At 34.3% G+C, this 53,919-nt stretch overlaps 6 protein-coding genes across 11 annotated transcripts; 4 read left to right on the top strand and 2 right to left on the bottom strand.

Annotated features, from left to right (window-relative positions):
* Nucleotides 1-2,176: 2,176 nt before the first annotated feature.
* LOC148578569 (uncharacterized) lies at nt 2,177-7,398 on the bottom strand. The gene is made up of 6 exons (XM_088503097.1): nt 7,158-7,398; nt 6,172-7,070; nt 5,569-6,021; nt 5,286-5,472; nt 4,824-4,948; nt 2,177-2,215 (listed from the first exon to the last, which is right to left on the bottom strand). The coding sequence occupies exons 1-6, from the start codon at nt 7,396-7,398 to the stop codon at nt 2,177-2,179; spliced, it is 1,944 nt and encodes a 647-aa protein (XP_088359223.1).
* Nucleotides 7,399-8,872: 1,474 nt separating this feature from the next.
* GSTZ2 (glutathione S-transferase (class zeta) 2) lies at nt 8,873-11,568 on the top strand. The gene is made up of 10 exons (XM_016339639.3): nt 8,873-8,996; nt 9,083-9,167; nt 9,231-9,287; nt 9,556-9,641; nt 9,736-9,807; nt 9,894-9,947; nt 10,045-10,120; nt 10,226-10,287; nt 10,566-10,625; nt 11,160-11,568. The coding sequence occupies exons 1-10, from the start codon at nt 8,994-8,996 to the stop codon at nt 11,256-11,258; spliced, it is 654 nt and encodes a 217-aa protein (XP_016195125.1). The 5' UTR covers nt 8,873-8,993; the 3' UTR covers nt 11,259-11,568.
* A 534-nt stretch (nt 11,569-12,102) lies between these two features.
* Nucleotides 12,103-17,750, top strand: LOC107612739 (glutathione S-transferase zeta class). 2 transcript variants are annotated; one of them, XM_016314463.3, is made up of 11 exons: nt 12,103-12,272; nt 14,360-14,679; nt 14,773-14,857; nt 14,934-14,984; nt 15,065-15,150; nt 15,227-15,298; nt 15,376-15,429; nt 15,675-15,753; nt 15,875-15,936; nt 16,867-16,926; nt 17,229-17,750. In XM_016314463.3, the coding sequence occupies exons 2-11, from the start codon at nt 14,677-14,679 to the stop codon at nt 17,331-17,333; spliced, it is 657 nt and encodes a 218-aa protein (XP_016169949.2). In that variant the 5' UTR covers nt 12,103-12,272; nt 14,360-14,676; the 3' UTR covers nt 17,334-17,750. The 2 variants fall into 2 exon arrangements, 1 of the variants encoding a protein (XP_016169949.2); XR_015902485.1 differs by lacking the exon at nt 12,103-12,272 and having other exon boundaries at nt 16,867-17,011; nt 17,193-17,750.
* A 565-nt stretch (nt 17,751-18,315) lies between these two features.
* On the top strand, nt 18,316-23,696 carry LOC107636094 (leucine-rich repeat receptor protein kinase HPCA1). Its single transcript, XM_088501891.1, has 19 exons — nt 18,316-18,451; nt 18,623-18,828; nt 19,091-19,208; nt 19,293-19,364; nt 19,476-19,550; nt 19,649-19,720; nt 19,924-20,085; nt 20,168-20,242; nt 20,361-20,432; nt 20,515-20,586; nt 20,698-20,766; nt 20,881-20,955; nt 21,040-21,111; nt 21,180-21,317; nt 21,417-21,910; nt 22,009-22,164; nt 22,251-22,387; nt 22,484-22,939; nt 23,029-23,696. The coding sequence occupies exons 2-19, from the start codon at nt 18,747-18,749 to the stop codon at nt 23,524-23,526; spliced, it is 2,895 nt and encodes a 964-aa protein (XP_088358017.1). The 5' UTR covers nt 18,316-18,451; nt 18,623-18,746; the 3' UTR covers nt 23,527-23,696.
* A 1,160-nt stretch (nt 23,697-24,856) lies between these two features.
* On the bottom strand, nt 24,857-27,009 carry LOC107636084 (Polyketide cyclase/dehydrase and lipid transport superfamily protein). Its single transcript, XM_016339622.3, has 5 exons — nt 26,537-27,009; nt 26,373-26,426; nt 26,008-26,302; nt 25,229-25,534; nt 24,857-25,133 (listed from the first exon to the last, which is right to left on the bottom strand). Exons 2-5 carry the CDS (start codon nt 26,411-26,413, stop codon nt 25,008-25,010), a joined length of 768 nt encoding a protein of 255 aa, XP_016195108.1. The 5' UTR covers nt 26,414-26,426; nt 26,537-27,009; the 3' UTR covers nt 24,857-25,007.
* A 7,437-nt stretch (nt 27,010-34,446) lies between these two features.
* LOC107636066 (yacP-like NYN domain protein) lies at nt 34,447-37,648 on the top strand. Of its 5 annotated transcripts, none has more exons than XR_015902484.1 (11): nt 34,447-34,684; nt 34,762-34,839; nt 34,916-35,043; nt 35,115-35,263; nt 35,355-35,424; nt 35,648-35,702; nt 35,906-35,989; nt 36,205-36,243; nt 36,667-36,769; nt 37,087-37,199; nt 37,308-37,648. XR_015902484.1 is itself a non-coding variant. In XM_016339607.3 (11 exons), the coding sequence occupies exons 1-10, from the start codon at nt 34,574-34,576 to the stop codon at nt 37,190-37,192; spliced, it is 867 nt and encodes a 288-aa protein (XP_016195093.1). In that variant the 5' UTR covers nt 34,447-34,573; the 3' UTR covers nt 37,193-37,199; nt 37,308-37,648. The 5 variants fall into 5 exon arrangements, 2 of the variants coding, with proteins under 2 accessions (XP_016195093.1, XP_016195089.1); XR_015902483.1 differs by having other exon boundaries at nt 35,115-35,275; XM_016339607.3 differs by having other exon boundaries at nt 36,667-36,713.
* Nucleotides 37,649-53,919: the final 16,271 nt, after the last annotated feature.

Raw genomic sequence — 53,919 nt, 5'->3', positions numbered from 1 at the left:
ATAAGGAATAGGATTTCCTTCTTCCCACATTTAGCAGCTTCTTCATCTTCTACCTGAAGCTCCACTATGCCGCCGCCCTGCAAGGTGTTCCACGTTACCGTCAGTCCCCGGACGTTCCTCTACCACGATGCCGCCGGTCCTTGCCCGTAGTTCCTCTCTGGCGTGAATAGGTAGTTGTTGCTTCGCTGAACATCCTCCGCCCAATGTCGTAGAGATCGCCTACGCTACGCTGTGCAACTTCTCTCCGTCCTCTTCCTCAGTCACCGCCGTTGGCTTCTAGTGAAACGTGATCTCTTCTTCCGCTGCAACTTGCACCGATCTGCTCTACTTATGTCAATCTTTCTCTGTACTCTTTCATGGACGCCGCCAAATTGGAACAAAAACCATTCCTGGACCTCCACCTTTTACCGGCTAACAACGTGTGTTGTGTGCGCGTGTAACTGTGTGGGTTAGTTTCTGATGTTTGATTATCTTGTTTGTTATTGCTGAATTCTTTCCCCAAAAAAATATCATATTTATCTATATTCGCGTAACAACTAAAATCAAATCCAATAGAATCTTGCCAAATCAAGGGCACACTGCCATTAAGTTAATAAATTTACAAATTTGAGCGTTCATTGTTGTTGAACAAAATCCTCGCTCATTAGAAAATTCACCATTTACATGACTCAAAGATCAAGAACAGTAGCAACAAGAACAATAGAAAGTTTTCTTGTGGTTTCTGGGAAGCATTGAAAAGAACTGTATATTATTATTTCTATTGCTGGGATCTGGATTAAAGTTTCTCAGAAGATTTGATTGGGAATAATAAGCATCATGAAGTCATTAGATCACTGGAGGAGTTAGTTCAGGTTTTGTTCATATTTTTCTGACATATTCGAGATAATTGACCATGTGATCATGATGGCGGCTTCTGATTGCCCCAAGGAGTTCAGGCTGAGAAGGGACCGTATTGCTGATATGCTCTTCTCTTGCAAGTAAACAAGGTGTGTGGGTTGTGACAGGGTTGAGCTCTCTATTCCTGGTTATGGTGCTGATGGTGGCAGTGCTCGTGGTGGTGGTGGTGATGATGGTGCCTACAAAAGTAGTGGTTTTCATCACAATCGAGATAGTGTTGTTGAGTTTGAATCTGGGACAAGCAAGGAGAGCAAGGTGAATAGCTCAAGAGATGATATTGATGATCATGGTGAAATCGATGTTAATAGGGTCCTTAGCAATTATAGTTTTGATGAAGCTGAGGCATTGAATGATGAAATTGGAAGAACAGTCAGATGCAGTATTGTTTGAATCACTGAGAAGGTAGCAATTGATGGAGACAGCAGCAGTTGGAACTAGCATAAAGACTGAGACGCGTAGAGGAGAAGGAGTATGTGACCGTCGGATTGGGTTGTTCGGTTAGGCTCTAGTTTTCTAATGGTTTGGACCCATCTGTGGACCTAAATCCTGACCAAAAAAAAGACTAACGTACCACGTTAGTAAAATTTAAAATTGTTAATGACAGAATGGACGGAGAGATTAACATGATTAATTTTAAATTTTTTACGATGATTTTGATTAATTTAATTTTTCATAGATTAATTTAGAGATCGAATAATTTTTCAGAGATCAAATTAATTATTTACTCTAAATTATTGTGTTAAATTGTTATTATCTTTTAGTAACAACAATTAATAGTTTTTGTGTTTAGAATGATCTAGATTTAACAAGTTTTATATTCACCCATGCATGAGAAAAGCCACTAAACTATTTAATTTTTATAGAGTTTTGGATAAGGATCAAGATTAAACCTTATTAATTTAATTTTTATACATAAAAAAAATTATTTACCCACATAATTAATTGTGGATAAGGATCAAGGTTAAACCTTATTAATTTAATTTTTATACCTCAAAAAAATTTTCACACACATAATTAATTGTGATTGACACATGAATAAAACAATTTCTCCCATTGAAAAAAAATTTTTGAGTGTCCTTGCTGTAATTCTATAACTTTAAGAATCTTAAACACGAGACTGATATCCCATGGTAGACGACTGAAGACCCAATTAAGTGGAAAGGTTGGTTTTATTGCAGGTTAGTAATTTTGTGTGCCACACAATTTATCTCTCGATTCACCCATAAAAAACTCATGATGAAAACTTTTCTTTAACTCCAGCACATCCTTCAAATAGGATCTATTTCCCACAATTCAACATTTCCTCTCTACGTTTCCACTAATTGTAAGCAAACAGACTCAATAGTCAATAAGCATTTGCTTCCAATCTAGATTTTTGTTTTTATCTATTTTATTTTTGCTAATATTGGTGCAAAGGATATTAATTAAATGTAATTTATATCTTTAAAGTATTGTGGTATCTTTTTTTTCATTAAACTACTCACGCATGACGCATTTATATTTTGAGACCCTTAGACCTAATCTCATTCTTAGTTGGAAGTTAAACCTGGTCCAGTTTGTTTAAGAAACAATTTCATTTGTCATTAGTCTAAGTTTTTGCTATTTTTTTTTTTTTTTTTGTAATTTAAAAGAAATTGAGCGAAGAGCCAAAAGAAAAACCAAAAGTTTCTATTTAAATAGAAATAGGGCCACGGTTAAGATTATTCTCAAATTTCTTTTGAAAAGAAGAAAATTCTACTTAATGATGATGTAATTTTATTGTTATTTTTATTATAATGTCTTTCAGTGTGTATGTAATTTTTATGATCAAACGAAAGTTTACATATCGATTCTAATGCATGATATTTTTTATTTTAAACATTAAGAGATTAATAAATTCAAAACCGTCTTGATAATTAAAAATAAAATTAAACGTCTCCACACAATTCGTTTTACAAATAATATCTTGTTGACCTATATGTCGTGTTAAGAGATATCTTCTTCAAATAATAAATAATTCTACTTGAAAAATATTATTACTTTTAATTATTCTCAAACATTTTTGTTGTCAATTTTTATTATAATATCTGATAACGCAAGTAAAACCAAGATAACTAGTATCATAATTAATATTTATTAGAAACAAGAGACTGAGAGAGTAATCTGAAAAGTGTATTGTTGAGTGTGATCAAAGGTACAATATACAAGGGGTATTTATAGGTGCTAGATGAATCAAAGTAATAAAGGCATAAAATCCTACAATTAATATACAGATATACTATATAAATATAGACGATACTAATGGATCTAAATTGATTTTAACGATTCTCTAACATTCCCCCTCAAACTCAAGTGGGAGCTAAGGATACCAACTTGAGTTTGGATAACAAAGTCCGGAAACGAGTCGGGTGATGAGCTTTCATGAAGATATCAGCAGTCTGATCCAGTGTTCCAACAGCAATGAGACAAACAGCATCAATAAGGATACGTTGCCGAACAAAGTGACAATCAATCTCAATGTGTTTGGTGCGTTCATGAAACACATCATTATAGGCAATCTGAATAGCACTGCAGTTATCACAGAAAACATCAGTAGGGGACGACTGAGGAGCACCCAAATCTTCGAGAAGCCAACAAACCGAGATAACCTCAGCAGTGGTGTCAGCGAGAGCGAGGGCACGGTACTCAGCTTCCGTGCTTGAGCGAGCAGTGAACGTTTGCTTCTTAGCATGCCAAGAAATGTGAGCGTCACCAAGGAACAAACAGTAACCAATAGTAGAACGACCATCAGTGGGATCACCAGCCCAATCAGCATCGAAGTATGCCTGAAGGGTCAAAGAAGAATGGGCAGAAAAATAAAGGCCATGAAATAGAGTGCCTTTGACGTAGCAAAGAATGCGAAGAACTGCCGCATAGTGAGTAGTGCGAGGAGCTGACAAGAACTGGATGAGGACATAAATTGGATAGGCAATGTCTGGTCGGGTGACAGTCAAGTAGACGAGACATCCAACTAACTGTCGATAGAGAGTCAGATTTTCCAAAACAGTGCCATCCATAGGGGTAAATCGAACATTAGGCTTAATAGGAGTAGACTCAGTGCGACTATCTGTAATCCCAGCGCGAGCAAGAAAATCTGAAGCATACTTAGCCTGAGAGAGATAGATGCCATCATCTGTTGAGATGACCTCGAGACCAAGAAAATAGCTGAGAGAACCAAGATCTTTCATCTCAAAGGTACGGTGAAGTGAGGCCTTGAGATCAGAGATACCATCAACATCATCTCCAGTAATGATCATGTCATCAACATACAAAAATAGAAGAACAACTCCACGTTCGCTCTTACGAATAAAAAGGGCATTCTCATGAGGACTAGAAGTAAAATCAAGATTGCGTATGGTAGTGCTGAACTTGTCAAACCATTCACGAGGAGCTTGCTTAAGTCCATAAAGAGCCTTGCGAAGGAGACAAACCTTACTAGAAAGACAAGGATATCCCGGAGGTGATTTCATATAGACTTTCTTTTTCAAATCCCCATTAAGAAATGCATTCTTCACATCCATCTTACTGAGAGACCATTTTTTAACCGCGGCAATGGCAAGGAGAGCTCTAACTGATGTAAGGCGAGCGATAGGAGCAAAAGTCTCTTCATAATCAATACCATACTCTTGCGTACAACCTTGAGCAACCAAGCGTGCCTTATAACGGTCAATAGAGCCATCAGAGCACGTCTTGATCTTGTATACCCATCTACTGCCCACAACTTCCTGATTAGAAAGTGGATCAACCAAATCCCAAGTGTGTGCTTTTTCAAGTGCCTGTATTTCTTCCTGCATTGCTTGTTGCCAATTTGGATTTGTGGAGGCTTCTCTGAATGACTTAGGTTCATGTTGATGAAAAATAGTAGAAAAGCAATGATAATCAAGAAGATGAGGAGGTGGATTCCTTACCCGAGAGGAATGAGTGGGAGGAGGAGGCATGATGGTAGGAGCGGGATCGCTGTCCGGACTGGAATCATTGGGAGATGGAGAAGGCGGAGGAGCAGGAGCCTCGAGGGGTGGACTTGGGGTAGACCCTGTAGTATCATCACTAGGAAAGAGATCAACATTTAGGTTAGTAAAAAACGGTGATGGAGTAGAAGGAATGGACTCAAAAGAGGAAAAACTAGATAACATGTGATGCTCCCAGAAGACAACATGACGAGATATACGAATATGGCGAGAGATAGGATCCTAACAACGATAACCCTTATGTTCAGAAGCATAACCAAGAAAACAACACATGCGAGCCCGAGGTTCAAGCTTATTGTGTTCATGAGGTTGAAGAAGGACAAAACAGACACAACCAAAAAATACGGAGAGAACTGTAATCAGGAGAAGTACGATAAAGACGCTCAAAGGGAGTAGTGTTACCAAGAACAGAAGAAGGGTGTCTATTGATAGCATGAACAGCAGTGAGAACAGCTTCACCCCAAGCACGCTCAGGACAGGAAGAGGAAATAAGCTTCGCACGGACAGAGTCAAGAATATGACGGTGTTTACGCTCATCTCTGCCATTTTGTTGAGAGGTACCAGGATAAGAAAATTCGAACAAAGTACCCTATTCAGCGAGAAAATTTAAAAGTTTGGAGTCACGATATTCCATAGCATTATCACGTCTGAAAATTTTAATGACCTTTGAAAACTGAGTTTGAACCATAGTGGCAAAGTTAATATAAATCTGAGGCAACTCACAACGATTATTCATCAAATAGACCCAAGTAAAACGTGAAAAATCATCAATAAAGACGACAAAATATCGAGCCCCTCCCATAGAAGCGGTGGGAACGGGGCCCCAAACATCAGAATGAATAAGATCAAAAGGAGAGCATGCAATAGAGGAATTATTATTAAAGGATAAGGCAGGTTGTTTTGCAGTGCGACAAGAAATGCAATCTAAAGACTCATTTTGAACTTGACCTAAAACACCCGTAGATATAAGAGGACGTAATTTTCCCAATGAGCTATGGGCAAGACGACGGTGCCACAAGTGAAGAGTAGATGGAGAGGAAGCAGCACAGAGATTCGTAGAGGGAACATGAAGATTCTCGAGCTCAAATAAGCGTCCGACCTTACATCCAGTCCCGATGATCTTTCCCGTCCGACGATCCTACACACCACAACCAGAAATAGAAAAAATGACATCAAAACTAAGTTCAACAAGCTGACCGATAGAGATAAGATTAAAATTCAATTTTGGAATAAAATAAGCATCAGAAAGATGAATATTGGACTGTGAAATAACCCCGTGATGTGTTACATGCAAGAGGGAGCCATTAGCAGTGTTGACAGAAGGTGCATTTATAGTGGGAGACAACGACGAAAAAAGATGACGCAAAGGAGACATATGATTGAAACAACCAGAATCAAAATACCATTTAGAATTACCTGGAAGGGTGGAAAGAGTAGCGGGGGTATTACCAGGAAAAGAGAGAAGTTGCTTAAGAAGGGTTTCAATATCTGATGGAGAGACAGAAGGTGTGTTGAGAGATGTGGAAGAGGTGGACTCAGTAGCAGCAGCAGCAGTAGAGGCAGGCACATGCGGAGAGTTGTTGGGACGAGGTTGATACTTGTTCTGATCTGAGCGTGGTGGTCGAGTAGGACAGGTAGCAATCAAGTGACCCGAGAGCTTACAATAATGGCAGAACAGTCTCGGGCAATTGGAGCCAATGTGGCCTTTTTGTTTGCACTTACGACATTCAATAGAAGGACAGTCGAAGAAGGAATGCCCAGGCTGATTACAGTTGCGACAGATTTTGCCCTTTCTGTCGGTGGCAGCAAAGACATTTTCACTTTTAGAACGAAGCAATCCCAAGCGCATTTCTTCATACTTAAGACGAGGAAGAGCATCTTCAAGACTAGGCAAGGGATTCTGATGAAGAAGAGAAGCCCTGACCGGCTCATAGTCATCAGTAAGTGCCATAAAAAATTGGATGAGACGTGTCCGGTTCCGATAATCCTCATATGCCTTAGCATCAGTGGGATATTTAAGAACAGGCTCACAAGAGGTCAACTGATCCCAAATAATCTCCATCTGAGCAAGAAAATCAAAAACTGCTTGGCCACGTTCTTGCTTAAGGCTATGAAGTTCCTTAAGCAGTTGGTACTGATGAGAGAGATCAGAGATAGTATAACGTTTCGCCAAATGATCCCATACCTCTTTAGCAGTGTCAAAACACCCAAACTATAAATGAATGCCAGGAGTAGAGGTGTTGCGGAACCAAGTGATAATCTGATGATTTTTACTATCCCAATCTTCCAGTTTCTCTGCATAGTCCTTCTCCTTCTCAGCATCCTTCTTGGATTTGGAGGCACCATCTGTGGATTTGTCAGTCACAGTTGGCTTAACAGGACATGCAATATCACCAGTCACATATCGCCATAATTTTCGCCCTTTAAGAAATCCTCGCATAGCTTCAACCCAAGGTGCATAGTTAGAGCCATTAAGGATAACAGGGATAGGCTGAAAGACATCCGGTTTTTTCATAGTAATAGAAGAAATAGCAAAAGGAAGAAGAAAACTGTAAATTTGGGGCAGAAATCGAGAAAACAGGACGCGGAATCGGAAAGAGCTCACCAAAAAATTTTAGGGAGGGTCCTGCTTGTCTGCCACGTCAGCGCCACATCAGCAGTCACGTCAGCGAGATGATGACACGTGGCGGCACCGGAGAGGAGCGAGAGAGACACGCTGGCAGTGAGGTGGAGCGTGGGTCAACTGCGGTGCAGGTCAACCAAGGATGGCTTCGTTACGACACGTGGCAGCACCATGAGCATTGGATCTGCACCAAGATCAACGGCTGCTGAAAACTGGAGGGCGAGGAAGGCTGGCGTCGCGACACGTGGGAGCGCGAGGAACGTCCGATCGGCGCCGAGATCTAACGGCTGCTGAAGCTTCTGGAAGGAGAAACAATGGAGGTGGGCAGCAGGATTCTAGCGGCGCGTGAGTGTGCGTCCGGTGGCTTCTGGCGGCGATCTCGGCGGCGTTGGAAAGCTGACGAAGAGAAGAACACGATGATGCCAGAGGTGACGAACCAAAGCGTCGAAAACAGATCGAAAAACGAGAGAAAAGAGGCACGGTCGGAAGAGAAAAACAAGAAGGCTATGAACAAAAATTCATTGAAAAAAAAAAACCTTAGGCTCTTGATACCATGTTAGAAACAAGAGACTGAGAGAGTAATTTGAAAAGTGTATTGTTAAGTGTGATCAAAGGTACAATATACAAGGGGTATTTATAGGTGCTAGATGAATCAAAGTAATAAAGGCATAGAATCCTACAATTAATATACAGATATACTATATAAATATAGGCGATACTAATCGATTTAAATTGATTCTAACGATTCTCTAACAATATTAAAAATATTTATAGATAGAAAATTTCAAGAACTATTTAATGTAAAAGGAGATACATATATTTTTTTTTATGTGGGATCAAATTAGATGAGTAATCTACTGTACTTGATGCATAAAAAAAATTAAAAGATTCAACATAAAATAATTCTACATATCAATTCTTTGGATTTCCACCTTTTAATTTAGGTTGTCATTGATGAGTTTTTTGAAAGTCCCTTTCGAATACTCAGGTTACTAAGGATTAGAAAAAAAAGAAAGGATAAAAACAGGTGTTTAAAAAGTTTAATAGAAAAATTCTTTTTCTATCAAATTATATTTTCGCTATTAATTTTTCTATCTATTTCGTTTTCATCCTTCGTTCTTATCACTCGGCTTAATGTATTGTGTTTGTTTTTCAATTTTTGCTCCATCATATTTTGGGGTCCTGAATAGTGGCCCAATGCTAAAATGTATACTTGGGGAAAGTGGGTAGCCCAATATCATCATTTTTAAAATTTATTCAGCCATATTACGGTATTTGGAAATTGAAATCAAACTTGTTGACCAAAAAAAAAAAAAAAAAAAAAAAAAAATCAAACTTGTAATTGCCAATCTTTTTTAGAGTGAAAGGTGAGAAGTGTCGTTTAGTTGTTGTTGTTGTAGCTGAGCATTGAAAAGTGAGAAGTGCAGAGAAAGACGGAAGCGGCATAGTGTTGGTCCGTTTGAGTTATTTGGTGCATCTTGGTCGCCATGGTATGCAACCGGTTCCATAATTATTGCTTCTTGTTATTTTCCTGATTTGCTGAATTGAACTTGTGAACTGTAAATGGTTTGGTCAGGCAAGTGATACTAAGAAGCTCAAGTTGTATTCATATTGGAGGAGCTCTTGTTCCTTCCGAGTCCGAATTGCTCTCAACCTCAAAGGTACCCTACCTACACTTGCTTCTTTCTTCCTCTCAATATGATTCTCATTTTCATTCTTTTCAGGCCTAAAATATGACTATATACCCGTCAATCTCTTGAAGGGAGAGCAATCTCATCCCGGTTTGTTCCCTTCCTTTTATTTTCCCCCATCTTCTACTAACAAAAACTATAAATAACAAATTGGAAACATGGGGGTTTTATTTAATAGGGGTCAAAATCGTTATTTTGTAAGGAAAGTCTGTTTCAGGGATCAAAATTGTAGTCTTCCATGAATTTCTGGTTCTCTGTAGATATGAATTTTGTAAGGAAAGACTATTTTACATGGTCGCTGTCAAATCTTGTGCAGTATGATTGGTGTTTACTCAATATTTTATTTGATCATGTTCAGAATTCCTCAAGCTCAACCCTGTTGGTTTTGTGCCGGTTCTGTTGGATGGCGATCTTGTGCTTGCTGACTCCTTAGCCATTATTATGGTCATCCCTCCAACTTCATATCTAAATGCTTTCTTTCTGTACCCCTTTCCCCCTTTGTTTCCCTCATTCATATTGTTGTTTTGTATGTACGCAGTATTTGGATGATAAGTATCCTCAGCACCCTTTGCTGCCTAGTGATATTCACAAAAGAGCAATCAATTTCCAGGTACACCTGCTCTGTGTCAGTTAGTGGTTGCAAACTCTAATGAATGCGTTGCCTTCTAAGTTCTAATCATGTCATCTCATCCACAGGCTACCCACATCGTTTCCTCGTCCATACAGCCTCTTCAAAACATAAGCTTTCTGGTGTGCATTCGGTTCCTGATTTTCTATTACGAATGAAGCCACTGTTCCTGGATGTTTCACCTTATACTTTACACACTATGTCCACTGTTATTTGCAGAATTACATCGGGGAAAAAGTCGGCCCTGACGAAAAGCTTCCTTGGGTACAAAGTGTCCTTAGAAAGGGCTTCACAGGTGATGTTTGATTAACTTGCTTATACACTAAAGGCTTCAAATATGCATTTCTGTTTATTTAGGGCATATTCTAATGCTATCTTACTATTACCACTTTTGTTTCAGCACTTGAAAAACTCCTGAAGGACCACACCGGAAGATATGCAACGGGAGATGAAATTTTCCTGGTATGTTGGTATTTTAAGGGGGCAGATGATTCCTTTTCCCGCTATCAAACTTTCCTATGTATTACCACAGGAGATAATTAATCAACATACTTTTGCTCTGAACTTTGGAGTTTAAATTGGTTGTAATTCAACAAAGAACCCATTTGATTGTTCATCCAAAACTAATAGGATTAGCCTTAGAAACAAGTTCTTGCTAAATATTTTTTGGAATATGCTTTTCAACTTAATGTTACACATCTTAGATTCTTATAAAACATGTTGACTATTATCCTTTTCAGGCTGATGTGTTTTTAGCGCCTCAGCTTCATGCAGCATTTACAAGGTTCAACATTCCCATGGTAGTATTCTGTCCTCCTCGTTTGTTTATCTTTAGTGTGGAATATAAAGGATAGCAATTTCACTTGTATTTCTATGGTACCATTACTGTAGAATCTAATAAAGGCAATGATTTTTACGCATGCCATTTTTAGTCTTTTGTTTTGTCCACCCTCTAAACTTAGGCTATTGCCTTGGACTTTGAGATTTAGTACATTTAAATTATAATGATCAAGTGCCAAACCATTTATATAAAGGTTGTCTTTCAAGCTAATAATCTGAATGTGTAAGATGCAACATTGATTTAGAGTTGGTTAATATCTCTTTGATAGTGCTTTACTCTTATAAAAGACTAATAATCTGATAGTAGGATTCCACAGAATTGCACCACTTTCCAAAGGTTTGTGCACCACTTGCATTGCAACCAATGTTTGGAAAGAGTAACTGGTTATTCAATCATAAGTAGGTGTAGTTAATAGTGAAATCATCTATGTTATAAATTCTAAAGTTTCGAAATTTATTAGATGACAAGTTACTTATCTCTGTCTCCCACACAGAATGAATTCCCCATTATGTCAAGATTGCATGAGACGTATAATGCTACCCCAGCATTCCAGGAAGCTTTGCCGCAGAACCAACCAGATGCAGTACACTAGTCGAGCCAACAATCTGGGAGCAGTACGCACTTTGGTTGATTTGTAAAATGGATATGCATGTAAGGTACTTAATGTATAAATAAGGTTGATAGGGATATTGCACATGGCACCATGGAGGCATGGACAATGGATATATAAATTATAAATACCTTGGTTTTGGTTGTCCATAAAGGTAAGGTGAATTGGTGTTTAAATCTTGATGTATGTAGCAAACTGAAGAATATATATATATATATATATATAAAGTAACAAAATGAGTTATTATAAACTACCCTGGAAGCGTGAGAGCTTATGTTTTTTATTTGCAAAATGATTCTGAGCTTGTTTCAATTGAAGCAGTAATAATTTAATTCAATCAAGCAAAGTGTAACTCTGGTGAACTCATCTGGCAGGGAAGTTCTGATAGATAACCATTGCATATTGTTATTCTTGGACCAAAAAGATGAAAATATTATTCTTTTAAGAAAAAAAGAAAAAGGAAATAATGTTTGCCTTCCATATCTCTCTTGTAAAATGTAACCTATAGCTATGGGCTTTCTGCCTTTAACTCTTATAATATCAGAAACTTGAACAGCTGAACTAAAACATAATATTGTGTCCGAAAAACAAGAGCAAAAGAACTAGTACATAATATCGTGCTTTAATTCTTATTTAGAGATTTTTAGATTTGAATTATACACATGAAAAAAATATTTTGAATAGTGCCAATAGAAATGGTGGGTTCTTTGATCTCTAAAAGCCAGGACATATATATAATTGTTTTTTATTTTTTATTCGAAACAATCCGATAAATTTTTATTTTCTTCTAAAAAAAATATTCTGTATAAAAAGCCTTAATATTTGACAGTGTTGTTGTAATGAGAAAATAGAACTTGATCGTTTTTTCTTTTGAAGCTGGGAGCACGAGTTCGAAAATAGCATTGGAAAGATAAGCAAAAATAAATAAGATAGCATTCTGAAGAATAATCAGTATGTAACTTCCAAAACAGAGGAATAACGTTAGTTAGAATATTAGTGTTAATCGAAATAATTCTTTTCGAAAGATTAAGCTGATTCGAAATGCTAGTGAAGGGTCAGGAAGGAAAGTAGAGGCCGAAAAGACGCATGTACAAGCATTAATCGAAAGTTATTGGACACGGACTCGAGTTAGACATCTTGACAAATCGAACAATTACTCGAATGAAGAATCGAATAGTTTTTCGAAAGGAGAATCGAGCAATTGAAGGCTTTCTCTGATTTAGGAATTACTGGTAACGTTCATGGGTAAAGAAGCGGGAACAGTTACCTAGGAATTCGCATACAAGGCAGCGTCGTGTAATTAATGGTCAATTATGGACGTGGGTTATAACTTATAAGAGTATCTCCAACGGGCAAATAAATAGAGCCCTCCTACTGTGCTGTAAGAGAAAAAAGAGAGATTGAGCGTTGGAGAGGAACTCATTTGAGTTCCTTCACGTAATTCAAAGCAAGGGAGTCCCTCTGAATCCCATTAACCAATATAAATTTGTCAAATGACAAATAAAATAAAAAATAAATAATTATATAAAATATTAATTAATTAAATAATTATATTAATTAAATAAATTATTATATTATATAATTAAATAATAATTAATTATATTAAATATTGATATTTTTATTTAATTAATAATTTATATTAATTAATTAATTAATAATTTATATTAATTATTTATATCATAATTAATATTAAATTATTGAAAATGGCTTATCACAACTTCAGCTGGGAGAAGAAGATTTTGCACCATACCATCAATTTCTCTAAAGAAATGCCCAACTTCGAAATAGGCAGCAGCATAGACAATTGAAAGAGGACTTGATTGAACACATATGGCAATTTCACAATGCTTGTCGTCAACTATAGAATTTAATTATATTTTTTTTGTATTAAGTAATTTTACAAATTAGTGTAATCCCGAATTATATATTGTGTATTATTGTTATATATAAATTTATTTAATATTAATATCTTTTAATAGTGAATTATTTTTAAATTTAAATATTTAAATTATATTATTAAAAAAAATTAATTACATTAATTTCAAGTATTTTAATTAATTAATTAAGTGGGACCACAACAGGGACTAAAGTTAGTTCTTTCTAATGGAGAAGAGAGAGATGCTTTGAGTTCCTATTTACTGTTTATGACGCAAAAGCTGATGTGGAGTTACTTTTTATGACAGGTGGGCCATAAACAGGAACTGGGATGAGTTCCCTAATGGAGATGGTCTAAATATTAGTAAGTTTTAGGAAATAAGGCTTGAAACTTCTTTTTAGAAATACACTCATGTCTCAGCGAATTTCTGAGTCTGCATTCAGAACTTTATCTTTCAAGCAAATTTATCTTTCAAGCATTCTTTAATTTTCATGTCCAATTTACATTTCAGTACTTTTAATTTCTATGTCTAAAGTCTTTTGATCCAATCGAAGGTATTTTTATCGCTTTCTTTAAAATTCAATGCAAACATTTTCGATTTCAGTCAATTTTATTTTTCGAATCCTTTAGGTAGCGTTTGTTTTGAGGTACTGAGACAGAGACTGAAAGACTGAGACTCAGTATCGTGTTTGTTAGTTTAGAGACTGGTACTAAAATTTCTGTCTCTGTCTCTAAAATTTCAGTATTTCAGTACCTCCAAAAAGTAGGGACACAGGGGACTGAAATTTTTAGAGATGGAGACTGAAACTTTAATAACATTTTATACCTAAAATACTTTCATTTCAATTAATTAATTCCAATTTTACCTTTTGTGCAAATTAAATTGGAGTTTCATTCTTGTTTCAATTCCTGTCTCCCATTTTGCACCAAACAGAATACTAAGATTTATTTCAATCCCTGTCTCTTAATCTCTGTCTCTCAGTCTTAGTCTTTCCGTCTCTGTCTCTCCACCAAACGCTACCTTATATAACACATCTTTTAGCCTTTTACATTTTTTGAACTTATTTCCTGTCTTCATACTTGTCTAATTCGAGAACATTTTATGCACTTATAGAAAACTGATACCAGCAAAAGAGGAGTTGGTTTCGCTCCCAGATCATTAGAATCGAACCACCATTGATTTGCTAAAAATCGACAAAACAATTAGTTAGTGATGTAACTAACTCAAACTACTTAGCACTATAGCAGTATCAATAACTATAAGAGTGTATGGATGAAATCTAAGTGTGACTGTGTGAGAGTGAAAGAAACTTCATGTGCTGAAAAGTCAGAATCATTCTTACCTCTTCCAAATGATGATCGGATAGATTAATAAAATGGATAAAATAAAACAGTTGATTTGTTTGACCGTTGAAAGTGAAGAAGGAAAAGAAAAAAACATATATATAGAGCGGTGATGTCTGGATAAGAGTTGAATGAAGTGTGCAGAAAGAGAAAGTAGTTTTGCTGCATCTCCATCTCAATATGGTATCCTTATGCAAGCAATTCCAGCGTCTTGTATTATATTATTGATTGTTTTGATGTAAATTAAATTGAAAACGATATGGTTTGGTGATTCAGGAGAGTGAAGCTGTGAATCTGAAGCTGTATTCACACTGGATGAGCTCCTGCTCCTTCCGAGTTCGAATCGCTCTCAACCTCAAAGGTATGATATTTATATTCAATTCTACTTCTACATTTACATTTACATTCACATTCCTAATCAATTCTCATTCTTTCAGGCTTAAAATACCACTATGTAGTTGTCACCGCCTCCTCCAAATCTGACCCCGGTTTGTTCTAAACCTATGATATGTATGTATTTATTTCTGTTACATGTATTGTTAAATTGCCTTGTTTAAACAACCATCAGAGTTCCTCAAGTTGAATCCTCTTGCTTTAATTCCCGTTCTGGTGGATGGCGATTTTGTTCTTGCTGAATCCTTAGCCATTATTATGGTTGGTCCTCCAACTCATGATTTAATTCCCCTGTTTCTCTTATATATTCAATTATTCATGTTCTCTATGTATGCAGTATTTGGACGATAAGTATCCTCAATACCCTTTGCTGCCTCATGACATTCCCAAAAGAGCACTCAATTTTCAGGTACACCTGCTGCATAATCTTAAGCTCTAGTCCTTTTTGTTACTCGGCTTTCTAATCGTCTTATCCACTCTCCACAGGTTGCACATATTGTTGCCTCATCCATACAGCCTTTTCAAAACATGGGGTTCTTGGTACCTATCATGTTCATGCAACCTCTTTTTTTATGCATCAGTGTGTATCAAACAGTAAAAATGTTACGTGCACACTAAAAAATCAGTCACTAAATTAATTACTATGTATTTGTATATAGATATCTATGTTGTTTAACTCATTTTCAATGTCCATTTTGTATTTCAATATGTATTCTATATTGATGGTTGATTTTTAATGTACACGTAACATCATTGATCAAACAGCTTAATTTTATGTTTTGCAGAATAACTTCATCGAGAAAAAGGTTGGCCCTCATGAAAAACTTCCTTGGGCACAAAGTGTCATTAGAAAGGGCTTCACAGGTGACACTTCACTGAATACCATTAAGATATATTCTGGTTTCTTACTTCCAAACCAATTATTCATTTGAGTGGTTTTTTTTCTTGCCTTAATTAAATGCTGCATATTTTGCATTATTTTCAGCACTTGAAAAGCTACTGAAAGATCACGCAGGGAGATATGCCACTGGAGATGAAATTTTCCTGGTATGTGACCGACTACAAATTCAGTTATCACAAGCTTTTAAAAATTAATAGGATTAGCTGTGTCAACAAGAACTCGCCCGGTCCCAAACCGAAAAAACTAGGAGGTAGGGGTGGCAATATGTACCCTACTCATGGATACCCAACACGACCCCATCCGGTCGGGTAGGGTTGCCAACCCGATCCGCAGCGAGTAAGATTTTCGTGCGGGTCGGGTAGGGTGCGGGTTGAGTCTCAACCCTACCCGACAAACTCGAACTCTATATATGTTATATAAAATTATGTTTTAAGTAGATGTTGAACAAAGATCTCTCACTAAATGCAAAATATCTTTAGCCATAAAAAAAATCATTAATTGATAATTTAATATTTTTTTTTTACATAAAAATCAGTTCTATTTTAAATTATTATCAAGTTATATAATAATGTTGTATCTTTTCTGTAACCCGCGGATAGGGTCGGGTACCCGCCGGTTAAAAGTGGGTAGGATTAGGGTTGGAATACGGGTAGAGTAGAGTTGAGTTTATATAAAAATCTCAACCCGCAGGTAGGGTTAGGGTTTGATCCAAACCCTACCCTACCCTACCCATTGCCACCCCTACTAGGAGGGTTGTTCGGTGTGTGACTGCCAACGTAAAACAATATCGCATCCCAATACATGGACACGACGCAATGACGTCCTTGAAGCCATGTCGGTTTGTGTTAGGCCTACGACAGCCAAAGTAAAACAAGGTCGCATCTCAAAGCATGAACACGATGCAATGACGTCTTTATCCATATAGCCAACCCCACTTGATGGGAAAAGGCTTTGTTAAATAAGTAAGTAAGCTGTGTCAACAAGCTTCTTGGTATATCTTTATAGGCTTCTGGTTAATGCTAGTTTCACACCAGAGCTACTTTCAATTAATATGACATGTTGATTATCCTTTGCAGGCAGATTTGTTTTTAGCACCTCAACTGTATTCAGCATATAAGAGGTTCAACATTTCCATGGTAGTATTATGTGTATTAATTACCCCATAAGAAATATGTTATCCATGTTTGACATGATATGATATCTTTTAAAAATTCTAAAAGAGTTATGCTACGTGTTCATCAAAATCAGCCACCAAAATCAGCCATCATAATAAAATACATATTGGAATACAAATACACATTGAAAATAAATTAAACCACACATGTATTTATACGTAAATACATTGGTGGTTGATTTTAGTAGCTGATTTTGGTGTAAAAATAACATTTTTGATTAAAAATAGCTGACAACTTTCTTCTCTCTTTTATTGGCCAATCAGAATGAGTTCCCTATTCTATCAAGATTACATGAGGCATACAATGGCATCTCGGCATTCCAGGAGGCTTTTCCAGAGAAGCAGCCAGATGCTGTAAACTCTGATTGAATTAATTCAAGCTATACAATGAACACAGATCATCATTTGATGGATAACTTTGACGACTCCTTAAAATGTAAAGGCTTGACTCGAGTCTTGAGCAAGTTACCGTCAACGTTGGGAATCCAGTGAGATATGCTCAATGTCGTTGAAAATCAACCATGTGGTTGAATATTATTGGCCAAAGATTTGCGCTGAAACGTTCAAAGACAAAGACAGAACACACTTTTTCTCTCCTATGCATAGAGAATAACTTCCTACAAAGGATATATAAATTTAGCCCTTTTCTAATTCAATATGAATGTGAGATAGTACCAAGTCGGTGATAGTACTTAAGTCTTATTGGCTAGTGTTTATTGTTTTTCATTTAAATGTTTCAGATTTCAATAATGAATAAATAAAAAACATGAAGTGGAACTTATTATAGTTGACTGACTTTTGGAATAGACAAGTGAGGAAGGGTGTCAAAGTAGATTAGTATACTACTCTCTATCTTCAATTATTTGTTTGAATATAATACCAGTTGCAAGTGATGTACACTGTGAAGGAAAACAAGAAGTAATAACATATATAACATATATGTAAATATAAGAACCAGAAATAAGCAGCAGCATGTATATGTAAATATCAGAAGACGAAAAAGAAAAAGAAGAACCACTGCAATAAACTCAAATAAGCTTTTAGGGACTGAAATAATGGTGCAATAAATGCTAAGCATTAAAATGGAATAGTTGGTTGAATTGATGCCATGACATTCAAAGGTGATCTACTCCTAGGTCGATGGTGGACCAAACCTTTTTTGTACTACTTATAAACTTCACTATTCAATTCAGTGTCTCATTGTTCTTATCTGAGTAATATTTCTTGGTCTTCTAATAAGACAACATGTCAATGCTGCATAATTAACTGTATTATATACTGTATTGTCTTCTTTCTAATATATTCCAAAAGCGACTTATTTAACGCATGCTCTAGAAACATTTTTATTCTTGAGTTTTATATATATTTTTTAACTATTGAAAATGAAAATAAGTGTTTTTAATTGTACGTAGAACACATACTAGGACCACTGCAGGAAAATGCAAGAATTTGTCTGTCTTTTCTGGTCCTAACTGTATTACTATTGGGTATTTATAGTCAAGCTGTTCATTATGTAGCTGATACTCCGAGATTCCAAAACAAAAACATTACTTCAGCATTTCTAGATTCAATGTGACAGAAAATGAGAAAATAAGAACAAAAACAATTTCAACATCCAGTTAAGCATTTCTTGACTTTTCTTTCTACTCTTTTGGCAGCTAATTCTTGACTTCTCCTGTATTATTGAATGAGGTGGCGAGTGAATTTGGATATGAAAGGCGGATACCAAGGAAGAGTTATCAGAGTTGAAGGTTTTAGAGAGCTAGCTCTTTGAAGTTGATAATGAGAGAAAGAATACTAGTTCTTTTACTGCTTGTTTTCAATTCTCTGTTGGTTGCAAAAGTCGAAACCGCTGATGAGGATTGTGAGTTCAGTTTACTAGCTATATAATATCCTATGTATCATATCCCCTTCATAATTTTTGAATGTAACCTTTAGTATAAGGTTCTTTTATTAAATATTTTTCATTCATAGAACTTAGTCATTTCAAAACCAGAAGCACCAGAGCTATTTTAATTGTTAGGAAACTAAAACTGTGTCCTCAAGTTCTAGGAAGAGTCTGTCACTGTTAGTATCAAACATTTCTGCAGAACATCATGACCTTGTCTCTGTACTTTCTAATGCAGTGGTCACCCTAAAGTCTCTTATGGATACCTTGAAGAATACCCCTCCTAATTGGGGGGGTTCGGATCCTTGTGATGCTTGGGATGGAATTAAGTGTGAGAATTCACGTGTTACATCCATGTAGGTTCTCTCTTTCAATGATCACACTCAGTTGCTTCATTCTCCTGAATTTACTGTTAAGAGATTAACCTGCTATCATTTCAGAACATTGTCAAGCATGGGTTTGGAAGGTGAACTTTCTGGAGATATCGGATCACTAACCGAATTGGAGACTTTGTAAGTATTTTGTTTTCATTGCTTGTATACATTTCATTTCAGTGTTTTCTTGCTAGCAGTTTGTGTGCAGTTTCCACTCTATTTGAATCTGTATTTTTTTTTTCCAACTAGGGATCTTTCTTACAACAAGGACTTGACTGGGCCACTTCCAAGAGCCATTGGAGAGTTGAGGAAACTGTCAACCTTGTAAGACAGTACTGGTTGTTCAATTAGTATCACAAATCTGAATTGATTTTGATGAAACAATTCTTAACAAAGAAAGATGGTTTCTCGTTTATCTTCAGAATTCTTGTTGGCTGTAGTTTCAATGGTCCTATTCCGGATGAAATCGGATTTCTGCAGGAGCTTCGCTTTATGTAAGGATTGTCAACTTTGTTATCTGGTGAAAGTATCTAGAAATGTATTCTGGTTGGTCTGACTGAAAAGTCACTGAATGGTTGCTTCATGTTTAAGAAACTTGTTTATATTTTCTATCAGAGGCCTTTTCCTTAGTATCTTTATCTTTTGTAACTTAATGATTTCTTGGATCATGGTCTAAATCAGTTACTTTGAATTGCAGATCCTTAAATTCCAATAGCTTCACTGGGAGGATTCCACATTCTATTGGTAATCTATCGAACCTATATTGGTTAGATTTAGCTGACAATGAGCTTCAAGGACCTATACCAATTTCTAGTGGCAGTGTACCTGGTCTTGATAAGTTGCACCATGCCAAACATTTGTGAGTCAACTCTTTTATTTTCTGTAATAAATGGCTTACTACTTTTATGTAGAAAAATCCATCTAATACATGTTACATGCAGTCATCTTGGGAAGAATAATCTCTCAGGCAATATTCCTCCTCAACTTTTTAGCTCGGAAATGGCTCTGATTCATCTGTAAGAATTCTTCTAATTTTTTTTCATATAGTGTCTGCCATTATAGTGACACTATTCCATTGTTTTGGTTTTCCAAGTAAAGTTATGTACTTATCTACATGAAGATCTTTTTGGTCAGGCTTTTGGAAAGCAATAATCTCATAGGCAAGATTCCATCTACACTTGGATTGGCTAAGAACCTGGAGGTCTTGTGAGTGTCAAATTTTTCTTTTGTTTAAAGAAAAAGATTCAATGCCTTTTGCTTTTGTCATTAATGTGCTTCGTGGGTACAGGCGCTTGGATGGTAATTCGTTAAGTGGACCTGTGCCTCCAAACATCAACAATCTTACCAATGTTCAAGAGCTGTAAGCAGACAAATCAAACATGCTAACACTTTTTTTTTTCTTTTTATACTGTTTCTGAGAAAGTGAGCTTTGTTAGTTTTAAGTCTTAACTTTGAACTTTATGCCGGTCAGGTACTTGTCGAACAATAAACTTTCAGGCACCCTGCCCAGCCTTAGTGATATGAGTGCCCTCAACTACCTGTAATTTTGAATAACATACATCTTTTGTAATTGGATTTTTACTGTTGTTATCATTCAGATATATTTTTTACTTCATGATATCAATCCCAAGTAACTTCAATTCTGTTTTTGAAGGGATCTGAGCAACAACACTTTTGAGCCACTGGATTTCCCGTCGTGGATTTTGACTCTTACTTCTTTAACAACATTGTATGTCTTTCCTTGTGCACTTCTTTGATCTCTCAGTACTGTATGTGTTTTCCTGCTATGAATCAGCTCTTGTTTTCATGGCAGAAATATGGAGAACACACAACTTCAAGGAGAGGTTCCTGATTCTTTGTTTAGTTTAGCCAGTTTGCAGACTGTGTAAGCATACCTATCTTGACTAGTATAGTTTTCCATACAAGTAGTTACACACTAAAATATGATTGCAGGGTGTTAAAAGACAACAAAATAAATGGAACCTTGAATGTCGGCTCCACCTACAGCAAGCATCTGCAACTTATTGATCTTCAAAATAATGCAATTGACAATTTTGAGCAAAAACATGACCATTTAAGTGTCAGGATAATGTAAGCCAAAACTTTTGTATCTGCCATTGCATACTATTATTGAGATTCATTATTGCTGTATGCAGTAGTAGACCTAACTATGGGTTCACTCACCTGCAGGCTTAAGGGTAACCCAATTTGCTATGAAACTGTAGAGGGAATAGCTACTCCCTACTGCTCCGATAATCAGGCTAATCAACTGTCATATAGAACTCCATGGAATAACTGTCAGCCTAGTACCTGCAGTTTGGAACAGGTTGCTAGCCCCAACTGTGCATGTGCTTATCCATATACAGGAACTTTAACTTTCAGAGCACCTTCCTTTTCAGACCTTGGAAACAAGTCTTACTTCCAACAGCTTGAGAAGGGTCTAATGCAATCTTTTGAGTCTCATCATCTACCTGTTGATTCTGTTTTGTTGAGTCATCCAACTGAGGATCCAGATCACTATCTTGAATTGAGTTTACAAGTCTTCCCAGCAGGGCAGGATCGTTTCAATCGAACAGGGGTTTATACCATTGGTTTTCTGCTAAGCAACCAGACTTTTAAGCCTCCTAAAGTTTTTGGACCGTTTTACTTTGATGCAGATAAATATGAACACTTTGGGAACTCAGGTAAGTCTGTTTCCCTTCCAACATGGTTAACTTATTAGTAATATAGCGAATATAATTACCCAGAAAGCTCGGTCTCTTACTTTCTCTTGATGCACAAGGTACTATGGAGTCGAGCAAATCAGTTAACATTGGAATCATAGCTGGAGCAGCAGTTGGTGGTTGTGTGCTGGTACTGTTATTAGTGGTAGCAGGTGTTTATGCTTTCTGCCAAAAGAAAAGAGCCGAAAGGGCAATTGGACAAAGCAATCCTTTTAGTAAGTTAGCATTGAGTTGCAGCATTGTGGTGGATTAAGCATCCATCTATGAATTTTCTTACATATTTAAATTTAACAAAATGCAGGACGATGGGATACAGCTGAGAGTAAGGGTGACATGCCTCAGTTGAAAGAAGCACGTCGGTTTTCTTTCGAAGAGCTTAAAAGATACACCAGAAATTTTTCTCAAGCCAATGATATTGGATCTGGGGGTTATGGGAAGGTCTTCATTTTTATTTCACTTTGAAAGATACAATGTCTACAACATTATAAGTTCATATTTGTTCATGATAATGAAAATGTTGACACTACTTCACAGGTTTACAAGGGAACCCTCCCCAATGGACAATTGCTAGCAATAAAAAGAGCTCAAAGAGAGTCTAAGCAGGGAAGGCTTGAGTTCAAAGCTGAGATTGAGCTCCTATCAAGGGTCCACCACAAGAATCTTGTTACCCTTATAGGATTCTGCTTTGAGCATGAAGAACAAATGCTGGTTTATGAGTATGTTCCAAATGGAACATTAAAGGACACTCTCACAGGGAAATCAGGGATTAGATTGGATTGGGTTAGAAGGCTAAAAGTTGCACTTGGAGCTGCACAGGGTTTGACTTATCTTCATGAACTTGCTGATCCTCCCATCATACATAGGGATATCAAATCAAACAATGTTTTGCTAGATGAGTGCCTAAACGCCAAAGTTGGTGATTTTGGTCTCTCCAAGTCTATTGTTGATCCCGAAAAAGATCACGTTACCACTCAAGTTAAAGGAACAATGGTGGGTATATACTATCTTCTACTTGTACACTACCATGTTCACTTTACAAAAATGTTAGTACTTAACAGTAAGAAATGGTGTTGTGGCAGGGTTACATGGATCCAGAGTACTATATGAGTCAACAACTGACAGAGAAGAGTGATGTATATAGCTTTGGAGTGCTGATGTTGGAGATTATATCTGCAAGAAGACCAATAGAAAGAGGGAAGTACATTGTGAAAGAGGTTAGAAATGCAATGGACATGACAAAAGTGCTTTGTGGTCTGCATGAAATTATTGACCCCAGCATTGGTCTAGGGGCCTCTAGCAGCATTGGGCTTGTTGGTCTGGACAAGTTTGTGGATTTGGCTATGAAATGTGTTTCAGATTCAGGTGTTGAGAGGCCAAAGATGAGTGAGGTTGTGAGAGAACTAGAGAATATATTGCATCATTCATTAGCAGCTGGTGGTTCAAATGATGAATCAGGTTCCATGATTTCTTCGAGTTGTGAAGAAGTTAGCAGAGGTAGTTCTAGTTGCCATCCTTACAGCAGTGAGTCCTTTGATTTGAAAGCTGCACTTTCATATCCAAAAGTGGAACCCAAGTAACTAAGTCACTCTTCACTTCCAAGTCAACTTGTTTATTATCTAAGTGTATATAACATAATATAGCTGTTAGTAATTATGATAGATATTATTGTTGTGTTATAAAAAGAAAACATATATTCATATTCCAAGAGTGAGTAGATTGCAGCTATGAAAAGGCCAACTTTACTACAGAAGAATAATCTAATCAGAGTAAGTACATAATTTCTAACTAATTCATTTATCATCATCCAAGTTAGTTATACCTCAGGATAAGGGTTCAATATTCTCATATAAATCACCACATGCATTCAATTCTTGCCTTGTGGAGCTGCTTCCAATCCTTTCAACCTTACCCACTCTCCATTATACTGCTCATATCTTCATATAGGAAAAGGGCACCTTTAACATGTGCACTAATTATAGTCACATGCACATGTTTCTAAGATAGCATGTGAAATTTTCAACTTTTAGTTACGTCTCACTTAACTTGAACACAGATATGTACATCCATCAACTCCCTGATTCTCCACCTTTGCCATTTTCTTGTGTCCCATTCTTTCGTAAAACAAAAGATATGTAATATTATTAATTAAGTACAAGTTAGGATTAGGAGGCCGGGACTTGTCACAATAAAATCATATGTGAATGAACTTAATAAGTGCAAGCAACTATTGATAAACTATATAGAAAATTATATATAGACATATAGCTGTACAATATAATAATTATGAGTCACCCTAAACAATAACTTGATCTTGTAATGATAAAGTTAAACTTAGCTTGTTGTTCGTAAATGGATTTTCTTTTTGTTTCATCGGACGGAGAGGAAGAGGATTTGCTGGCATACATTATTGACTTCTTTAATTTTGTTCCATACTACTACAATAAATACCACGTGCACGCCAAAATCACTTTTTTTTGGGGGTAACTATTGATCAGTTTACCTTATTGTAATTAATGAGAATGAATTGTGAAGCGTTGAAGCGTGACTATCAACTCCTAGCTATTTTAAATTTTGAATGCATTATTATTCAGCCACAGCAGTCCCCACAGGAATTTGAAAAGCAAATAAAGGTGGAAATCAATTGGAGGCAGTCCCAGCAATAAAGTTTCTTTAAGTTCCTTCACGTTCTTCCTGCCTTTCTTCTTCTCAAAAGATGATCGAAGAAACGACAAATAATAACGTCAACGGCGGCATCTAATTCCAAATTAAAACTTAAAAGTAAGATGCCGTTTTCTGTTACGTACTTAGTTCCTCCCACTACTTGTCCTTGCTTCAAACTTTAAACTGAATAACTGATACACACACTCATTAAATTGACGACATAGAGCAAAGGCTTATTGGTTATCACTAATAATTAATTAAACATTTTTTTATATATATTGCAGTTGCAGTGCCGAAATTGGCTCACTTGATTATAGTATATATATATATAGTTGGTGTTACACTCCCTGGCTCCGACCTGTTCCCTCCAAACTTTACAAATATATAGAAGTAGGAATTATTTTTGAGGTTCAATTGGAGGACAAGCTTGCTGGGCCAATTTTCTAAGGTTCTCAATAATCATGACGAGTTTTGTGTTAAACCGGTTGACAAAGCACTTGGGCAACCATCCAGCAGGATCCAGCTGATCATCAAATCAAATAAAATAATGAAGAGAAATTAAAGATGATTAGTTGGTCCATAATGAAAGAATAATTACGTAGATATATAGATATCTACCTGAACAACATAAGTAACGACACATGAATTATCTTCAAGCTTGTCAACGACCCATCCAGATTGTAGCAAGAGGGCTCTGATGGCATTACTTTGCTTGGGATGTAAGCCAGCAGCGATTTCTTTTGGCAGTGAAGCAACCGCCACCACCAAGGTCCCATCTTGCATGGTCTCACGCCGCTCGTACACTATGAATTCTCTATTCCTGAACAGAGGCTTCGAGTTTTCTCCAAACCTTAGCCGAATTATGCTCAGGTTCTCTTCCAGATCTTTTATGTACCGAGCTTCCACCAGATCCGAGTCCCATTGCTGGCTTAATTAATAATTCATCATAAAATTAAATGTAAATATATTTTAAAAATAATGATATTAGATATACACTAAAATCAATTACCAAAATCTATAGAATACACATTAAAATATAATATATATATTAAAAACGAGTTAAACTATATACATATTTATATGACTAATTTAGTAACTAATTTTTAATATGCCTATAGAGATCGAATGGTTGATGTAAATACAGTGTGTGAATGTTTTGTCGTGTTGTCTGTTTACAAATAAAGCCTAAACAAGCTGAATTTGCTAACTAATCAGAAGCATGTGTAAGGAGAAAAAAGGAATAAAAAGTGGAAAACGAAAATAGTAAAAGACAAGGAAGCATGTAATGTAATATTTTGTAGTGATTGGAATGGATGTGAGGCAGAAATTAAAACGAAGAAGGGATAGGATTAAAGAGTAGAGTACATAAAGACAAAAGTTGTCTCGTGCTGTAATACCTTTGCAGCGTCAATGGCGTTGGCGACAGTGATGAATTGTTGGGGAGAGACAGAGGGAAGAACCCAGCGGCTGCGGAAAGTGTGGAGCGAGCCTGACCTCCGTTTGGAAATCTCTACACCGTTGTCGAGAGTGAGGAGCTTCCAACCACCATCATTATCATAATTACTATTAATAATGTTAATATTGTTGTTCCCTTTGTTGTTATTATTTGTGTCTGAAGCAGCCAGAAGCTCCTGAATGCAGCTCTCACTCGCGAACTTCACATACCTTCTAAGTGACTCCTCGCTTATTGACCTGACCAGAATTCAATTCAATTAGCTCTATGAGGAATGAGGAGAGAGCCTTTTAAGTTTGATATACTCACCAGGATCGGCTGCACGGTGTGGGACTTGGACTGTTGCTCATCTTGATCTATAAACTAAGGATAGATGTATGTATCAATATATATATAAAGAAAAGAAGTAATTAAAGAGAAAGTGTGGAGCGGTGATTGCAGCACATGCAGTGCCAGAACAGAAGAACACTTACATGATTAGATCAATAACAATAACCCCTCTCTCTTCATTCTTTGTGTATAAATAAAAGTAAATAGATAGATTCTTTCCTTCTCCAAAAGCAGCACCAACAAGAATGGAAAATATGATGCACATGGACTGTTGGGGAAATTAAATTACAAGATTGATAATTAATTAATTAATTAAACCGAACTGCGGAGATGGACTTGGAACTCTCAACTTTGGAACCTTATACATACATCACATTAGTGTGGTAATTTCTAATTTGGTTATGAAAAGGTGTAACGTATTCTTTCTTTTATTGCCGTGTGATGGTTCCTCTGCAATCAAAAAACCAAACCCTACCATACAACTTTCTCTAATGGAGGGAGGCCCCAGTCACGTGCCATGATAGAGCAGGCAGAGAGGAGCCGGTCCCAATTGGACTTGTTATTTGGGAATTGGGATTGTCCTTAGCGTAACGTTAGGTATGCTTATGTATGTAAACCTTACTTCCCATTCCTATTTCTTTCTTTATCAATTATCACTACTACACTTCTCTCTTCAATTCCACATGCCTCTTCGCTAGTGTGGACCGGGGGAGTAGTTAGTTCAATACCAAAATGCCCATCCACTTTGCACTTTTTTTATTCCTATATTTACCAATACACATTTAAGAAAGTGGCTTTCTAAAAGACACCTACAAGTATAATGAAAGCAACAAAATATTATTACTCCCACAAACCTTATCACAAATTAAATAAAACAAAACAATAATTGCTCTTCTGCCTCCGGAGACATTAAAAATAAGATAAAACAAGTTCGCTGCATGAAGCCCTTAATTAGCTCTCCGCTTATTCTGGCACTTCTATATAAATCGTCAGAGCATGAAATTTTGTGTACATTTCACAACCCCATATATATTGTAGTAAATTCAAAATGGTATGCAATCCCAATAATGTGTTCCAGCTTGCTTGATTATTTAAATAAATCTATAAAATCCACGTTGTCCTGTTTCCTACGTTGCATACAATGCCAACTGATCCTATACTCTAAATTGCATAGAAATATTTTTGAAGGCATTTATGATAAGGCACATATCATCGGACCGCTTTTCTCCAAACCAATGATTGCCCATATGTCCAACCAAAAAATGGGAAAGGGGAAGGGGGAAGATTTCGAATATTGAGCTCTTAAAACAATTATTCATACATAAAGGGACATGTCTGCGATAACTCTCCATATAAAGGCCATACATATACAGACGCAAGGTAAAGAGACCATATCATGATTTTGCTCATCAATCATCACCATGCTTTAAAATTCAAAAACAAAAATATTGCGCGCTTCATAAAATTTAACGGTAAAGGTTCAATTTTCATGAACAAGAAGACAACAAATTTCAGTGTGTTTAAGAACGTTTAAAGATTAAACTTATTTTAATATTTTTATTTTTATTCACGAAAGATGATCTTTGATGTAGTAAAAATATTTAAACATTAATTTTATTTATAAAAAAATTGTCAATAGTTATAGATAATAATTTACTTATCTTTTGTACGTATAAAATTAATTTTGTTCATTCACGAATTTATTTGTCAAGCTTTTAAACTTTTATGATGTATATTATTTTGAGGTGTTATCTAAAATTAGATGAGATTTCTAGACCTGGATATAAGGTTTAAACTATTTTAAATGAAAGTTTTAATTGGTATACGAAGATGATAGTTTTTCAACGTCCTTGTCTGGCCGATGGTAGAAGTATTTACAAGAAATTCTAATGTTTAAGTTAGTAAGAATTTAAGTAGCTATAAGTGAGAATTGGTTTTTTTTTTTTTTTTGGTCACTGAAATAAATTAAACAAAGAAAAATAAAACAAACAAAATAAGGAACTGCCTAAATAGAGGGACAGTCCCGTTCAAGACTACTCTTAAACTCCTTCCAAGGGGAAAGAAGCTCCACATGCGAAAGGTGTAGCTTCATCGCCATCTTTGCCATAGTATCTGCCACCGTGTTTGCATCTCTCATAATCAAACGAAAGTCAACCCGCCAATTCCAATGCATGATATCTCTTATTTTGAGCACCAGTGGATCAATAAACCCAAAACCATCTTGAGTAACAAGATTAAATGCTTCCACACAATACGTCTCACAAATAACATCTCGTTGACCCACATCCCAAGCTAAGAGATATCCTCTCCAAATAGCAAACAATTCCCCTTGAAGAATACTATTACTCTCAATCATTCCCAAACACCCCCTTTGCCAGCTCCCATTACAATCTCTAATAACACAAGCAAAACCAACACTATCACCCGAACCAAAATAACTAGCATCACAATTAATCTTAAAAGTACTAATAGATGGGGGATTCCAAAAACCATTTAGAGTAGAGGGAAGGGACATACGTTGTAATTCAAAAATATTCCTAAGCTCCTTTTCTGAAGTTAATGCCAGACAAATCACTTTTTTCGGAAGCCAAGTTTCATGGGGATTAAAGATGTCATTATTCCTTGCTCGCCATATCCACCAAAGTCCCGAAAAGAACTTGAACGGATGCTCTCTGCTATGATACAAGAACCAGTTCTTCAAATCCAAAGGATGACAAGAAATATCCAACCTATGCCAGACAAGCTGAGCTTTTGGACAATCCCGAATACAATGTAAAACCGATTCCTGGATAGAAAGACATCTTGGACACCTATCCGATGACGACATCCCTCTTCTAAAGCGAAAACTTGCAGTAGGAAGAGCCTCCTTAAGGCACAACCAAGCCAAAAACTTATGCTTTTCCGGAACAAGCTGACGCCAAAGCCAAAGCCAATTCTCCCGCTCCTCCCAACCAAACAGCTGCTTACACAACCACAAGTAACCATTGCGTGAGTCATAGACTTTGGCAGCAGACCCATTCCAATACCAACCTACTTCCGGACCTGCTTGTTCATCTGGATTGTAAGAGAGAATATTATCTTTCAAATTTTGAGATAAAGGAGAATAAAGAGTATCCAAATGCCACCTACCAACCGACCAAATATCCTGTATCCGGAGATTCGAATCAGAAATGTGAACATAATCCATCTCATTAGATAACCATCCTTCTCTCCTCCAGCTAGAAAACCAAAAATTCTGGTTCAAATCTCCAATACACCAAGCAAATCCATCCTTCAACACTTCCCAAGCCTTGCAAAGACACCTCCAAATGGGAGAGTCCTTGTTCTTAGGATAACTAAAACAGTCATATAGAGATGATCGGTATTTGGCATCCAACAATTGGACCCATAGCTTGTTTGGCTGCTGGAAAAAAGTCCAAACTAGCTTCCCAAGAAGAGCAATATTTACACAATAAGGATCTCTAATCCCCAAACCTCCATATTTTTTTGGAGTAACCAGTACCTTCCAACTAACAAGATTCAATCCTCTTCCATCAACTTGTCCTTTCCAAAGAAAATTCATCATCATAGACTCCAATTTACTAATGATTCCTTTGGGAAAAATAGAGACCTGCATCTGGTACGTGGGAATAGCAGCAACAACAGAATTAACCAAGCAGAGCCTATCAGCCCGATTGAGTAAACTTCCTTTCCAGCTTGCTAGCCTACTCCGAATCTTATCCAGGACACCATTGAAAGCTGAACGAGTCACCCTAGAATGGCTAAGGGTAACTCCAAGATACTTGCCCAAGTCCTGGACAAATCTGATAGAGGATACCCCAATAAAAACCTCTTTCCTTGTTGCAGAGACATTCTTGGAGCAAAGTGCTTTAGACTTCTCGACATTAATCTTCATCCCAGATGCTTTGCAAAAAGTCTCTAAAACTAACATCACATTTTGCACTTGTCTCTTTGTAGCTTTACAGAACAGAAGCAAGTCATCCGCAAACATTAAGTGGGATATTCTTGGTCCCCCTCTAGAAATAGCAACCGGCTCCCACAAGCCCAAATCAACCTGATGACTAATAAAGCATGCCAATCGCTCCATACACAACACAAAAAGATAGGGTGACATAGGGTCTCCTTGTCTAAGACCTCGGCTAGGAGTAAAGCCATTCAGACGACTCACATTCCAAAGAATAGATAAGGAAGAAGCAGTGACACAATTCATAATCAAATTAAGTGCAGGAATATGAAAACCAAAGCTTTTAAGGGTATGAGCTAAAAACCTCCAATCAACTCTGTCATAAGCTTTCTCCAGATCAATCTTAAAGGCCAGTGTGCCTTTCTTTGATTTAGTCTTCTTCATAAAGTGGAGGACTTCTTGAGCAATAATGATGTTGTCAGGAGTTCCTCGTCCCGGAATAAATCCTCCTTGAAGAGGGCCAACAATCTCCGCAAGATGAGGACGAAGCCTATTAACAAGGACCTTCGTGATGATCTTGTAAACTACATTGCAGAGACTAATCGGCCTGAAATCTTTCATAGATACCGGTGATTCAACATTTGGAATGAGAACCAGTAAAGTCTCCAACATTCTCGGATCAAGAGGAACACCAGAGAATGCCTGCTTAACCATCTTCCAAACATCAAGACCAATGATCTCCCAATATTCTTTGAAGAAGAAAGCTTGAAACCCATCAGGACCTGGAGCTTTAAAAGAGTTCATGTGAAAAACAGCTGCTTTGACTTCCTCCATAGTAACTGGTGCCGTAAGGTTATTGCAAGCTTCCCCATTCAGAGAAGGAAGAGGCACATCACCAAGGCAACCCAAATCCACATCATCCAAATGACAGAATAAGCTTTTATAGAAAGACTCTGCTTCTTGACTCAGAACTTCTGGATCAGTTTCCCACACTCCATCCTTGAGAAAAAGGCCATGTATCTTATTATGCTTCCTTCGCGCAAGAGTTTGAATATGAAAGAATCTTGTATTCCTATCCCCGAACCTTACCCATTGCTCTCTGGACTTTTGGAACCATAGGAATTCTTCTTGCACTAGAGTATTATTATAATCATCAAGCAACTGTTGCTCTTTCTGACGCAAATAAATACTATCCACCACTTCCAAACGCTTTTGTAAATAATTAATCTGCTGCTCTAATTCACATTTCTTAACAAAAATGTTACCAAATACCTTCGAGTTAAACTCTAGTGAATTCTTCTGTACTTCCGAAAGCTTGCCATGAATTCCTCTATTACCAGACCACCATGACTGGTTCACAATATCCCTATACCCAGGATGAGTAGCCCAAGCAGCAACAAATCGGAAAGGTCGATTCCCTTTAGATTGAGGACGACCTTTACAACGCACCAGAATAGGGCAATGATCAGACTGAAGCCTATTTAAAACTTCTGCATAAGCCTCTGGAAAGATAGATAACCAACTACTATTTATACAGACTCGATCAAGCTTTTTTGCCACATCAACATAATTTTTCACCCTCCTGTACCAAGAAAACCGCCTCCCAATAGTCTTCAGATCAAACAAACCACTATCCCCTAATGAAGTAGCAAACATGTCGGCTCTTTGATGAGAAAATTGACAGCCCTTAGATTCATGAGAAAATTTGACTTCATTAAAATCACCAAGAACAATCCAAGGTCCTTGAAAAACCATGGATTGTGCAACAAGATAATCCCAAAGGAGAACCCTTTTATTAAATTGAGGACTGCCATAAATACCACTACACCTCCAAATTAAATTATCAAAGTGAACCTCAACAGTAACACCCTGATCAAAAGCATCAATGAACTTACAACAAACACCCTTCATAGAGGATAGAAACCAAATACCTCCCTTATGCCCCTCTGCTTCTACTATACCAACAGAGTGATACCCCAACCTTTCCCAAAATAATTTAAATGCTGAAAAAGGGAGTGAGTTTCAACCACAATAAAGAAAACAGGTCTAAATTTCCTAACAAGTTCTTTACAATGCACCCGGGCTAACTTATTAGAAGCACCCCTAATATTCCAAACAATCATATTTAAACTATCCATAAATAATAGGGACAGAATAAATAAGAACATAAACTCTAAACAGAATCACCAACCTCAATAGGTGGTTTGTCCTGCGGTACTGGCACACTCTGATCCTCAATAATTGTCACCTTTGGACCTCCTGACACTGCACCTGCCATGCTTCCATCTACTAAGATTTCCTCCGTTGTGCCACCATTTTTATCAACTGGCAAGTTCTGCAAGGAGGAAGGCCGAGGACGCTTCCGTAGAGAGATTCCACGACGTGCAGGAGTTCTGCGCGATGGAGATGGCGCAATTTCATGTTTTTCTCGCTTCCCCATCCTAATGCCAATTGATTTGCCTCCATCACCATGCAAATTGGGCCTTGGAACCCTTCTCGAACCAAACTTGTGCTGCTTTCCATCTTGGTCCTTCAAACCTGATGACTGGCCCATTGTAAATTTTCCCTTACGCAACACTTGTTGCCAGCCCTCTCCATCATCCATGCATGCCTCATTAACATGACCATCAGGCACGTGAGGAGCCAATGATTCCGTAACTACATCCTTCCCTTTAACAACTCCTAATTTCTCACCCAAATCACGAGCTTCTGATTCAGCCTCTTGTTGAATCTCATGATTGTTGTGTGGCACTAATGTCGGAGCTTCATTATTTTTTTCATCACCAAAGAAATTTCTGTTTCCTTCCAAGGACTCCTTCTCCATGCACAACGATTTATCATGCCCATACCGTGCACAAGTAGCACAAATCAACTGTAAACTCTCATACTCCACTTCATAAGTCACACCCTCCACTATAATATGTTTGATTACAGGCAACTCAAGATTAATTTGAACACAAGCTCGGGCATATTTTCCTCTTTCTGCAAGCTTAGTAGCCAAATCTACTTTCACCGGAATTCCTATTGCAGAAGCAATTCGCAGCATTGCTTGTTCCTGGTAGCACCAAATTGGAAGTCCCGAGACTCGAATCCATACCAGCGTTGATCCAAAGGATTTTTCGCATGGCCTAAAATCCACATCCCATGGCTTGACTGCAACATAGTGACCATCTATCAACCACGGGCCACCAAGAATGACTTTCTCACGATCCGCAGCAATATCAAATTTAACCAAAAAATATCCAAACCCCACATCCAACAAATCAAACCCTCCTTTGATGCGCCATACTATCCGAAGCTTATGCATGAGAGCCGTGTAGCCATAATGCTTATCCAGCACCTTGATCACGATGGCTTCCTTATAAGGTTCAGCTAGACAGCTCTTTGCCTCCTTGGTAAAACTGACACTTGGTGGACGAGAATCACCCTACTTACCTGTCACCGTCGCGATACCATCCCCAGATAAAGACCCTACTAATGCAAAGGCCTTAGACTTTTCTGCACCAATGACTTTATCTCTAAAAGAAACCTTGGATGTCTTTTCTAACCCCTCTTGAGAAGAACCCTCCTTAACACCGGATACACACCCACCCATGCTCTCCCGCTCTCTCCTTCTCTCATTCTCCTTGAGTACGTACTCTTTCTCTGCTAGGGTTTTTTTTAAGTGAGAATTGGTTTAAAAAAATACTTGAATATCAAAATATTTATAAATGATCATGAATGATTTATTTCTGTAAATAGTGGGGGAACATTTACCTTGCTCTCCAAGTCGGTCGGATACAATACAAGCTATGGAAACTTGTATCTTAGTCAATGTGACTTGTGTGATGCCACATGGATTGGACTTGACTACCATTGGGCCTAGTTGTTCAAAATGGCCCATATCCATTTGCTGACAAGTGATTTCTTGGACTGTGCTATATTTGTAAGCCCAGGTATGAAAACATATAAACCATTTAATACATAAAAAATAATAACAACTAACACTTTAAAAGTTAAACAAATAGCGGAAGCCAGAAGGCATTTTGGTCAGGGTCTAGAATCATTTTTAAAAGATGAGAATAAGGCCCAATAGAAATTATGGAAGTGCAGCCCAAAAAATTAAAAACCCAAATAAAACGAGAATGCAAGCAAGCCCAAGTGAAAAAAGGGAAAGAGGATACGGTGCTGCGGTGGCTTACTTGTCCAATTATGAACCAACCAGTTGCCGGAGAGACTAGAGAGACTAGAGAGTTGAGAGTAGAATCAGTGCTGATTGGAGCTCCAAGGCTATGAAATGAAACTGAAAACACCTCCATCATCTTGTTCCTTAACAGCACTGTTTTCCAATCACACTCATAATCCACGGAATACCATCACAGTCGCCAAAAGCAAGAGGCACTCTCAGGTTCCTCCTTCGAACACCTTTCATATCTCTTTCTTATGCATATTCGATTCAAATCAAGCTTCGTATCTGTTCGCTAGGGTTCTCATTCTGACCCAACTCCTCCCAGAATTACATCCAACGTCAAGCAAAACCTCCAATTCCTACGCTTATGGAAGGTAACCACTTACAGTTACCGCTTGTTCTTCAATTCTCTCTATTTTATTTAATAATAATATAATGCTGCGAATGTAGGAGTTCCAAAAACGAAACTCCAGCAGTCCCAGGCCATCTACCAGTTATCGCAAAAAGAAGGTGGAGAAGGAGGAACTCCTTCAAGATTCCATCGACCTCTATCGTGATCCCACCACCTCCCTCTATGGGTGAACACTAATGCCCCTTTTCCAATCCTCCACTTCCATTTTTGTCAAATTTGCTTTTTTTGTGTGTGCAGCACAAACCAGGGTATAGACAGTGCAGTCCCTGTGTTGCTTGTTGATGGTTATAATGTGTGTGGCTACTGGATGAAGCTCAAGAAGCATTTCACGAAAGGAAGACTTGATATTGCTCGACAAAAGCTTATCGATGAGCTTGTAACCTTTAGTATGCTACGAGGTGTTGTTACTGCTTCATTCCCACTTGTCTTTCTTCATCTCTCTCACATTTTCATTATTTGTTGACTTGTACACTACAGAGGTCAAAGTGGTTGCCGTATTTGATGCCATGATGTCTGGATTCCCTACTCACAAGGAAAACTTTGCTGGGTACTCTTTTTCTCACAGCTAGTTTAGTTGTTACATTATGAACATTTAATGAGCCTATTAAAACAATGGTTCCAATGAATGGAATCTTTAGGGAGGGGAGGTAATGATGTTGTTTTCAATTGACATATTTTTTCAATTAGAATGAAATATTTACTTTGGAACATCTTATTTGAATTCTTATAGTGATTCTAAGTTCTGATCTTGCACTTTGGCCGTTTTCCAGTGTTGATGTCATTTTCTCGGCCGAATCAAGTGCTGATACATGGATTGAAAAAGAGGTTAGATATAACTTCAGATGGACACAGTTTTAAGTGGACTTTTACTTTGATCATGGCTTCATAGAGATTTACCATCATTTGTCAAAGGATTTTGGACTATACATTTATTATCACTTTGAAATATTACATCAATGATTATTGGAATGAGTTTCCACATGGTCCAATTAATAGAACTTTAACGACAATATTCTTTGATTGTTTAGGTTTCAGCTTTGAAAGAGGATGGATGCCCCAAAGTCTGGGTTGTCACTTCTGACCGCTGTCAACAAGAAGCAGCACATGGAGCAGTATGTATTCTTTCCCATTATTTTTCAGTTATTAGTGTTGCCCTCTCCTTAATATCAACCATGGAAACTACTTAATTTCTTCAGAAATAGAAATAATTCTCTTATCTTTACATTATTTCCTTTTCCTTTTTTTAAATGCTGATGCATACGTCACCAAAGTATCATGAAATGGTGTCTTTCTTATGCTATTTATTTATATTTCATATACTTTTCAGGGAGCCTTTGTTTGGAGTTGCAAGGCATTGGTTACTGAGGTAAAACACTAACTTGAGGCAGGATATTGATGACGACATTCAATAATGAGTAATACTCGCTCTTATTTTGACTAATCTAAATTTACAAGGGAAGATGGTTAAAAGCTCTTCAGAGGTTTGTTTTAAATTGTGTGTTGGTGTTAAAACTCAGGATCTTCAATGCTAGCTTTTTCTTTTGTTTAATTTTTGCTCTTGAAAGGAGGATCTATTATCCTCTCCCTCTTCTTGTGTTACTCTTGTCCTTGTCTTAAAGATATCCCCACCAAAAAAATAGTATCAGACGTTTGTTTGCATAAGGAAAATGGGCTTGCAAGTAAAGAGGTTCATTAATAACATCTTTTATTAGCTTTACAACCCGTTGGATGATTTTGTCTTCTTTAATGATATCTTACTCGATCTTGTTTATTAACTGCACGAATAAAGATCAAGGCATCAAATAAGGAGGTTGAAAGAATGCTTCAAGAGCAAAGGTGTGCCCTGTCTGCAATAAGATTGGAAAAATATTTTCTATCCTAAATATGCTTTGGTAATGTTTTTTGTTATATTTTGCAGTATGGATATTGTGTTGCATATGAAAACTAATGAACTAAAAACTATTTATAGTTGCTTTTATCGTTTGTTAGACATCAATCCTTCATGGACATCTACTATCTAGATTGTGTGTCCTTAAGATCCATACAACATTATGCACAAATCAACTTGTTTATCCTTCACCTAAATAAGGAAATTTAAAAAAAATGTATATAAAAACATTTTTATTGTGTAACTTAAGTTGGCGTTGTGAATATGACCACTTTCTATGATAGTGACAGTTTTTGTTTTATTTATTGATACTCTTTGCAGATCCACTTCTTTTCAAGGTAGATTATTGAAGCATAATCTTGATTCAGAAGTTGTAGATGCTCTTAAGAACCTGAGGCAAAAACTATCTGAAAATGAGTTGAAGTAGAATGCAGGTTAAAATTCTAGTCAAAGACTCACAGTTTAGTTTGATTTCTATATTCAACTATCTCCAAAATATGTTTTAGTGGGCTAACAGACGCTAGATGCTTTCCATTTTTCAGGCATATGGGGATGCACTTGTTATATTACATTAACACTGGAGGCCTTCACATTTTTGTTGAGTATTTTCTTTTGGCACAACGACGACCAGGTATCAACAGAATCAAGATGCCAGATTCACCGTCTCATCGATACATGTAACATCAAGACAACATTCTTATGAACCATGTTAAAAATGTACCAATAACAACATATGTACAGATACATTTTAGATAGGCTTTTTCTTAGAAAAAAAATTGCAAAATCAAATATGTATTATTGATTCTTCCCTTTTGCTACCAAATTTAATTTGTAATTATTTCCCCAAGTGCTTAATCAGACCAAAAGCTTGTCATGATCCCAATGTTAGGATGTCTTGCCCTAAAATCTTTATTTTCAAGTATCGAAAGAAAATACTGAAAAGCAATTTAATCTTTGTTTCTTCGTACATTTGACAACTAAATCCCAAGATGGTCCCTCAAATTCACCAATATAACTATTTTAGTCTCCCAAAAATCCAAAACTCCTTAAATTGATCCCCAAGATCTAACTCCTGGACTCCTTTCCGGTGCTGAATGAGTCAGTTCTGACTTGCCACGGTGGGTTTCGGAATTGGAGATGGTTTGGTAGTAGTCTCTGCATCATCAGCTTCAATGGACTTCAATTTTTGTACCAGGATTGGTGCTATTTGGTGCCAACTGAGAACTTTCTTCTTCATCATACAAATAGACCACAATCTTATTTTCTTCTAACACCAGGAATTGAGCCATCATGCTCATAATAGACATCAACCAAGCCTTTGTTCCTTTGAACATGGTAACACATCTCCATGAGTTCATTGTCGCTGTTAAGATTTCTCAGATCAACTTCTAGGCTCCTCCAAGGAGCAAGCCACCAGCAATTCTGTATCTGGCCATGCCCAAATTTCTTGTGGTAGGTCCTCACATAAAACATGTCTAAAGTGTCCACATCAATATTATCCAAACAAACCCTGTTATCTAGAGAATAAATCAATCTGCCATCTTCATTTTTCTACATTATATCAATCAATTCATTCATCTGCACTATCACAAAACAAAGCATAAAGCATTAGAATAAAATTATGCATCATTCACAGCATGAGGCAGAAACAAATATTATGCATTAAACACTACGTTGTACACTAGTCAGATCAAAACCTCCAAAACAAAAGTTTAACAATGTACAATCCTAACCTCATTAACATCTCCTGTTCCATTCATGAAAAATAGAGCATACAACTCCAAACCCCACCCCGACGTATAACTTAAAAACCAAAGTGTTCTCTTCATAGCGGTCTCATAATTATGGTACGAGATATCTGATTTTTCAATTTTGTCAGGATGGCACCATAGGCATAGAAAACCATTTTGGATTTTGCCCCAAAATTTATTCTTTCTTACATTGAATGGATACAAATGAATATCTTTATTTGTTGAATTAATGTGAAGACAAATTTACATACAAAATACAAATAAAATATTTTCCTAAAACATTTACAACATTTGAAAAATCAATCAGTCACTCTAATGTGGAGGACTAGAGGCCCTTGATTTGTTTTTTCCGTTGGGTCAATAATTCAGGATTCAAAGGTCACGTTCAAGCCCAAACAATAACGTGGAACCCAAATACAAACACCCTGTCCACGTCCAAAAATAAAATAACTTAATTTCTTGTGATATCGATCTCTTAAAAAGTTTTACTTGCTGCTCGGTGGATTCATGTCATTTCACATTGAAAAATGACAAGGAAAACTAGAAAATTTCCGTTGACAAGACTTTCAAGTCTCTAACTTGTATGGTGTCACAAAGACAATTGGTTTTTGTTTAATTTATTTTTTTCCTATTTATTTTCCATTTTGATGATGTGAAATATAATACAAAATCATTACAAGCCATGTCAAATATTTTGTTTACTGAATATTTTATTATATTATGTTTAGTGTTGAATGAGGGGGTGATGAGTTAGTTGGAACGAACATGACAAAGAGGGAGGGATGGAGGTATTTAGACAGAAACTTAAGATAGAACAACGCAACCATTAAATACGAATTGATTGCCACCGCTAGAATGTGTACTGCAACATCATAATTCTAGTCTTCTGCCTCACATGCATCACTACACTACATTATTCTTATTTCGTATAAGTAGTTACATAACTTAATTAATTTGAGTTGCATTTATTTGTTGATTACAAAATAATATTATCATTATACACATGAATGAGGTAATTAAGTAACCCTGACATAGCTAGATAGAGTTAAAATATGAACAGAAGAATGTCATATATAGCAGTAGGCCTGACATGTTTGTATGGGGCTTTAAGAATAAGATCACGGGATGCTTGCCGCCATACTACTAAGAAATTAATGGGCCTACATACATACATACAAAAAGATGATGAAGAACAAGAAATATAATGATTGATTTTCTGGAAACAAGTATAATATCGAAATGGTGGTCTTTATTATGGTTGAACCAAACCAACAAGAGGTTAGTTATATATATATCCAAAAAGTAATTGTGAAGAAGGAAGAATAAATGCGGAGTCAGAGAGTCAAATAATGGTCAGGATCAGTGAGAGTCAGATGGTCAAAGGGTTGACTGGTCAGTGCCTTCATTCGGATCCAAAAGACCCATTTAAGAGTGGACCCCTCCTTGTCTCTTCATTTATTATTCCCAACTACGAATTTCTCATCTTGATTCTTGGATTTCATTTCGAAATTCAAAAACAAAAACAATGCAGTGAGGACTCATGTTGTAGGTGCAGCAGAAAGAGAGTGCGTTGTTGTGTGAATAATTCTGACAGGTCCATGAGATGAGAGTGCGTGTGTGTGAGAGTGGTGAAGCTGACATGACTTGAGATAAGGTGGTTTGGATGGTGATGGTCACTGATCTCTGCACCCATCTAACTCATATTCTTCTTCTTCTTCAATAACCAACCTTACCTTGTTCCTTTTTAGTTCCTACTATTCATAGTAACAAAATTCTCTTTTACTACTCTAATAAATGACCATTGTCCTTTTGCTAAATGCCAAACCATCAATCTCATATTTCTTTCTTCTTCATTCTTCTCCCAATAATAATCTATGCATTATTCATTCTTCCTCTCAATTTCGAGACTTCTACACTACCTTCATAAAATTAAAATACTCGTATCCATTAGCTTACTAATCTAAATTGTAATTACATTTTAAATTTACAATTAACTCATAATTTTTAGATATAAAAAAACATGGCTCATTGATAAATGTTTTTTTGCTAAATAAAGAGTATTACACTCCTTCTTTTTCAAAACATTTTAGATTTGACACTTTTCTCCAAAATTTAAAAATATTTGATAATTACTCCCATAAAAATAAGTTGGTCCTTTTATCATTTTAAAACAAAAATTACTTTATCTTATAATGATATTTTTATGATATAATTATTTTATTAAAATAAAATTTACTAAAAATTTATTTATCCCACATGCATTAAAAATTTGATTGAAAGTGAACTAGGTCAAAATGTCTGATAAAAGTAATTCTAGAAGACTTTTAGAGAATAAAACATTATTTGAATCAAGATATTCAATCTAAAATTCGTTGAAGAACAATTTGAGTTTTTTATTTTAAATAAATTTTAATTTTTTATTTATTATACTTTATATTAATAGTTTAAATTTAGAAGAGTAACTTGCTAATTAATGAGGCCAACCACCTTTTAATAAGATTATAAAAAAAATGAATAAATATAAAGAGCTAATTTTTAATTAGCGAACATCAACCGGCCTCTTCCTTTGTATTGTTAAGTTACATTTTCTATCTTAGCTTTTTAAGATTTTAGGTTAAAGAATTTTTTTTTTTTTTTTTTGGGTCTAAACATGTAAAGAAACAAAGTAAATATTATCCTAGGTAGTGGATAATTTGTTGGAGATCAACACAAGGTTTATACCAAATAACATGATTAGAATTACTGTTGACTTTATATCTAGCTATTCAATCTACAACTCTATTGACTTCCCAATGTGAATAAACTAAGTACGAGATAGAAGCTCCTAAATCTTGTGAACTAAATCTGTTGCTTCAGATGAATACACACTCATAAAATAATGCATAAGGTGCAAAATGTCAAGATAATCCATTTCACATATAATATCTCTCAAACCGTAATTTCAAGCTAAAACCAATCCCCTTCAAACAACAAATAATTAACATCTGATAATATTAATTTAGATTTTAATATTTAGAATTTAAAGTTTAAGATAAAAGTATAATTTAAAAAAAAATTAACTCATCATATTGATTGAAAAATAATTAAATAATTAACTTTCTAGTTCAACTCTTAAAAAAGTAAAACTCAAAATTTTTTAATTTATTTGATATTTCTAATAAAATATCATTTTCTTAACAAATATTGCACACACGTACGCTCTATTTTCCTCAAAGTGCTAGCATTAAAAAAATACAGATACTCTTGTGGGAAAAAAAAAAGAGTATGGTCACAAAACTCCTTTATTTGAAGATATTAAGAGACAAATTAATCGTATCTTATAATTTGCTATCAAAAGACCATCATTGTGTTGTTCTTGAGGTTACCTAGACATTCTGTTGAGCCGGCAAGATTTAGAATCAGTTCCCTTTTGTATCCAAAATTTTTCAAGTTAATTAAATAAGTGATTTAATTTATACAAAAGGAATATTAAATTGATTTTAATTTAGATAAATTAAAAATTTTGCTTTACTGGATGATAATATAAGAATGATCAACTTTATATAAGGATAATATACATCATCATAATCAAAACGGAATTAAAATTGGGGGGTCCTGACTACTCCATATTTCCCTCTATCTTTGCTTGACTACAGATACGTATATTTATTAGTACGCCTAAAATGCGAAAATTTTCTTTTTGGCTAAGATAACACAGACATGTCACAAAGCATGAGTTAATGCTAAATGAAAACAAAGTAATTTTTAAACTATATATTTATTGTATAATAATATTATAATAAGCATCGAAAAAGCTCCGTTAAACATAAATACCCTTTCCCAACAGCCAAAGAAACTTGCTACCAAATCCTTTCTAGAAATAACTTCTCTTATGGTGCCACCAAATAATGTTATGAATGCAATGTTGGTGTTGTTTGAGCGCTCTATATACTATTAGATGATTTGAGAAAATAAAATATAGTTCCTTTTTCTCATTGAAAAATTAGATGGAGAGGCACTCTCTAATCTTATAGGAGTACAAATATTTGTTTAATGAGTAGAAGGAAGGATATAGATTTTTCTTCCACAAGGTGATTGGTTGGGCGGTTTAATTAAATAATTAGACTAATCACGAACTCAGCCAAATTAAAGAAAGAGCATAGCCATATATTGTGAATGATATATATATGGACAAAGAATGCTTTTTTATGGTCGGTGATTGGGCAAGGCAAAGCCTAACGAACTTGTCATTCTCCAATGCATGATATTGATGTTATTGTTACGATATTACTATCACTCACCACTTCATCATCATCACTATTCTACCTGTGTGTGGATTTCATACATTTAATTTCATTTTGGCATTATCCATTCGCAGAGAGTCAACTTGTTTGCATGTATATATATAGATCATGCTATGCGCCTATGCCTCATGAATCATGAATCATGGGGTCACATGCATGCATATACATGTTAATTTAATTTGTCTTATATATATATTCCATGAAAGCATAGCAAATAATAGCATCATTTAACGACCGCCAAAATGGTCCAAACCACGAGATTCATATGAGGGGTTTGCCAAGTCATTTAATGAGTCTCTCACAACTGTCTCAACTTGCTGGGTCCCACTCCCATTCCCATGCATGCAAATTGCAATTTATTTAGAAACGAAACATTGCAATGCCACATACATATTCACTTCCATTCCATTCATCCATCACAAATGCATATTCAATTCTCTTCCAAAATATCCTCCAAAAGGGCATTTTTGTATCGATTATTATTATTGTCATCATCAATTACATCACGCTTATTATTATTATTATTATTTATATTTTTCTCATCTTATCGTTCTCACAATAAGATATTTTAGCAGATAACGAGGTGAACCATATGCCCTTTCCTTCTTGTGCACAAATAATTTAGTTTGCTCTCTTCTAATTTCTAAGTTCTGTTCGTATCCGAATGAAATCCAAATGCTCACTACAAATTTACGGGAATTTACCTGCCAATGCTTATTTGGAAATTAATAAGTCCCTCTTAGCGCAAACCCCACATTCATCGTCCTTGCGTGTTGCGTGCATAACAGCATCACTTAGCCATAAAAATATACAACAAAATATATTGTTAGATTATTAAATTAAAAAATTAAACTAAAAAAATTAATTTAATTATTAAGTAATTTTCTAACATTTTTTAATTAGATATATTATACCGTAAAAATTATTATGCAACTTGATAATTAAAAAAAATAAATAATTAAATATATTTAATTAAATTATTATCTATCTATATATAGCAGTTCTTATTACATTATTGTTTCCCTCCCAGTTCAATTTTATATGCTAAACAGAATTAAATCCTGTTTTTAAGATACTTATTATGAATTTCAAAATAGAAAAAAGTGTGTATATATATATATATATATGTTGTAATATCTGAATATATAGGTTTTTCACTTTTACGTAGACTAATCTATCCATTAATTTGAATATAATTTTTGCACACTTTTTACCTCTTTTATTTTCTCCATCATTACAATTAACAAGTATTTATAGAAACTACAAAGCGAACACCAATTTATATGATGACTTAACAAATTATACTTAAATATTTGTATGCTAGCTAGCTAATTATGTCTACAAATGACGTATTTCTTAAAAAGTAGGGATAATTGCTTTATTTTTAACAAAAATCAAGCGAATCCTTATTGTTAGTTCAATTTTTTATTCAATTTTAAATTTTTTTTTTTATTTTAATATATACTATGTTAATTACTAATACTATTTTATTTTTGAATGATATATCCCTTTTCAAACACTCTTTTAATTACTAATAAATAAAGAAAGAAAATAATTATTCATATCCTAAAATTTTAAAACATTAACAACATATACTTTTAGTTCAATTAGTTTTTAAAAAGAAATTAGTAAGTAAGATATTTAAAATTTAATCATTTTTTTTGAATTAAAGGGAGCTCAACACAATAGAGTGGAGCAGGTACAATGCCACATGGTTCATGAAAACATAAATTACAAACAAGCCTTATTAACTTCGACATTATGTCAACAACCAAAGGGTTCACCGCCAATCCATTCCTCTGCAGATGCAAATGACTTGTTTATAATTTCCCGCATACTTGAGCTGTGATTTCGAAACAGCCTGCTATTCCTTTCTAACCAGATTGTCCAGACAACAGCAAAGAATCCAAGGAACCACCTCTTTCTCTCCACCTTCCATATTGCCATGTTTATCCAGCTTTCGAAGTGCTCCTTAAGATTACCAGGAGAGCACCAACTCCTACCAAACGCATACCACGCACACCACACCTGCCAGGTGATATCACAGCCAAGAAACAAATGGAACACAGTTTCCTCAGACTTGGAACACAGCACACACAGCGTATCATGCTGATCAATAACACGTAGTCTACGCAACCGGTCCTTAGTGTTCACCCTTCCAATCAACACAAACCAAGACAAGAGCTCGATCCTTGGAGGGACGAACCCTTTCCAAATAGCCCGCGTGAAACTATAACTTGTAACTTCAGCCGGAAGGGCTTCCGCTTGCATCATCTGTGTAAAAGAGTTCGTTGAATAGACACCTGTGTTATCAAATTTCCAAATCACCGTATCCTCTCTTTCATTTGTAGGCTTAGCTGACTGTAATGTCTTATGAAGTTGTCCTACCAGATCCAACTCCCACTGAAACAACTCTCTTCTCCACTGAAAGCTCCAAATCCAGTCCAAGCCATCCCAAAACCCACAATCTCCTACGTAGGCGCCGGTAAGGGCTGAAACCGAGAAGAGTCTAGGAAACTTATCTTTCAACGTCCCGTTAGGCATCCAGCTGTCCTCCCAAAAGCGGATCGTTCTGCCATTCCCAAGCACCCTGGACAAACCACTTATCATCTTTTCTCGCAGTCGCGGCTCACAGACCTGAAGCTGACAGATATCCTTCCAAGGACCTCCTCGGGTGGGTACAGGCTGGTCACGCAGCATTACCGCAGGATCCATATTGGTACATGAGCAGACCACCTTCTTCCACAGTGGACAATCTTCTCTTGAGAACCTCCACCACCACTTGAATAGCAACGCAGAATTTCGAATAACTGCATCCCCAACCCCCAATCCGCCTGCTTTCTTTGGAGCCATAATAACTTCCCATTTTACAAGGGGTACCCCTTGCCAAAAAAAAAATATTTTAAAAAAATTGGTTAATTAGTTTTTTCACTTACGTTTAACTACATGTTAATTACAAAATTTAGTCATAATATAAATAATTATATCTCTATATTTTCCCTCAAACTCTCTTTTTGAATTTGCTTGATATGTTGCATATGTTTTTTTTTAATAAAAAATTAAATTCTAAACTCTTAAACATAAAATTTTAATATCGTATTATGATATCATTTTTCTCAAAAATTTAAACCGATAAAAAAATAATATAAATAATTATATTTCTACAACATAACTCAAATCTTTTTATTTCTTTTCAGTTGATTCTTTTATTTTTTATTAATTTTTTGGTTTTTACATCTCCTTTTCTACGGTGTTTTGGAAATTGAAACATTTCTTGGAAGGTAGACAAACATTTTCTGGAAAACACAATATCAAATCTATTATTGCACGGAAGGAAACGATTGGAATCATCCACTTGAGTGTTAATTTATTAGAGAAAAAAATGACCTAGATATCAATGACGTCATTGTTAACAAGCCACACATTTCATTTATCTCATAACCACCAGAGATATATATATCCTCTTTAAAGTAATAAGTTACCCTCTCTGATGTATTCTATTTTAATTGGGTGTTTATTTTAACTTGGATTACTTTAATCTCATGAAAGTTAATATCTTGAAAGACAGTGACGACCTGACAGAAGAAAAAAATAGAACACCCAATAAGATGGTGATACTTAGGAAGCACAACGACGAGAACAAAAAAGTAAAGAAGAGTAAACGCAATTAGAGAGAGTTGGAACACCTTTTCTAGAAGAATGATTTGGGAAGAGAAAACAAGACACCCAATGAGACGGTGATGCTTGGGAGGCGTAACAACGACGATGAACGGGTACAATGGAGCGGAGTAAACACAATTAGAGAGAGTTGGAATACGGGAAGCGTAATGACGACGACAATGAAGGAGTGGAAAGAAGTAACGCAATTAGAGAGAGTTGGAGTACCTTTTTTAAAAGAATGATTTGAGAAGAGAAAACGAAATACCAATGAGACGGTGATGTTTGGGAGGCGCAACCACGATGAAAGAGTAGATAAAGTAACTCAGGTTAAAATAAACACCCAATTAAAATATGACACATAAGATAGGGTAACTTACATGTTACTTTAGAGAGAGTAGGATAGCATTCATCATATATATACTATAGTAATATTTTAATATAAAAAATGATAAGAGACTAAAAAAAATTATTATTTTTAGTCAATAATTAATTATTAATATTTAAAAAATATATTATTAAATTATTATACTAAAGAAATTAAATTAATAACTAAAAATACGGACTAAAAACAACAAAGTTTGTTAGTACTCGAACATTTCTCCTTTAATATTGAGTAATTAATATTTCAAATCCATGCATTGTTTATAAATCCAAATAAAGGATCATCACTACTGCTAGTTGTCAATTGAAAAATCTTTAGAATGAGAACAAGTATATTTCCGTCCATCACGGTTGAAGACAATATAATCTTTACGACTGCATATGTATGTATATGCATTTTTACAATTAAAACTGTTTGATATATACCAAAGAATTGTTTGTAACTCGAAAATGAAGTCAGAATCAGTCATATAGAGAAGAAATGGTCGGTCCATATTGAAAATGATAGCTCCTTTATAACTTTCCAGAGAATAATACAATATGCTTAATTAATCTTTTTAAATTATTACCTCATTAGAAAAATACATTTACAATTAGAGAAGTCAATATATATATCTGGTGGCGTGATTTATTCAAATATATTCATTATTATATAAACAATAATTGGTTGAATTGAAGTTTCTAAGTTGCGTCATCCAATCTTGTTTGAGTACAACAGCTAACTGAAATATATACCTAAATATGATAATCAACCAAAATTGGTTACCAAATCTTGTTGGCAAATGCCAATATAAAGGGTTACGTTCTAGTTGGAATAGTACTATGGCTGCTCACACATACACTATAACACTATACCATTGTTCACGTTATTATCAATTGTTAACGATTATATTTTTAATACTTTATATATATATATATATATATATATATATATATATAAATATATTTTTGATTTACTTAAATTTTTTATAAAAGTTTTTTTATATTTTTTATTTTATACTTAAATTATTCTTTTCTTTTAAAAATAACAATAATCGAATCTTAAATATTTAGATTATAAAAGTTCGCATACCATATATATATTGACTTAATTTAAAGCTCCACAATTAATTAGAACATTGCTGGCGCTAAGCTACTTCTAAAACGCGCTAGCCAACTCTATTGAAAAACAAAGCAGAGTGGTTTAATTTGTCATATACTTTGAAATTTCTCTTCTTTTTTTTTTTAATTTTATTGAATTAATTAATAATTGATTATTATTTGAATCGTCTAGATAGCTAGCTAGGGAGATTCTTTAATTTGCTGGCGCGTTAGTTAAGTCAAAATAAAGATGGGTCTGGAATTATACATTATACTTTTCTTTTTATTACTAGTTTTAACCCTATCTTAGGTTTGGAAACATACATATCTAAGAAATTAGAGGAGTTGTTTGAGGTTGGAGATGGATGTATTTGTCATTATAATACGACACGCATTGGCTTTTACAAGACAAGAAATTTCAACCGTACGTAGATTCATGTGTATTTGGACGGATACCAGATACAGCCATTGACATACATATATACTGCTCGATCATGACATGAGTATGTATATCTCACCATGACCAATTGACCATTATCACCGTCATATATATATATATATATATATGCACCTCCAATTTTATTTAATTATAATTTAGAGTTAAATTAGATAATTAGTTTTTATTTCAGCTAATAACAACAGCTTTTTTTTAATTAATTTTTATTTAAATTTTAAATTTTAACCTCAATTTTAATCCTAAGCATTCTAAAAAGTAGGACTAAAAAAATTGTAATAAAAAAATAAATTTTTCAAGTCAGAAATCGATTTTACATTGTATTCGGGATTGTCCAAAAATCCAACTAATTTGGCAAGCTTTAGGATCTTCGATCAACCATATGAGTTGGTTCTTACATAACAGCAAACAGTGCTCTTTTAGATTTTTTTCTGGTCTATGGTAGATTTGACGTTCGAAGAATAACGAAATCTTTCATCCTCACGGGCATTGGACCACAGACAAGGTAATTGATATGACTTTGTCTTTGGAAAAGGAGCTCCGAAATATTTTTGAGTTGCAACGACTATCTATCCCCTCTACCATTAGTGGCTCTTGGCCCCCCCTCAATGGGTACCTTTAAGATTAATTGTGATGCTAGCTATCCTGACAATGGTACTCGAGTTGGTTTTGCTAGAGATTGGAAGGGAAGGTGGCAACGAGGCTGTCTGAGAACAATTAAGAGTCGTAGCATTTTGCAAGGAGAGTTGTTTGCTATTTGGAGAGGCTTTCTTTTAACATGAGACTCGGGACAAATAGACATTATATGTGAGACAGACTGTGTGGAGGCTTTTACTATTGTCAATAATTTACAGAATTGCTCTGGGTTTATTGATCCTTTAGTGTTAAAAATCCGAGATATCATGTCTTGGAAATGACGTGCTGATCTTCGGTTGATCTTAAGACATCATGGCAAAGACTGCAATGAGGACCCTTTCTCCCCAAGTGGAGCTTCCGTTGCCTTGAAAGGAGTTTGAGAATAGTACTCAGCAGGACTGACTTTCTTAAGCAGTTTCTTGTTTATTTTTTCTTTCTTAGTTGTTGTTTATTTTCTTTTAAGTCACCAAAAATATACATTTTATTATTATAATTTAATAAAAAAATAATATTAGAAAGATAACCTTTATTAGTCAATATCAATTAATTTTTTAAAATTATTAAATTATAAATTTTAAATTATCCAAAATTAAGTATTTTTAGAATTTTAAAAAATGAGTAACATTAGCTAATTAAAAATTAGTTATCCATATTTTCTAAAAAAAATCATGTTTTGAAAAAAATAATGAAGTTTTTGGAACTGTTATTATTATTGCTATAAACTCCATTAGAAGACAAAAAAAATCATTGTAGTAGTACAAAATAATAGATGGAGGTAAATATTTTCTTTGGTGTATTATAGTAGTAATGGTCGAATAATAAAAATTTGCCAATTGTTATGGTGTTGCGACTTCAAGTTGCAGAATTTTTATAAAAAAATTATATACATTCAGAATTCGAAAATTTACTTTTAAAATTCAAAAATTTCACGAACAATCCAAAGCTACATACACATTTGATATCCAAAGATTACATATTTGAAATTAGAAGTTAAATATATATGAAAACTCACAAAACTATACATCTATATCTCAAAACTTGAGCATGCAAATTTTCAAAATTACACAATCAAAACCAAAATTGACACCTCCAAATTCTTAAACTACACATCTAAAATTTTAAAAATACATGTCCAAAATTTTGACAACTACACATCTATATTTTCAAAATTACACATTAAGATTCCCCAAATTATACATTTATTAGAATTAATAATAAAACTACGCCGTTATTTAGAGCAAATAAGAAAATTAAAATAATAGAATCCTAAAAGCATAAACAAAAAAGGTAAAAGAAATGATATAGGGTTGGACGGAGTGGAAAAGAGGAAGAAAATAAAAGTATATAGAAGAAAAAGAAGAAAGAAGTAAAAAAAATATATATATAGGAAGAAAAAGAGAGAAAGAGGAAGTAAAAGGAAAAAGAGAAAGGAAAAATAAGGAAAAAAATTAAATTAAAGAATCAAATAAAAACGGTAGAAAAGGAGGAAAAAAATAAAAAATAGTATTCGTATATTAAAATCAGCTACTATATATTTATGTATAAATATATGGATAGTTTATATTATTTTATAGAAAAAATTTTATTTTTTTTAAAAGATATTAAAATAATATTTTTTTTATTTATAAAATATACACTGTTTTTATAATTTTTAAAAAATTTATTTTTTAATTTATTTTAAATTTTTTGTGTTAACTAATATTACTTTTATCTATTTTTTAAAAAAATAATTTATTTTTTGTAATGAAATTTTATTTATCAAAATATCTTTTAATAAATTATTTTTTTAGTAATTAAATTGTATTTTTATTAAAATATGTATCAAAATATTTTTTAATAATTAAATTATTATTTTACTAAGATCGGATACTCTTAATTAATTTTTTAGTTACTAAATTATAATTTTACCAAAATATTTTTAACAATTTTTTTTTTATATTTTATGGTTAATCTTACCATATCAAATTATTAATGCATATTATTAAACATTATTTTACAAGTTTGGTTTAAAATTTTTTTATATTTTATTATTAATATCATAGGAAATATTTTTTAATTTAATATTAAAATAATATGTATTAATATCATGAAATTAATGGTAAGATATAAAAAAATTATTAAAAAAAATTTGATAAAAACATAATTTAGTAACTAAAATATTATTAAAAGGTATTTTAATAAAAAACTAATTTAATCATTAAAAAAAATTGAAGGATATTTTGATAAAAATATAATTTAAAAAGTAATTTGTTAAAGAAAATTTTGATAAACAAAACTTAATCACAAAACAAATTTTTGTTAAAGAATATTTTTGTAAAAAATAATTTATTTTTCTTAAAAATAGATAAATTTAACATTAATTAATTAATATAAAAAATTTAAAATAAATTAAAAAAATTTTAAAATTATGAAAAAGAAGATGATATATTTTATAAATAAAAAATATATCATTTTAATATTTTTTAAAAAAATAAAAAAATTATTTTATATTTTAATATATATTCTATAATAATAATTAATTTTAATATATATTTAACACAATTTGAAAAAGAATTGTGTCACTATATTGCAATTCTAATACCGCAACATTATTATGACATTATAGCATTTTTTTAGTATAACTAAGTATATAAAATTAGCTTTAAATTAGTTAACGTTAATTAATTTATTATAAAATTATTTTTTAATTAGCTTTAAATTTGCAATTTTAGTACCAACAATTTATAATTCAAATGGCATAATCTTTTTATACTTACTTAAAAGTTACGGGTTTAAATTTCTCAATTTTTGGTAAAAAAAAATTTTGCAACTTTAATACCGTAACGTTAATTAAGTAACAAGTCTAAATTTAGTGTATAGTATCAGTTTTAAAGACACGTGTCTCATATTTATATACGTAAATATCAAAATTACCGTATTTTGACATAGAAAAAGTATAGGATACCAACGTATTATTTGTCAATTTATTACTAATAATAATTTATTATTATATTTTAAACACATATATAAATAGACACATCTAAAAAATATATTTATAAAGATACTTCTATTAAACACAACCATAAAAAAAATATTTTATTAGACATATCCACAAAGACATTTCTATTAAACACAATTATAAATAAGAGTTGGCAGAAATTGACAAAAATACTGTTGATAACGTAGTAGAATTGACATAATAAAAGACTAAAAGTACAAAGTTAATATTACATATAGAACGAAATATAAAAACTTCAATAATGATAGATTGGAAATTAAATTAATTTCATGACCATCAAGTAATGACATTCTGTATAGCACAGATGATAGCAAAGAAAATTTTGAAAATGATATGAATCAAAAAATTAAAAAAAAAATGTGAAGAAAGTGAGTCGTTATTGTCATGAGCAGAAGAGAAGATAGTGGTCACGGGTTTCTCTTGACTGTACTCATCCACAAAAATACACAATTTTTATTTATTTGTATATTTATGTTGAAAGACAGAGACAAAATATTAAGATTATATTCAGCTGTACGATAATGGAGTAACCAATCCATTCCCAACATATATCCATATATCTGCCAGAAACTCTGTTTCCCGCCAGCCCCACTCACCTCCCTTCTATTTTTCTTATTACATCTGGATGCCTCATTTTCCTCTCTTTCTTTCTCTATATATATGTTTATGCCTTTTATTCATTTATTTTTTTATTTATTCAAATTTATAATTATTAATTTATTACACACATGCTTTGTTGTTTGACAGCATATAATAAAAATAATTAATAATAACTAAAATTCTTTCTTTGACTGAAATTAAGTCACTTCGCTTTTCCATTTATACTTATATATATTTGCTCTCTATCCCTACACATGTTTTACTTAGCTTTTACCACACAAACCAAATTTTGTTGGAATGTATATAATTAAAAAAAAACCACTATTTTTATAGAATAATACTAAAAAACAATGGTTTACAATTATTTTATTTAATTTAATATATATAATTTTAGATATGTAATATTTATCATTACAACTTGTTATATTTAATATTATGTATTTATTTCATTCATAATTAAAAATACAAATAAAAATTTTAAAAAGTAAGTTATAACTACTTATAGTTTCTAAACTATAACCCCAAATATTTTTTATCTTTATATATATACATTTTAAACTTGCTCTGATATTTAATGAAAATAAGTAAAACCAATTAGGATATTAAAGTTTAGTTTTTTTTTTTCCTTTTTGTATTACTTAATTATAGGTAATTTAATTTCCAAATAATTAAGAAGCGTTAGTATTATTTATACAATTCTGGGGAATAGTCACCAAAAAAAAAAAAAATCTTATCCGGGGAAATGAAGCGCATACATCTCTTTATTCTCTATGCATCTGCCAAAATAAATAAAGAAATAAAAATACTATGCTTAATTTATAACATCAATCAGTCGTGAAGATTTCTATTAAAAATTGTATGTAAAGAGATCAATTTAAATTACATAAGATTAATTGGCATAGTCTCTCTATACTTATTTAAAAAGGTTGCGGGTTTAAGTTTCTTTGTCTTTGATAAAAAAAGATTAATTAGGGAATATTTAGAAGAAGGATCAAGGTACCAACCAGCAACCGGTGCTACTATTTTAATTAAAAAATGATTTTTCCTCTTTTATCTTTTTAATACATTTAATATATCAAACGTTAAAAAAAAAAAAAGAAAATAATCAATCAAATCTTCAATTTTCTCAAAGAAAATGTTAATTTTTGGGTGTTAATTAAGGTTGAAAAAGAGCAAGTGATGGTACCAACTGAGCTAATTTACTCAGTTGGCCTCAAAGATATATATACGTTCTTAATTCACAAAACTAAATTTCCAGTCACTTTAATTTAATTTTAATGAGAGACATGCTTTAAATAAAAAAAGAAAACG

This window comes from Arachis ipaensis, chromosome B1 (genome assembly GCF_059453495.1).
Source record: "Arachis ipaensis isolate K30076 ecotype BB chromosome B1, ASM5945349v1, whole genome shotgun sequence".
Taxonomy (NCBI): Eukaryota; Viridiplantae; Streptophyta; class Magnoliopsida; order Fabales; family Fabaceae; genus Arachis; species Arachis ipaensis.
Note: the sequence above shows the minus strand (reverse complement) of the source record. Positions and strands in the feature narration are given on the sequence as shown.

Bases quoted from the DNA above. Each gene is read 5' to 3' on its own strand.
- GSTZ2 (XM_016339639.3), top strand. The intron at 9,168-9,230 runs GTACCCTACCTA...CATTCTTTTCAG, and splicing joins AATTGCTCTCAACCTCAAAG to GCCTAAAATATGACTATATA. The intron at 9,808-9,893 runs GTACACCTGCTC...TCTCATCCACAG, and splicing joins AAAGAGCAATCAATTTCCAG to GCTACCCACATCGTTTCCTC.
- LOC148578569 (XM_088503097.1), bottom strand. From the start codon at position 7,398: ATGAAAAAACCGGATGTCTTTCAGCCTATCCCTGTTATCCTTAATGGC. The intron at 6,022-6,171 runs GTAACACATCAC...TGTGGTGTGTAG, and splicing joins CTAATGGCTCCCTCTTGCAT to GATCGTCGGACGGGAAAGAT. The intron at 5,473-5,568 runs GTTCAAACTCAG...CTCGCTGAATAG, and splicing joins ATATTAACTTTGCCACTATG to GGTACTTTGTTCGAATTTTC.
- LOC107636084 (XM_016339622.3), bottom strand. From the start codon at position 26,413: ATGAGCAACAGTCCAAGTCCCACACCGTGCAGCCGATCCTG. The intron at 25,535-26,007 runs GTATTACAGCAC...TAATTAAGCCAG, and splicing joins ACGCCATTGACGCTGCAAAG to CAATGGGACTCGGATCTGGT. The intron at 25,134-25,228 runs GTAGATATCTAT...TTTGATGATCAG, and splicing joins TCGTTACTTATGTTGTTCAG to CTGGATCCTGCTGGATGGTT.
- LOC107636094 (XM_088501891.1), top strand. From the start codon at position 18,747: ATGAGAGAAAGAATACTAGTTCTTTTACTGCTTGTTTTCAATTCTCTG. The intron at 20,433-20,514 runs GTGAGTGTCAAA...TCGTGGGTACAG, and splicing joins GCTAAGAACCTGGAGGTCTT to GCGCTTGGATGGTAATTCGT. The intron at 20,587-20,697 runs GTAAGCAGACAA...TATGCCGGTCAG, and splicing joins CTTACCAATGTTCAAGAGCT to GTACTTGTCGAACAATAAAC.
- LOC107636066 (XM_016339603.3), top strand. From the start codon at position 34,574: ATGAAACTGAAAACACCTCCATCATCTTGTTCCTTAACAGCACTGTTT. The intron at 34,840-34,915 runs GTAACCACTTAC...CTGCGAATGTAG, and splicing joins AATTCCTACGCTTATGGAAG to GAGTTCCAAAAACGAAACTC. The intron at 36,244-36,666 runs GTAAAACACTAA...GCACGAATAAAG, and splicing joins GCAAGGCATTGGTTACTGAG to ATCAAGGCATCAAATAAGGA.
- LOC107612739 (XM_016314463.3), top strand. The intron at 14,985-15,064 runs GTTTGTTCTAAA...AACAACCATCAG, and splicing joins CTCCTCCAAATCTGACCCCG to AGTTCCTCAAGTTGAATCCT. The intron at 15,754-15,874 runs GTGACACTTCAC...CATTATTTTCAG, and splicing joins CATTAGAAAGGGCTTCACAG to CACTTGAAAAGCTACTGAAA.